At 43.0% G+C, this 72,089-nt stretch overlaps 1 protein-coding gene across 2 annotated transcripts; it reads right to left on the bottom strand.

The window, feature by feature from the left end:
* Positions 1-11,818: 11,818 nt before the first annotated feature.
* Gask1b (golgi associated kinase 1B) lies at positions 11,819-52,416 on the bottom strand. 2 transcript variants are annotated; one of them, XM_041658906.1, is made up of 5 exons: positions 52,281-52,416; positions 49,890-51,027; positions 34,899-35,113; positions 18,103-18,329; positions 11,819-13,919 (listed from the first exon to the last, which is right to left on the bottom strand). In XM_041658906.1, the coding sequence occupies exons 2-5, from the start codon at positions 50,794-50,796 to the stop codon at positions 13,712-13,714; spliced, it is 1,557 nt and encodes a 518-aa protein (XP_041514840.1). In that variant the 5' UTR covers positions 50,797-51,027; positions 52,281-52,416; the 3' UTR covers positions 11,819-13,711. The 2 variants fall into 2 exon arrangements, with proteins under 2 accessions (XP_041514840.1, XP_041514841.1); XM_041658907.1 differs by lacking the exon at positions 52,281-52,416 and adding an exon at positions 51,745-51,854.
* Between the last annotated feature and the right edge of the window lie 19,673 nt (positions 52,417-72,089).

Genomic DNA, 72,089 nt, shown 5'->3' on the forward strand with positions numbered 1-72,089 from the left:
TGCTCCGCAAGGCCAAGCTTTGTTTAGTGGGCTTCATGGCATGGGGTAGTCGAACAACCCTCCCAAGAACAACCTGAGAAGACTCGGGTCTTCCACCTCCTGTGCTCGCCAGCATACCTGACAGTCGCCAGCCTAAGGAGCGGGTCTCTGGCCTGTTTTGTCTGGCTCTATTGCCCTTGCCTGGGTTATTTCTCTGGAATTCGTGCTCATTTTAATGTCCCGTGGCGCATCCACACTGTGTTTGTGCTGAACTTTTTATCTAAACTGGGGTCTGTGTTACGCTGTTTGTTTCTCTAGTTGGGAATATGTGACTTTTGTCAACTGTGGGAATGAAGACACAATTGCTCCTCCCACACTGGCCACCTCTCCCTCTTTCTACTCTGTCTTGGTCGATCTCCTAGTAGGTACATACAGGTCTTCCCCAGCCTTCCTTCTGATAAAGCTTATCTTCGGCACTCTTTGAGAACCGTTCCTCGTTCAGACAGCCAGCCATTCTCTGAGCCCTGTGCTCTTAACTCGGCTTACGTAACTGTTATTTTAAGAACTCAGTTTTGAAAAACAGAAATCCATTTTGTCTTTTTTTTCTCCCATGGTCTCTTGTTCTAATCCATATAAACATCCTTCGACAAGGAAAGTTCTCCAACTTTCTTCTAGTATTTGAAGGACTGCGCACATTGTCTGGGTTGCCCCCCTGCATCGCATATTGGACCAGTTGGTTGGAGGAATTTCCTGCTTCTTTTGTCTATAAACTCCGGCGCATGGCAAATGATCTCTTTCCGTTTGAATTTAACTTATTTTAGGGAGCCTTATTTTTTCACTAGTGTCTTCACACAGATGACTACTGAAGGTGACCCTCCTGAAATTTGGGGTATCATTTTTTTTCACACCCAGGGGTACTTGAGAACCGGCTTTTATATTACTCTCTTATCTGGTGATTCTACGCTTGCCACACACTGAAAATTTGAACTCCCACCCAAAATGGCATATCGGTAGAGGGTTTTATTGATCTGAAATATTTTTCCCCCTGGCAACAGATGGAGAACTGAGCTTCCTTGTCAAGCACTGGGTCAAAGGGCAGATAGTTACTACCCACCTGTCATGGAAGCTTCACAATTCTCTCATCCATGCTTTATTTGAAGTTTTTTTTTTCTCCATAAAGAAACTTTGCTTTCTAAAGTTCAGGTGCAGATATTGAAATATTCAAGCCTGGGGCTGTTTCCACTCCCTTCCACCTCTGCTCGGGGCTCTTCCGTGCTTACTGACCTAAACTCTAATCCATTTTTGAAAAAGTAAAATGTTATTGTAGTGTCCAGGCCTTTCTTTGCTATGTTCTCAGTGTTAATTTTTAATGCCAGCATAAACTTTATCAAGCAGCTTTGGCACAGTGGGAGGGTTTGGCACCTATTTGGCGCATCACATAATGAATCTGAAACTCTGTGGGTGATTTCTTCTATTTATGTGGATTTAAAATTCCACGTGCATATTAACAGCTCCTCAATTATATATACTCCAAGATCAGTGTGGCTGTCAACGGGGTGGCTCCTTGGCCAACTAGAGAGGGTATTTGGTCATGCCCATGGGAATTTCTGGTTGTCATAACAGGTGAGGCCACTCCTGGCTCATTGTGAGTAGAAGCCAAAGAGCCGCTAAACAACCTATAAGACCCACAGCAGACATTTGTCACCTATCAAAGGCCATCAGTAAGAGCCTGGTGGCCTTTGTGTACTTTATAGCACTCCTCTATTTTCTAGACCCCCCCCCTTCCTGCTGGAATTCATATTTACATGTATTAAACTAAATATTGGTTAAGGTTTTATTCACCAGATTATTCTTCGTTCATCTATCCCATCCTGCCGAGTGGCAAGCACGATTAAAACTGACTGCCCAGCTCAGAAATGTGGTGACCATTCTTAAAATCTTATGAGCCTTGTTCTGCTGATCAGACCTGTTAAGTATGAGCCGTCTTTCACCTCTTATCCTCCAAGCTTACCTACCTTGTTCCCTCAAATGCTTCCTGGCTGCCTCGTCCAGCCTTGCCAATCCCGGATTCATTTTCCATATCATCTGTATGATTGTCTCTCTGGAAAGCTACCAAGCACTCGGTTTCCTCAGCAGGGTGTCCATGGCCTTAGCCCCCCACCCCCACCCTGAGCTCTTGAGCCCTCACACGTTTCATATGTTCTTTTTTTTATTTTATTTAAATTTATTTATTTATTAAGGATTTCTGCCTCGTCCCCGCAACCGCTTCCCATTTCCCTCCCCCTCCCCCGATCAAGTCCCCTTCCCTCATCTGCTCGAAGAGCAATCAGGGTTCCCTGACCTGTGGGAAGCCCAAGGACTGCCCACCTCTGTTCAGGTCTCTTAAGGTGAGCATCCAAACTGCCTAGGCTCCCACAAAGCCAGTACGTGCAGTAGGATCAAAAACCCACTGCAATTGTTCTTGAATTCTCAGTATTCCTCATTGTCCGCTATGTTCAGCTAGTCCGGATTTATCCCATGCTTTTTCAGACCTAGGCCAGCTGGCCTTGGTGAGTTCCCAATAGAACATCCCCATTGTCTTAGTGTGTGGGTGCACCCCTCGTGGTCCTGAGTTCCTTGCTCGTGCTCCGTCTCCTTCTGCTCCTGATTTGGACCTTGAGATTTCTGTCCGGTGCTCCCATGTGGGTCTCTGTCTCTGTCTCCTTTCATCGCCTGATGAAGGTTAATATTCATATGTTCTTATATCCAGGGCCACATGTCCTTAGAATGGTCTAATCATTTCTGAGTCTCTTTCCTAGAACTCAGGACTTTTGGGGTTGTCTTACCATTAGTGTTTTTATAGCTTGAGTATTTTGCTATTCTGAGCTGGAAACTAGGTATGTCAAGGCTTTTTATGGAATGAGATTGAAAATTAGCAAATATAAATCAATTACTGTTCAAGGAAGACAATGGATAAACCGAATTTACAGAACTCTGTCTTGTAACAATTAACTTTTTGTAAAATTATTTCTCAACTATTCCTTTGAGAAAGAGAAGCTCTCTCTCACTTCTGTTAAGGCAGAGGTCTGGACTTTATAAGAAAGAATATAATCTTCAGAAAATGTAGCCAACAAAATAAAGCTGTACTGAGGTCATGAATTTTACTCTACTCTGCCTATCACAAAGTAAACTCAGCTGCGTTTGATGCTGTGTCCTGCTAATACCAGGATGCTGCATGGAGAACCCCATATTCTTAAAATCTGTGCTTATCTCTACAAGAGTTATGTATATATTGATAATTCAACTTCCTCCAATCCTCAGTAAAAAGGCTCTAACACTTAAACCCACTGAATAGACTTGGAGTTGTTGAATATATATTGTGTTGTCATAGTTAAGGCTGCCATTGCTCTGATCGCAGATCACGGCTATCACTCCAAAAATATTTCAATCAAAATAATAATATCAAGTTTTGAAAAGTATCAGTCCTTAGTCTTGAAAATAAACTGACTTCTTGCACTCTAAGAAAAGACTTCCCAGTAGAGAGCAGGTTTTCTGAGTGTAAATCTGGCCTGGGTTCATGCCTACCTCTTGCTTTAAAGCACACTAACTGGCCAGTCAACCAGGGCTGCATTGGCCATTATGTCTACTTGCAAACTAGCAAATCCAGCTTTTAACCTAACAACACAAAGGAAAAGGAAGTGGAAATGCTGTGATTTTAAGGGCGCTTTGGCCTCTTTTGTTCTGTGAACTTTGACAGCTTTCACACCATAGCAGCCCGGCAGCCCTTTGTCCGAAGTCACATCAAATGTAAAGAACGGCTTTACGTTGTGATTTCCATACCAGAGCAATTCAAAGGAATCAAGGAAAATGCTCATCAAGGCTTGGGACAGAAAGAAGTATTTGTTTAATGGGTGCCCTCATTTTGTGCAACTCAGCATCATGACAGACGGATTGGGCTTGCACATCCAAGTCTATGCTCTCTTTGTCTCTGTGAATCAAGAAGCCCAAACCCATGCAGAGCATTTATCCTGTTCAGTATCAGCAACTGGTAGGAGGGGACATCGAAGATCATCACCTCACAAACCTGACTGGTGTCAGACAGGAAAGAGATATCAGGAAAGTCACAGAGACTCCCGCAGGTGTCAATCCGTTTTACAAGTGGCTGTGGTAACTGAAAAATATCTCATTGCAGGCACCAATACAGATTCTCTCAGGAAAGCCATGGAGGCAAGGTTGAAAGAGCTCAGGGTGGAGCAAGGAAACTCTTGTGACCTAATTTTCACAAACGTAAGTGTGTCAGCTTTGCAACTAAGTTAACCGCTGTGTGCCTCTTTGCTCCTTGTATTCATTTTAATGACATCCAACATTTGTGTAAAGGACCATTAAAAATTTGGAAGCACAAACAGGCAAAAGCCAGACACAGTGGTATACACATTAATTCCAACACTCAGGAGACTAAGGCAGAAGGATCCTGGAGACCGATCAGAGCCAACACACCCTAAATACTGAGGTCGTATCTCAGCAACACACACACACATGCACACACATGCCCATGCTCACATGCCTGTGCTCATACACAAGATATCTGTGAAAATAATGAAGCCAACACTGTGATTTCCCTCAGAGGTAGAAGCAAAGTTGCATATCCGCTTGAGAGCACTAACCTAGAACAAACACGGCCCATGTGTTAAGGGAAGTAGAAGCCTGGGAATGGCAGAATGTCAAAGGGCACACCTCTGTGGCCCAGCAGAGAAGTGAGCAGCTTTAGTGAAAAAAGAGAGGGAGAAGCCCTAGAATTTGTACAGAGATGAAGTGTCCAGACAGTGCAGAGAAATTACTTCAATAAGCAGAAATTGCACTGAGGAGGATTCTAGAGAAAAAAATGATGAAATAAAGGTAGCAATTCTGCAGTGTACTTAGGCACAAAATATAAGGGTTTCTGGCAGCAGGGAAAGTTCTGGGGCAGGGTTGAGCTCACGGAGGACAGCTCTTGAACTTGACTGTCCCCCATTCGTCATCTTCTTCACAAACACCATCCATTTCATTCAGAGGAGAGCATCTTGCCAAATATGCTCTTTAAATATTGATTTTTTTTTAGAACATTTCCTTGATTTGAAAGTTCCCTACCAAGCCTGGCAGCAATCCAAACACCTTCTTTCTGTAGTTGTTGTGGTAATTTATAGGGAGCTCTCCCTCCCAAAGACCAAGTAGAAGAAGACCAGATGGTGGGAGATTGCAAAGCTCACCACTGCTGACAGGAAGGTGCCCATCAAGAGGCTGGGGGGAGCAGCCACGAGCATTTGACCCAAGAGATCCTCACTGTGTACACAAAGACATCTGGACATTTACTGACCCAAGAGATCCTTACTATATACAAAAAGACGTCTGGACATGTACATTTCCTCTCCTTGTAGGGACCTTTGAAGACCTGGAAGGCACAGCTAAGGGAATGGACCATGAAATTAGTCTTCATGATGTGTGCACAGCTTAGAATGAGCGCTCCTAACTCCTGTTATTCCACAGATGCACCGGCATTCGGTTGGAGAAAATAAGCGGCCAATGAGGAAGACCCTAACTGCCTGTTTCCTGGTTTCTTGGGGGCGGGGGGGACAAAGCAATCCTGACAGACAGGTGGCACTCAAAAAAATACTGGTTATATGAATGGATAGATAAAAAAGCACTAGAGAAATCACATTAGCAAATGAAGTGAATTCTTGTGTCACAACCTGAGAAGCCGCTGCATCAAAAGAAGCTCTGAGAAATTTGAGGAATGAGTTTCATCTCATGGTTCCCAGCACCTCAACCTGAGTTCACAGCTCCAGACAGAGCTCATAAATAAAGCTGGTTTGTCATCAACCATGAGGAGAAATCAGTTATTCAAGAGGAAGATAAGAAAAATGATCTCGCTCACTTGGATTTGTTTGTGTGCTTGCGCTCACACTCATGACTGTTTCTGTGTCTATGTGCATCTGTGTGTATGTGTCTGTGTGTCTGTCTGTGTATCTGTATGGATTTGCATGAGCACACGTGTGCTTGAACAGGTGCACGTCCTTCTGAATCTTTCTCTTTGATGTGTCCTCAGTGACCTTCTCTGGTTTACATAATTCTCTTTAAAGACTACTGGGATGAGAGCTGAAGAAATATATCTAAAGCCTGAAGCAGCCTCCTTTTATCTGTGTTTCTAAAATATTTTTTGAACTTTTATCTCTTCAACAGCACTTTTATCAGAAGTCACTACATTTCCTATGGATTTTTAAATGACCCACAATTACAAATAGAAAAACTCTTGAAAACTATACCTTATCTGGCCTCTTCCCTTGATTATCTCATGCCTAAAACTCCTCTAGAGCTTGCTAAATTACTTTCCCACATCTCCCGCTGCCCCTTCCTGCAATATGCCCCAGTCTACTGGAACATGGCCCATCACATGGTGACTTTTCTGAAAAACACATTGAAGTCTCTCAATAAAACATGACCAAAAATAAATAAATAGAACATTTAGTGGGAACCTGGGTAGGGTGGAAAGACAGGTAAATTTATGGGGACATAGAAAGGGAAAGGAGCCCTCACTCCAGAGGTGGATTGAAGCCAATAGAGAAACAAGAATTCCAGTACAATGACCATTTGCCCACATCGAGTTACTATCTCTCTGTTAATGGATATTTTGTTAAGGTTATAATGAACAGGCTTAAGACTGAATGTACATGACCTTGGGAAAGGCCTCAGTCCCTTCCCCAGACATCACCTGAGGACCCCAAATAAGATTTATAATGAAGTTATCCTGCCTTGCTGTGACACTAGCTTTTTATCTTATCGATTAGAATTCTATCGGGTGCCTCAGAGATTACACTGAGACTGTATGTAGATTCCTCAGAGCCCTTTAAGCTAGCAACCTTGAACTCTACCAGAATCCTGTCCATGGCTGTTGTAAAGAGTAATGAGGTGGTGCAGCTCCTCCTTGAGAATCCCGTGCCCATGATCGCCAGTGTGTCTTACCTCCTTCAGAGCACCTGTTGTCTCTTAGCCCTGGTACCTAAGACGATATCAACAGTTCTACTAAACCTCATCTCTGCTTTATTAGCTGCCTAGACCTGAGGTTCTTCTCAGCGTTGAAGCCACAACTCCCACTTTGGTTTCAGTCAAGTTTCTCTTAAAGTTTAAGGGCACACCCCCGGTTGCTGAAGATGACAGTCGGGAGCTATTGGGAGCTGTTTCTCTTGTGCCTATACCCACAAATGAGGACAGAAACGCTACAATTAGCTGAGGCCAGAAACGCAAGAAAGGTGTTGGCCGCCACCAAAACCAGAGACAGAGAGCATCAGAGAGTCATAGTGAACTGAAGGAGGACAAAAAAAAAAAAAAAAAAAATCACATGATCACAAGCTTATTCTCCAGTCAACGTGAGGCGAAATAAAGGGTTTTGAGAGACCTAAAACAAGACCTTCACTCACTCCTTCTGTGGAGAGTGGAGAGCAGGGAGAGGGCTAATCTTGGTTGTCATGGAAACTGCTTGGGACAGCTAATCTTGGTTTTCAACCCTACACACCTGGGAAGAGACAGTCTCATAGAATTACCTCCATCAGATTGGCTTGTGGGCATGTCTATGGGGGTCTTTTCTTTATTGCTGACTGATATAGGAGGGCCTAGCCCAACAGGGGCAGCACCATTCCTAAGCATGTGGACCTGGCTGTGTAAGAAAGCTCACTGAGGGTGAGCCTGGGAGCAAGCAAATAGGAGCATTTGCCTTCAGGTCCTGCTTCCAGCCTCCTGCCTGAGTTCCTTCCCTGGCTCCCTTCATGATGGACAGTTACCTGGAAGTGTAAGACAAACTAAGCCTTTCCTCCCCAAGAGTCTTTTGGCACAGTGTTTGCACCACTAAACCACCCCCACTGTACCTAACTGGTGCCACAAAGGCCCTCGGGTTTAAAATGTCTCCAGTTTAAACAAAGCACCCTATGGTTGAGGTTTGGCTAGGAAGTTTTGTCTTTAGTTAGAGACTTGCTACTCACGATCCTGCCATGCACTCCTGTTAAAACACACCACCTCCCTCCCACAGAACACAATGCTATTGACATCCCCATAAGAAAGGAAGGGGCACAAGAGACTAAGAAGGGAATATCATAATATGAGCAAACAATTAATATTGTCACAAGAGCTGCCAGAATATTTGGGGCTGTCTTACATTTTAGCCGTCATGTTAACTGATTAAAAGAGATTAATATTGAGTCCTTCTTGGAGGCAGCTATAAATTATTCCTTTCCCCTTTTTAAAAATGTCTGAGACTAGCAAGCTTAATCATAATTTATTCTCACCAATTTAGAAAGAATATCTGAATCATGGTTTGTGCTTGTTATTAAAACACTACAAAGATTTAAAAAAAAAAACCAATGCAGTGACCTCAAAGTCTAATATTCCTGAGATTAAGACCCAAGTGTCTTGTTCTCTTAACTAGAAGTTGAGCCAATAACAAATGACAATTTATAAACCAAATCACACCTATTGTCTTGGGTCTAAAGAGACCGCTGGCAGCCCTGCAGACTTGCAGTGTTGAGCCTGGCTTATAGGGCCATGCCTGTCTCAGAGCCCCGTCTCGCCTGCCGAACTAGAGCGGCAGCCTGCTATTCTGCAGCATGGCGTGAGAGCTTGGGGGAGGCCGGTTTCAGTTTTCAGCTCTGTATTACAATGCACTAGAAATTCCTGGTAAGTACTGTTATGAAATGCAGATTGCTTATTTTAGAAAGACCACGTATGAGGGTCCCTGAATGCACACAAAATTCTGCATCATTTTACCAAAGTAAGCGCCTTTTAGAAGAATAACGAGAGAGGGTACCCAAGCTTCCTCAGTGCAGAGAACTGCTGCATTGATTGCACACAGTGCCCTGACCGGAAGGTTCATTGTCTCAGCGTGCGAGTCTTCAGGCTGTGCAGCAGACTGCCAGCAACTCTGAGTCAGGCCCCTCTTACAGCAGAGCCCCATCCCGGGGGACCAAGAGCTTAAAAAGTAGGGAAGAAGTCATATTGTGACAGAAGACAGCTGTGTGTAAGCAGGGACAGGGCAGAGTTGATAAGGGCAGGAAGCCCAAGGCCTCTGAAAGACACGGGCGTGGGTCACATGGCATTAAAGCTTTCTGCAATGTCAAAGAATTAACTCCATTGGCAAAAGTTCATTAATTTGTTTAGAAAATTGTTTTATTAATGTTGGAACATTGCTAGTGTTCAGTAAACTATTGGGTAATAATCACATAGCTTATTTTAATACTGCACATTAACATAGCTTCTCTCCTACTCCAAAACAGGCCATGTTTTGTTTTCTTTTGTTTTTAATAAGAGCAAATAAGTCAGGTAATAGAATTTTAATAAATTAAAGGATTAAATAATACAAATAATACAATTGGTGTCAGTGGATTGGGAACGAATGGTGTGGACTAAAAACATTTAAGAATTACTAACAATAACTGGTTCTTCAGCTTTCATCCAAGAATAAAACAGTTTGTAAACTATTTCTTCCAAAAATCGAAGTTTCAGATTATGTATATAAGTAATTATTTGCTTTATTAAGTGACAATCTTTATTACTATAGGTAATATCGTTTCTTATCCTCTTTATTTCGCTGGAAAACAGGCATTTTAACCCTCAGAGACTGCAGACCAAGAGCTAAGTGATCCACCCATAACTGGGTACCTATGGGTATGAGTCCCACTGAAAGTGGGATCAACACTTTTCAATGCTAGTGTCAGAAGTGAGCACAAGTGAGTGGAGTTTTTACTAGCCAAGGTATGGCTTGGGCTCAAACCATCATGATGCCACAGGCTACTGAATGCCTTGAATTCCCCTAGCTTGATTTTTGACTATATTGCTTAATTTTTACAAAAAAAAATTATCAAATTCATTTTCCCTTTATCCATATATAGTTTCAGTATATTTTTCAGACTAGCACATTAAATGTGCCTTACTTAAGTCTGTGTTCAAATAGACACTAGGATTTCATAAAACAATGTGCCTATAAGTTTCCATCTAGATATTTTATTCATTACATGTAATATAATGCATATTTAAAGATATAGTATAATAAACACCTCATTATTCAAGTCCGGAGATAAAAAAAATTAAGAATAAGTCTAGGATATTTTACATTTTTATCAGTCCCTAAGTACTTAACAAATTTATTTAATATAAATGATAGGAAAGAGACTTTAAACATACTGTAAGGATCATGCCAGCCATGGACAGTTAACCAAAAGTTAAATCTCTTCCTAAGATGTATGGTACTTGCTAACTAATTTCTTTTGTCAACGCTATAGTACAGTGCTTACGAACGCCAAGAGAAAGCATAGTGATCATGACTTACCACATCAAATGTGTGCGCACATGATCCAGGAAGACGTCTTAGCCCTTAAATTATCTCTTTTTTCCCATCCTTCCCACAAACAAGTATTGTTTGTTCTGTTTTCCAATTTAAGCAAATTATTTGCTCTTCCAAAGGACAATATAAAGCAGAGACAGATTGGTGGAAAACTCATTCACACACATGCACACACGCACACACACACACACACACACATGAGTATCTCACAACTTTAATTTGGAACATTTTATTACAGAGTCTAAGATGTGTGCATTTTCATATCCGCTAAAAGGAAAATGTCACAGGAGAATAAGCACTTGTATGTGAGCCAAGGCCAATTCTTCTCTTCTAAGCCTGCTGTAACAGAGCAAATAAACCACAAGATGGGCTAACACAAACCAAATCACAGTAGAATTTGAGCACGTCTGAAACGCACAAAGCATTCTCATCATGTCAATAAAGGAGGACTTGTTAGTTGTTAGAACGCAAAGGTTGGCTTGGAGCTATTTTTCAAAACTAATGCACCATTGATTGCTTACTGCTTACAAAATAAAATGCATTGTTAAAGGGTGACTGGAAGGACTGGTGAGAAGCTCAGCTGATGAGGGCACTCACTGCTCCTCCAAAGGACCTCAGTTCAGTGCCCAGAACCCAAGTCAGGTAGCTCACAACTGCTTCAGAGGTTCCCATGCCCTCTTTCGATTTCCATGAGTACTGCATACACATGCATATGTATAGACAGGTAACATATGCATAAAAAGTAAAAATAAGCCCTTAAAAGAAAAATTATAAAAATAATCAGTGTTTTTGAGCTTTCTGTCTAGTATCAAGCATGTTGAAATAACTAGGAAAAAATAGTCTGACCCACCTGTGGGAGGCCAGGCTGCCGCCCAGAGGCAATGTAGCTTTAGACACATGAAAGCAAGATTTTAAGATGCTCACAGTGCCTGAAATTAATATCACTATGTGGATGAAATGGTAAATTTTCTAAAAATAAAGAAGTATTAAAATGAACATAGGTCATCTTGATAAGGCATGGGACAACTTGGTAGAAATTCTTTTAATTCTAAGTCAAGTGGGGTGTACAAGTGTTTGCAAGGATAATGAAGACGAAGATTAATGAAATAAAACTCATAGACAGAGGCCAACATAGGGACTGACCAGGGCCACAGTCAGACTCAGGTCACAATCTGGGGGATTGAAGAGATGTGGCAAAGGTCAACACTCCAAGGGAAAGGAAACACATATGACATTAAATGCGGGGCTTGGAATAAGAGAGTCAGAGGCTGCCTCGCCCCTTGGTCTGTCTTTGGTTAGAGTTAAGATTCTGTTAGCATAGGTTGGGATGTTTGTATCAATTAGCACCTACACAAATGTTTTCCTTCTATGATGTAGCCTATACTGTTGTTGTTGTTTTTTTAAGTTCATGTTGTATTAAATTACTCTTCATCGGAATACAGAAAATGTTGTGCAGGTTAGGAACAACAACTGAAAACAAAAGAGAAGACAAATATGAAAAAAAAATTGTAACATTTTATTTTTAAATTTCCAAAAGAAAGAAAAAAATCAGTAAGTCAGCGTTTGTGAAGGGAGGGATACATTTCAGACAGGATGTCACTATGCAGACCAGACTGGCCTCGGAGTTGCAATCCTCCTGCCTCAGCTACCTGGGTTCTAGGAATTCAGGTATGCATCACCATCTCAGGTTAATCAACCAGCTTTTAAATAAGGGGTAGGAGAGCTAAATGTGAGAGAGAAATAATAGGTTCTGGGTTCAGAGCCTCCCTATAAGTAGAAAATGTAACATCGTTGCACATTCCCCAAGGACAGAACAATTCAGAGCATGAACACCATACCCCTCAGTCACCCCAAACAAGCTAAAAAAGCTGGTAGAGGGATTCGGAGGAGAATTGTTTGAGGCTTAATTTTGCCAATTTGTTGCCCCATGTTCTCTGCTCGTCTTGAAAAGATCCAGTCATGCAGGTTGGGTTTCATTGAGACTTCTCATATTGAATTGATTGACATAATATATTTAATATGTGAACTTATCATCAATTCCTAGACAACAACAATTAAATCAGATGAAACCTAATTATACAAAAGAAGTCTTCTATGATTAAAAAAACTACAGAAATTACAGCATATCCTTTATAAAATGGCAATTTACTAAACAAACAGTCATTAAAAGAAGGCTGGGAGCCAGGCAGTGGTGGCGCATGCCTTTAATCCCAGCACTCGGGAGGCAGAAGCAGGCGGATCTCTGTGAGTTTGAGGCCAGCCTGGTCTACAGAGGGAGTTCCAGGACAGTCAGGGCTACACACAGAGAAACTTTGTCTTGCAAAACTAAAATCAAACCAACAAGAGAGGGCTGGGGTCATGGGCTTAATCACACAGCACCTATCTAGCATGAACGAAGCTCTGAGTCTGAGAGCAGGCACTGCTGGGCATGGTGGCACACATCTGTAATCCTAACACTTGGGGAATGGAGCACCAGAAGATCAAGGGCATCCTCAGATGAATAAGGAGTTCAAAGTCAGCCTGGACTACATGAGACATTATAACCATTTTTGCAAAAAGCCAACCAAACTATAAGAACATTAAGAGATGCCACAAAATAAGTTTTCAAGTAGGTAACATCATGCCTTATAGAGGTTTAGTTTTCTAAACTCCAAACATAAATTGAATCAAAATTAAGAGAGTAAAGTGAACTAATATAGCCATTGTTACATACAGATATTTCTATGCTGATGGTTGATTTCTTAAAAGGAATGGGTATGAGATTTTGGTTGATCAGAGAGACCTGCTTGTTTATGGACTCTAGGCAAATACACTGCTGGTTTGCGAATGAATCTACTACCATGTCTTCTTATAAGGTGTTTCAAGACTCTGCTGCTTTCACAGCCCACGTGTCCCAGTTTCCCGATGTAGAATTGCTTTTGGAGAGGGTTAGGGAAATGGTTGTAATATCATCATCAGGATAACCTCAATAAACTCTCTGCTGGGAGCTGGTCAGATTGGTCAAACGGCATGAGAATGGTTTATGAGAAGAGTCAGTGCCTCTGGTTGATATTGCTCCATCAAATGGCAATGACAATGGTTTAAATATTAGTGGGAATAATAATTGGGGCTGTTGTGTAATAGCAAGGCTGAGACACACATGCCAGAGTGTTAGGCAAAAAAAATACCATCAGGCATTTTGCAAGCAATATGCTATTCCCATACTCCTTGAATATGCATATCTTTCAACTCTGCAAACTTTTTTTTAAACTGGGTTTATGATATATACTGGGTCAGTTTTGTATATTCAGCTACGCGGCCTCCCTCCTAGAAACACTTATGGTGGATGTGCTGTATTTAAGAAAACCCAAAAGTCACACATGTGCAGCCCTCGAGGCAGAAGGCCCTTCGTCACTCGTTCATAGGCAGTACTTTGACGCCATGTGCATTGATGTAGGTGACAAGGATTCTGGCTCTCTGCTCCACCACGTCAATGAGCTTCTCGATGCCTGGCCTGCCTCCTTGACTCTCCCAGTAAACCTTATCGAGGAAGAGAGACTGAAGGAGCTTCTGGCGCAAGTGCTGGCTCTTCAACACAGAAACGGCCGAGTCTGGAAACCTGAAACGATAACACAGTGTTTCGCTCTTCGCGATTGCTCAGAATCATTATTCCTCCCCCAACTGCTCTGCCTTCATTGATCTGGCACACATCACACTACCAAATGGGACCTTGAGAACCAGAAGGCTTTGTCACCGTCAAGCAGACACTTCTCTTAAAAATAAAATGCAAGAAAATTCTGTTTCAATTGAACCAAATTATCTATACCATCTAGAACCTGACATCCTAATTTCTTACTTAAAGGTTGTTACAGACTGGCAAAGAAAGGTACAGAAGCGAGATCACTTTAGGTCTGAAGAAGTATTTCCCTTCGTCTCAAGTTCCATATGTCCCACAGAAAGTTTTTCATCTGCTTTCTCAGTAGCAAGGTGGGTCCAATGAAAAAAAAGGTGAGAAGCAAAGCGTGGGTGGTTTCAGTGGGGTATTTTCCCTGAGCAAAACCTAGAGTTTAGAGTTCAATTAGCTCAAACTTGTAAAAGAACAAAAGTAAATTATTATTTTTTTTAAGAAACCTCAATTAAAAGAAGAATTCCCTCTGGTTCAGATTACACTTTTGGAACTTGAGTGTTTGCCAGTACTTGTCTTTTTCTCTTCTTTTTTAAGTCATTTCTTTTATTTTTGAGATTATAATCATTTCCCCTTTCCCTTTCTTCCCTCCACGTCCTCCCATATATCTCTCCTTGATCTCTTTCAAATTCATAGCTTCTTTTTCATTGTTATTACATAAACATATGTGTATTGAATTCATATCTATTCTTAAATAAGATCTGCCCAGTCTACATACTATTACGTGTGTGTGTGTGTGTGTGTGTGTGTGTGTGTGTGTGTGTTTTCAAGGTTGACCATTTGGTAGTGGACAACCAATTGGTGTACTCTTCCCTGGATAAGACTGTTTCTCTGGCTCTCAGCATTCCTTTGTTTCCTGTAATTCTTTGAGTAGGGGTGAGGACTCATGTAGCGAAGTTCTAATGGATTATCTATAAAAACAACTCCCATACCTAAGGCTCAGAAAACATTGCAGAGGAGAGACTGGAAAGATTAAAAGGCCCAGAAGATCAGGGAGTTTGGGGGCTGGAGAGATGGCTCAGAGGTTAAGAGCATTGTCTGCTCTTCCAAAGGTCCTGAGTTCAATTCCCAGCAACCACATGGTGGCTCACAACCATCTGTAATGGGGTCTGGTGCCTTCTTCTGGCCTTTAGGCATACACACAGACAGAATATTGTATACATAATAAATAAATAAATATTTAAAAAAGATCAGGGAGTTTGTAGACAAAAAAGTCTCACCAGCATGACATGATCTGAGTAAGGACAACAACAGTAGACATGACAGAACAGAAGGGGGAAAGGCCAGTGTTTTTCTTAAATGATGCTCTAATTTATATCTTGAAGGTCCCCCCAAATGTCCAAGTATTAAAGACTTAGTCCTTAGTCATAAAGTACTATGACTGGAGATGGTGCTCATTTCAAGATGTGAGGTATAATGGAGGGTGTGGTCATTGGAGCATGCCTTTAAAGCAATACTGGGACTCCACCCTCTCCTTTTCCCTCTTTTAATTCCTGGCCATTCACTGAAAAGGAACCTCTCATCCTTGATTGCAAACATGCTGTTCATAGAAGAAAACAAAACCATTACTCTACTACTGTTTTTTATATCGCATTGGTTTATGAAAGGTGACATTTAGCACCACTAAAGGATCAAAGAAACAGAGTCCGGGTTGCTGTGGACAGAAACCTCTGAGGCTGTGAACTGAGATAAATCTTCCCATTTTGTAAGGCGGTAGCCTCAGACATTAGTTGCAGTAACAAAAGGGTGGCAACTGTAAACTTTCAGAGCAACGGCATTTGATGACATCTCACACTAGACACTCCTGAGGTCACTTAAGAAGGATCTGGGTGAATCACCTTGAGAGAGTTCACTGAACTTGCTTTTTCTCGTGTAGAAAGAGTAGAGTCAGTGTCTAGCATATATAGGATCTAGCAGTAGATACAGAAATCTTAAAAAAATTTCTCATTTAAATCATAGATTATATTCTGCCACATGTCAACTTGGCCTCATCCAGCTCTTGTTAAAATGCTACTAAAATCACCATATAATCACTGGAGTTCAAGAGTAACTTTCAAATCTATTCAGCTGTACCTCAAAAACTACATGGCAAGAATGTGCACTTATTTAAAGACAAACCTGGAGACAAGACCAGGGATGCATTGGCACTAGGGACCCAAGGTCAAGAATTCTGAGGATGCTAGAAGACCAAAGGTCACAGAGCTGAGTATGCTTAGTAAATCTCACAAGTGTGAAGTTAAATAAGGTTTATTGTGTGTTCTGGGTTCCGTAAAGACATGGACCATGCAGTCTTGTAAGCTATGAATTAACCAAGCAGCATTTTGTTGTATAAAGTATTAATATTCATAATTAATCAATAATTAATTAATTATACTTAATTAACTATATATTTTATAAAAAGTATCACGTTTATGTGAATGTTTAAGATAGATAGATGTATGCCCTTGGCACTCTCAATTCTCCTAAGAAATTTAAGCTCCTATAGTATCAATTTACTAAGTGATGTCTTGAGAATGTCAATTTTCCTATGCAATAAATTCTCCTTGCCTTAGACATTTAAAAGGGAGACTCTGTCACGTGTTCTGCCTTCAATTCACAGAGCTGTGAAGAGCATCAACAGGGAAAGACGTGGGGGGAAAAAAAAGCCTCATGGGACTCTCAAAACCAACAGGAAGAGTATGCTTTTTCAGTATTGAGAGTCTATAAAATCCACATTGTCTAAGCGCAAAGTTAAGGAGAAGCAACTGCAATGGGCTGCAGACAAAGGTTCATGGGGGAGTCCTACCCTTTTTGTGTTCTTGTGGGTTTGCCTTCAAGCTCTGGGCTTGGAACACACGGAGTAGTCACATCAGAACACAAGTACAAGTATCCTCAAGAAAAAAACAGGGGTGCAGGCTTGGAAAAGCCGAGATCTATCACTAACTTCAGACTTACTGGGGTGTTTTCCTGACATTGCTCCGCTCTTGGGGAGCTGTTGCTATCTTATGGACTCTTAAGCTTCCAATCTAATTATGGAATCTTTTTTTCTGACTAAAATGGGTAATGATCGTGGGTGGCTCCACAAGCAATGAAATTTAGTCACGACTTATAGAACTGAGATGGGACTGATCAGACTCTGTGGCCAGTTCCTGCGACTCAGGAATCTGAACCTCCTCTATCCACAAATGCATGAGATCGGCTGTGTTCTTACTTCCACTGGGCACAACTATCTTCTTTAGCTTCACGCTGCTGCCTCCCTTTACTCTGTATCCTTTCTAAGTTCTACCAAATGTCTCCCAAATTGTTTAGATCACCTCTGAGTTTTTGGTCAGTAGTGTGTATAACAGTACTTCATGGTCTAGCCTCCTACAGGTCTTCCTTTGCTCAAGATCCAACCCCACAGTCTATCTACTGTAAAAATTTCTGAGTCCTCCAAAGTCCTCCTACCCAACTTGGAGGGTCTGCTGTCCTGTGGTGCCCTGTTCTTCAGAGAGTCTTTCTTCCCCTGTATTAATAGCAGTCGTGTGGGTTTATCATGAATCTGACATCCTCCCACACTTATCAGTTCTATTGACATGCCAAATCATTTATTATTGATCTGGACATCTCTGTTGTTTCTCCCATGCCCTAATCACAGAGTTTCTGCCACCTGATTCTCCCTATTCCTGACAGCACTGAATCTGTCCAACCTCACCCACACAGGTTCTCACAGCAAAGGCTGAGCAAGGTGGTGAAGGTAGAATGTGGTAGGAGCTATGTAGGCACTGTGGACTGTTGATAGGTGCACTGGCTGCTTTGGGAAGGTGATTTTACTCCCTTAGGTCTCTCTTCCCACACTCACAACTTCTTTGGAAATCTATCCAACATCAGGCCTGAGTTTTCACGGAACGTGACGAGTCGTTTACCACACATATGATCATCCAAGATGTCAGGTCGTTAGAAAGTGCACTCTTTGTTCTGGGTGTGACAGCGTCTTCCTGTAATCCTAGCCCTCTGAAATCTGAAGCAGGGGGCTGACTGCAAGGTTACAGTCAGCTTAGAAGTCAGTGAGTTCCAGGAAAACCTGAGCTACACAGAGAGTTCCAGAACAGCCCAGGCTAGAGAAAGATGGGACTGGCACAACAGACCGAAAACTTACTCTCGGATGCCTTCTAGCAGTTTGAAGTTTAAGTTGTCTTCGCTTCTGTCAAAGAAGCCCTTATTGTTTATGAAGACCAAATGCCTTGGGTCATTCTTTCGCTGGACAATGTGTGCTAAAGTCACAGAATTCTGGTCGTCACAGTTTGGCCTCAGTCCATTCTGCATACAGGCATCCTCCTTGCGAGGTCTGAATCCACAGCAATTTGTATCTAAGCGATTATAAATCTGAAAATGGAAATGAAAACAAAATCCAAGATGCTGAGTAAAAGCTTGGGAAAGTCAGAACATTTCCAAAGAATGGGAGTTTTCTGAACAGCTGACTTGCCAGAATCCCAGCAGGCCAGGCTGGCTTAATTGAAAGCAACTGTTAGAAAAGTCCACAGTTCAAAGTCCTCTGACTCAGAGTCCTAAGCGCTTCCAGCTTCTGCTAACGGCTCCAACGTCAGGTCGTCCAACTCAAGCGCCTCCACCCTTGGTATCCGCAGTTCCCACGGAATCACATTTGAGCATGTGGCCAGCACAGTCTCTGACTCTTCGGCAGAAGAGACACAGCGCCATACTTCTACAGACCCAGGGGTCTAGCTCTTGTTTTCTCCCTGGGCTGGGTTCTGTAGATTCTGATGATTTTGTTGACTGTAAAGTCTACTGTACAGACTTCAGTATTGTAGTAGCTAACCAGAAATAAGACAGAGGAAATCTATAGGAGGTATATGACCCAATAATGAAGCATCAGCTAGATCCTGAATACGTGCCAAAGCTACTGAGATTTCAGAGGCTTGTTTTAATGCAGAGGTAGAAAGATTGGTTCCAATACTGTCCAATGTCACTTCTTTTGATCAGGACAGGGCTATTACATAGAGAAGCCCTGTCTCAAACAAAAACAAAATGAAATGATCAATAAATTTCTTCTAAAGAGTTAAACTCCAACTAAAATTCCAATTATATAGTCTAGTATATTCAAAACTATAAAACAATTCATTTCCCCTACAAATATTAATATAATTGAGCATGAATGTATGATGGTAATAATGAAAAACAGGCTCCAGGCAGTTTAACCCTAACTAACAGTTTTGCAGAATTTAGTCCCTAGTTGGCTGTCCTCCTTGCTTTCGGACTTGTGGGAAGGCAGAGGAAGCTGAGAACCAAGGAGAGGAAGAGGAGTGATGAGGGTTCAAATCCCTTCCTATGATCTAACCTGATTACTTTAAAACTCCTACTGAACACATCCTCTTAAAGGTTCTATTACCTCCCAGCAGTGCCTTCAACTGGGGACCAAGCCTTCAATACATGGGAATGTGGGAGAGAATTATGATCCAAACTATAACAAAAACCATGAATATTCAGTGTATTCATGTTTGATCATAAGCTCTCGTAAATTTAGGCCCTGTCGACATTTCTGAAAATATATTTTATGGTTTTTATTTTTAAACCCCATGAAAGCATGGGCAATTAGAGGTGGAAAAGAATGACATAGAACAACTTTTTATTGCTTTCCCCCAAGTTCAGCTGTTCCCTACAGTGTGTTTTAAAGTGTCCTATATAATCTAATTTAGAGTCATGAGACATTCTGATGATTTCACCAATTCTCCGACAGCCTACTGTGCCAGGCAACTCTGACCAACATCACAGACGGTGACCAGCATCTTCTAGGAATGTTGCCACAGATGCTCTTCAGATTCAAACATGTGCTTGGTGAATACATTACCATGTGCTGAGTGTATGCGAATGTATACCTAGGGGTATAATAAATAACATATAACAGTCAGACTTCAGACCCCAAATGATTTCTTTTTCTCTGTTTTCCTTGCTTTCTGACTAGAGTAAAGTATGCCCTTCTATTTTTATACTTGTTTAGCAATGGTTTATGTAGCTATTAAATCATGCCGTCTAACTCTTCAGAAGTTTGTCATAATTTTCCTTCTTAGTCCCCATTCAATATACCAAGGACCATTTGACCGCCGTAACCCAGACCCTTAAGGTCAGCACCATTTGCCTGGCAGCTGATTTAGGTATAGACCAAATATAATTCTGCATGCTTTTAAGACAGCTCACCAATTTTTAAAGCCTAATGAAGCACATCCCACACAGCTATGAAGCCCAGATGTCTTTTTAATGAGCTTGTTTAGTGCACACATTAAAACAAACACTGAAGGATTGTGTAGAAAAGCACCCGCAATGCCCATCTGTGTCTCTCTGTTCTTAAGCAGGTATCCTGCAAAGAAGCCTATCGAAGGGTAAATATTTTCAGGTAAGCAATAATGATGCTAATCACATTGGTGTTTGAGTTCATATTACTTTATTGATTTACTTATTCTATGTGTTTGCGGTGGTGGGGGGTGTTTCCATGACAACCTCCACATGTGGAGGTCAGAGGACAATCTTTGGATATGGGCCCTATCCTTGCACCACGTGGGTACCAGAGACAGAACTCAGGTCACCAAGTTTGACAGAAGGCACCTTTACCAACTTAGCCATGTCACTGGCCCTGACTGAATTCACACTTTCTTCAACTGTAAGACAAGGAAAAATCATTTTTGCAAAACTGATCTACCGCCAACTGCCAACTGTCATTTTTCGTAAAAGTGCTCTTTCCTTCTTTAGAAAAATAATATCTTTTTAGTGTTTACCTAACTAAAATTACACTCAGAAAAATCCAGGTGTTCCAGCCAATTTTTTAAAGAGATGGGGATGGATATTTTTAGGTAAATTTCCTTCAAAACAGTCCACCCTTAGTTCCATTTTCGTTTGGTAGCAATAGTTTTGTCTGTAGGAAAAAAAATACATCATCCAAGTGACTTAAAATGCCTGCTATAGCACGGAACCAAGGGAACCTTTGCCTAGCTGCATGGCTCCTCAAGAGCCACTAGACAGCTGCAGAAAACCGACTCCTTCTACACAAAGTGACGAACCCCTCCCAGCTAGGTGTTCAAGTCCCCCAAGGACTCCAGTTAGCTTATTCATCTCTCCATTGTCTTCAGAGTAAGATGATTAACCAAGTCTTGCAGACAATGTCTCAACAAAGCAAGAGACGCTAAATGAGGAGACTGAGCTAGGAAGCAGAGGTAGCTAACATCTCGGGGTCCCTCTTCTCACACAGGACAGAACTCAGTATCTCAGCTCAGAAGTCTAAGCTGCTCTCACCCACGCTCTTATCCACACTGATCGTATCATTCCGGTACTGTCTCCCAATGAGGACAAAAAAAAAAAACATTTGTTTACATTTGCATAAAATGTTAAATAATTCAGTAATCAGTAAATACTGATTACTATAAGAAGTTCAGAAGAAGCCCAAAAACCTCAGCCCAGAACTGCAAAGGAAAACGCATGAAGGAGTGCTCCTAAAACTTGAGTTTAAAGAATCAGGCAGCATTAGCTGGAGAAGAAATATTTCATTACACTTGGTGGACAAAGTGCTCTCCTGAAATGCTATGGAGATCTCTAAAGAGCTCACACGCACTGTTTGCATGGCTGTCACAGCCTGGTCCTTGAGACACACTGCACAGCACAGTTAGAGTGCCCTGTTGGGAAGGATGGGGACATTGAGCCTATAATTCGTGATCCTAGAGAAGCTAAATAAGAAGGTGAACCCAAAGAAAAACATATAGTCATCCTCCTGGATATTAACCTTCATCAGGCGATGAAAGGAGACAGAGACAGAGTCCCACATTGGAGCACTGGACTGAAATCCCAAGGTCCAAATCAGGAGCAGAAGGAGAGAGAGCACGAGCAAGGAACTCAGGACCGCGAGGGGTGCTCCCACACACTGAGACAATGGGGATGTTCTATCGGGAACTCACCAAGGCCAGCTGGACTGGGTCTGAAAAAGCATGGGACAAATCCGGACTCGCTGAACATAGCGGACAATGAGGACTACTGAGAACTCAAGAACAATGGCAATGGGTTTTGATCCTACTGCACGTACTGGCTTTGTGGGAGCCTAGGCAGTTTGGATGCTCACCTTACTAGACTTGGAAGGACAGGTGGGAGGTCCTTGGACTTCCCACAGGGCAGAGAACCCTGACTGCTCTTCGGGCTGATGAGGGAGGGGGAGTTGGTTGGGGGAGGGGAGGGGAAATGGGAGGCAGTGGCGGGGAGGAGGCAGAAATCTTTAATAAATTAAATAAATAAATAAAAATAAATTGCTAGCCGTGTGTGCCCATTCACAAACGAATCTCTAGTTTATCACAGATCACAACGAAAGGCATGGTAGCTCATCTCTGTTCCAAGCGCAGAGCGGGGATGTATTGAGATCATCAGATGTAATCTTGTAAGTTTTACTGCATCACAGAAAGGCTCTGGAGAGAGGCACCAGGCAACTAACAGCCTATTTTAGGGAAAGAAATTCACTTACTATAATTTGAATAGGCAGAGCTGAATAAAAATAACCCCTGCCAGAGACACACCCACCTCCCTGCAATGACTTTTAAAAGGCACGCCAACTAACAGAAAAAGACAAGTATTTTTGTATCTTGTAAACTTTTGGTTTGTAGCCTGAATTTATATTAAGCAGGGAAATCTAACACAGAAAGGAGGAGACTGGAGAGATGGCTCCGAGATTAAAAACGTATTGCTGTTCTACAGGACTCAGACTCAATTTCCAGCACCCACACAGTGGCAACTCCAGTCTCGGGGGATCCGATACCCTCTTCTCTCCTCCCTGGGTACCAGGCACATAGGTGATACACATACATGTAAACAAGATGCTCATACACTTAAATCACATTTTTAACATTAAAAAATAAACAAAATGAGAATGAAACAACCTAAATTTTTTCCTTAGGAATTTATACTGAGCAAAAAAATTTTAAATTAGAAACGAAGTATACCTAATCTAAGAAAATCCTCTTAAAATGCCTTCCTCTAATGAGAAATGAGACAGCACTTTAGCTTACATGAGCTAGGATAATCAAGGAGCTAAAACTTCCACCTGTTCATGTATGAAGGGATAACATCACTGGAAACTGGTCTCTTGTACAGTGACATTGTCCATAGTTAGCATTTACATAGAATTCCTGTCGATTGTATTTTTTTCAATAATAGGAATTTATTAAAAGAAAATTAACAAGAATAAAGACCAACTATGTGACCATGCTCAGATGCCATTCTGATCACAGCTGTAATTGGTGTGACGAACCCAACAGCTGGCTAGACTCATATTCTTAATGGAACTCAGAACATTAACCAATTCTGACAAATGGACTGTTGTTCTCTAGTCTTTCAAAATATTTTGTTTTTGCCTTCTACATTGACCTTGCTTTCAAAATTATTTTTACATCCACTATATGTAGAATCTCCCATTCTAACATGGATTCATTTCTGGGCTTCTTATAAATTAAGGTCTTATATATAACTGACTAAAAGTCTTTCAAAACATTAAGGCTTATTACATTATAGATGTTTTAATCATTAAGACAATCCAAACTGGTATGTGGATACATACCAATGTTACATACAAATGAAGAGAACCACTCCAAGAGGGTAACTCAGCTGCCTAGGAAGAGAAGCAAAAGCCGGTTTTCTCAGCAGCTTGCCATGGCGTCTCATGCTTACAGACCAGTGTGCTTACTGCCATGATGTTACAGCCTCTTGTGCTAGGCATGGTTGGTTTTGTATGTCTTTACCAGTGCACTTCCTATCTTAGAAAGAATGTGTACTTGATAACTGTTTGTTAATGAAAAACATGAATTCTCAGTACTCCTCATTGTCCACTATGTTCAGCAAGTTCGGTTTTATCCCAGGCTTTTTCAGAACCAGGCCAGCTGGCCTTGGTGAGTTCCCAATAGAACATCCCCATTGTCTCAGTGTGTGGGTGCACCCCTCGCGGTTCTGAGTTCCAATGGGTTTTTGATCCTACTGCACGTACTGGCTTTGTGGGAGCCTAGAAAGTTGGGATGCTCACCTTACTAGACCTGGATGGAGGTGGGTGGTCCTTGGACTTCCCACAGGTCAGGGAACACTGATTGCTCTTCGGGCTGATGAGGGAGGGGGACTTGATCGGGGGGAGGGGGAGGGAAATGGGAGGCGGTGGCGGGGAGGAAGCAGAAATCTTCAATAAATAAATAAATTTAAAAAAAATAAAAAAAAGAAATAGAGGTTAAAATAAAAAATAAAAAATACTCAAAAAAAAAAAACATGAAAACTGTCTCCCCAAGGGTCCACTCACCTACCTGACATGAACAGTACAAAACCCCTCTGACTGGCGATGAAGCCAGACGTCCATGTTCCTCCATCTATTGTCCTATTAGCCGGCTCAATATAACAATTGAGTTTTGAGATGCAATACATGCGATGTCACTCATGGTATTTAAAAAGTATGAGCTTATAGGCAGACATTTAATAAAGCACCATTTCATTCACTATGGCCATTCTTGAGAAAATCTGGTGTTTATGTGTATTTTCCTGAGACATGCAGAGAGACTCAGACTCGGACTATTACTGGTGGATTACTGCCTACCCTGATTCATGCTAAGACGTCAACAAATTCATGTGGGGGATCTTCTTTCCTTCTCGCTCTGTCAGTCATCAGTTCAAGACAGGAAAGAGGCAGAAAGGGTGACAGAAAGCTTTGCATGCGGCCGAGAACAGGAATAGAGACAGTCTTCCGGAGACAGATTTTGGCAAATCAGCTCAACTTTACTCCAGAGTATAAGGAATACATAGGATTGGGGAGCCTGAGGACAGACAAGTATGGCAGTAGGGTCCTATAGAAGAACTCCTAGCACAAATCTTCTAGCCAGAATCTGTGCCATAGGTCAAGCTCGAGATGAATCAGGCATCTAGTTTAGAGACAGCTTTCAAATAAGGTCAGTCCTCCAGGCCCAGGGACATTCTCCAGATAAGGGCAAGTTGAGGCAGAAAGTTCTGCTGCAGGGAGGGAGTCCCCGGTTGTCTAACTTTGAGATAACCTGCCAGACAGTGTGGAGGCTGCCACAGCCTCTGACCAATATTTTCCGACAAATTCACTTAAGAGCGTGAACACTAACACAGAGAAAACGGCAAAGGGAGAAAGAAAACAAGTCTTGGTATTATGAAAATATTTTGACCTTGTAGTTCCTTGGAAAGCCTGTAAAAGCCGTTGCCCCAGACCAAATCTCACTTGATCTGATCCCATCACAGTAATGGTTTTTTGGAAGCTCCATCCATCTCTTAAAGAACGATGTCTATAAACAACAACATTAACATGACTGGGGAGTACATAATGGACCAAGCAGCTCCTGGTTCACCCTTAACACTGTCTCTGAGTCTATATCCTCAGTAACTAATACCAAACAGTGAAGGTTTTTAAAGAGCCATACACTAGTATATTTACAAGCATATGTGTGAGTAGATGATGACACTCTACGCATTATAGTGGTTCTATAGGAATGTCTGGGAGAATGGGCAGGGCATATCAATATCCATCAGACTCAATGACAAGTTCAAAGTTTTTAATTTGCTTCACAACAGATTAACCCAGAAGCCCAACTCACAAAACTCCAGTCTCCCTGAAACATGTTAGTAAGTGGGTCTCGGAAAGGAGCAGTGATACCGGGAAGAAGGTGAACTCTAGCTCACAGAACGTGTTAAAGAGGCTTTGAGTCTCACACGGCTATGTACAGCCTAACAGACTGTCTCACACTCACCATCTTCCCATCACCCCATGTATGACCAGACACATGACTGAAAGATTCTAACTGTGCATTATTCATATCAGTACTGTCTGGAAAGTTCACAGCAACTGTGAAAATAGATTTTAAAGTTGGCCCATAGATAATCAATATGTTCTTTACTTCTGACTAACAATAATATTAGAATTGAACAATAAATATCTGGTTGGTTATCACAAAGAAATATAGGATTATATATAGCATAGTTTTAATCAAACATTTCTCTCTTTGACTCAATATAAAAGCAATCACCTGGGTCAATTGATCTCTTAGTTTAGAGAAATAAAAGACAGGGGTTTCTGGGATATGTGCAAAAGCATGTACAAAGTTCTGCTACTGTATGACCCAGAAATTCGAGTCCTGTGTCCGTATCCAGAGAAGATGAAATCAGTGTGTCCACTGGGTATCTACATCCCACATTCACTGCCATACTCCATGTATGACAACCAAACCATGCATTTATATCAGGTGTCTACGTGGATGAATGGAAAATGAAACCATGAGTCACACATGGAGCATTATTTATAGAATAGAATAAAATCCTGCTATTCTGAACAACATGGACAAAACTGAAGAACATTCTATTATATGAAACTAGTCAAGCACAGAAAGAGAACTCACATGTGCCCCACTGATCTGTGAGAGCTTGAAGCATTGATGCTGTGGAAACTGTATGCAGACTCATATTCACCAGACACTGGAAGGGTTGGGAAGGGACGATAAGAGAAGATGACTAATGGGCACAGGGTTAGAGCAGGATAGAAGGAAGAGTGAGCTATTCTGCAGTGCAGTAACGCAACTGTGGCTGACAACTATTAACTGCCTCTTTCAAACGAACTATTAGAGATGATTTTGGACACCCAAAAATGAGAGATGATGGAGATGCCTCCTTCTGCCAGCACAAATCGCATATACATAGTAGAAGACTGCACTCTCAGGTAAATATGGGCAATGAATTATTTTCAATATTTAGAAGAAAAATATATTAACATTTTTAAATATTTCATGTTGGGAAGCTATGTGTTCCTTCCCAAGGGGCATAGGTTTTTTGAGGCACAAATTATTCAGAAAGTGAACAAAGCAGACGTGGTGGCAGCCACAGGCAATCCTAGCATACAGGAAAACAATGAAGGAGAAGGATTGTGAGTTTGAGGCCAGCCTGTGAGACCCTGTCCAAAAACTTTTTTTTAAAAAAGTAGGGGTGGGACTGGCTAGTCTCCAGAAAGTTGGCTCCTAAGCCAAGTGTGAGTCGATGCAGTTAAGGACCGCTCTTCTTCCTCTCCCCTTCTCTCATTTCCAGAACAAAACAATTAAATAGTTTACATGTTGTGAAGTGAGAGAATGTGGTTTCTAAACCTCAAGTCTCCAGCAGAAGACGAGGTCAAAGCCCAGATGGGAAAACCATCACAGCTCAGTGCACACACATTTGCTTTCCCTCCTCATACAGTCACAAAGAGAATGTCAGCACCACAAGTATGTTCCTTTTAAGGCCCATCAAAGTGAAGCATTTGCCCCTTGAATTAGAGACCCTGTAATTCCACTGTCTCCTTCCTCCCATCCTGAGGTCTTTAGAAAACCTAATTCTCAGAGGAAATCCTGTCCATTTCTGCCGAGGAAGATTCTGTAGACCTTCCGATGAGACGCAGTTTGGAGGCAAGAAATCGAAAGGAGCTGTCCTGTTGAAAGGAAATATATCCAAGAATGGTCAAAGAGGAAGATGTGGGATCAACCCAAAGACACCTGGGGAGGAGTCTCACTGAGAAACAGGGCAGGGCAATGATGTTTTGCCAGCGTCAAGAGGCAAGCCCTCAAATCTCAAATGATAATTGAGGCCAACAGAGAATCAAGAAATCCCTCAATTGAAATACATTGACTTTCATCGAAACCCATCAACGGTTCTCTAAATGTCTATAATTCCCAATTTGGTTTATACCGTAAAATAAGAAGTGCTGAAATGCACTGTTTACGTGCCTACTCACTTCGGACCTGAGGAAAGGTGCTGGGGCCTCACGTGTGTCAAGCATGTCCTCCATCGCTCAGCTATACCCCTGGCTTCCACAATAATTTTTAAAGCACTAATGCATTTAAACTTAATTATCCAATCAAACGGAAGTCCTTACAGATATAGTTTAGCTTTCTGAGTGGTAGATTCAGCAACGATTCTCACGGTAAAGGGCAGCTAAGAAAGACTACCCAGGAGGTCAGTTCTGGCTCATAAAGGAGTCTGTTAAAGGTGGCCTGGGCAGGAAGAGACAGGCTTTGGGGGCCATTCTAGGAAGTGTCAAACTTTGCTGTTGCTTGACTGTGAAACTCTAAGCAGAGGCAGGCTAAAAGGTGGCTCAGGATGCACAGACCAGGCAGATTTAACTCAGTAAGGAGGAGAAGCAGGTAGGTCAAGAGAGGAAGCCTTTAGGGATGAGCTGATAAAAATACCCTCAGGCAGTCTGAGAACCTAAGGGACCAGCTGCTCCTGAACACAAATTCGTGAGCTAGGCATGCATAAAAATAATACTAATCGAATGTGTGGTTTATTTTTAAATAAACTGTCTTGAATTAAACGTAGTGTAGTGAGATAATTGAATAAAGTCTGTCAGCTGGATGTAATGGGGCAGACTTGGAGACCCACACTCAGGAGACTGAGGCAGGAGAACTAGAGGTTTAAGGCCCATGTGGGTACATAGCAAGACCCTGTCTCAGACAGGAAAAGAATAAGATCAATTCTTCTTAGAATTAATATAAAATAGCCCCAAGCCTTCCTTAATAGCAATAATTTTTACATAGTTTCTCCATTGAAGGCCAAAACCCTCTGTTTCTTATTCTTTTAATCTCACAAGTAATCCTTCTTTTTCTACTACATCCAATGTCTCTCTTCCACTAAACAGTAAAAAGCAAGACACATTATGCGCGCATAATAAACACCGAGGTTTCTGGACAGTCCACCCTGTTATTAGAAACAGTATTGGATATTTAGAGTTAAACTGCACTGTTGCAAGATAATATTAAAAGGAAGGGAGACCTTGGGAGGACTTTTAAATAAGATAGCATCATTATCATCCTAAGCATAGCCATTAAGTGTGTTAAGAAGCCTCGGCAATGCTGAAATAGTGTCTTCTGAATTTCACGGACAAAACGAGACAGTTTAATAAAACTAGAATTCTGTAATAACCATAAGATATGCACGTCCATCCTGGTGAAGTTTGACCTTGGTAAGTTTTCTAAAATGTCTCTTTTGTTCTAGAGAATTTCATACATGTATATAAATCAAAATCATATACACCCCATTCCCTGACTCTAATTCCCCCCAGATGCCCTCCAACCCGTCCCCCTTACAACTTCACATCCTCTCATTTGTAAGTTTGTCAGTGACTCATTAAGTCCACTGAGGGGCGCTAACATGAGTGTTTGATCATCCACTGGAGACTTACCAGTTACCACACTCTCAAAATGTGATTCTCCTTTACCCGAAGACCTCCAGCCTGCTAACAGCTCCTCAGTAAGGAAGGCCTGGGGTCCCGGAGAATACATCTATGAACCTCAGTCATTTTTATTGTGTAGAGAAGCGTCCTTTACCTGAGCAAGTGATGGATGGCCAAGGAAATCACCCAGGTGATCCCATACTCCCCATAAGAATTGGGCTGCTTTCTCAACAAACAATACGAAGCAGGAATACACACTTCTGTAGCCCCATTGTTCCTCTCCCTCTTCACCCACTAGGTCTAAACCAGTTCATCAAGATAATTAACCGCTATCCCTGAAGCTAATCCCAGACTTTCTTTGCTACTTGATCCCAAGACATGATTTGAAGCCGCCATCCCTCCCTGTTTGCTGTCGGGTAAAGGAGAAACTGCACCATTTGTTGGAACTTCCAGTAATAATACACGGACAGAGGTCATTTACATCGATAATGCCGCAATACTGAAAACCAATTAGGTTGAGCCAAACTGTGTTTGGGAGTCCTTTTTCATCTATCAATGGGCCATAAACAGAATCTTTCTTTGCCTGGCAGAGAAGGTTCAAAATGAGTAAAACACTGTTTTGTAAAAGAGTAAGGTTCTCCTTTGCATAGAAGATGGTTGAACGCTCACGGGGTAAAGTGTGTGTACGTGCATGAGCACCTGAGTTCAGGTCCCAGCACCCACATTAAAAGCCAGGAGGCTCACACTTGTAATTCCAGTACCAGCAAGCAAAGACAAGAAATTCCCAGTGCCTCAGTGGCCAACCGATGAACATCTGATCTCCATGCACTAGGGCATACACACACACACACACATACAGATGTGTTCACGTGTGTGCACTTGCGTGTACACACACACACACATACAGACGTGTTCACGTGTGTGCACTTGCGTGTACACACACACACACACACACACAAAACGGTTGGCACTTTTAGTTTAATCACACCACTAAGTGGGAAACTAAACAACCCACAAAGATCAAAGCAAAGGGGATGCCACGGAATTCATCCCAGAGCGAATTCCTTAGGTACCAGATGAGAAGGGGAGACAAGGTAACTGGAGGAGACAGCTGTCATGACAAGACAAACTGTGGCTAATTGCTGAATTGATGACCTGGGCTTCATTACTCACAGCCAGCTAAGAGGAAAAAAAAACAGGAAGCGCTTCAGGCGCCATTTTCCCGCTCGACAAACTTTTTCACACGTTGAGCTCATTGCTAAGATTCTTCTCCATTAAAATTTCTTTCTATGGAGTCTTGTTTTCTGGTTTAAACGTCAAACTCCCTAACTTCATTCTCAAGCCAGCCATTTGAAAATAATCCACAGCTTCCGGTTTCTTTCCATAAGACTTATTATGGTACCAGGTATATTCTATGATAGCTATCTTTCTCTCATAGGAAATCTCGTGACCCTTGAGGCAGAAGATGGCCTCTTTCAACCTTTTTATGCGCAGAATTAAACTTCCCTGTGTCTAGGACAACAAATGAGAACTTGGGAAAATCTATGACGGTGCAAAGAAATATGCTATAACTTTTGGTGACTGTGAAACCAACTATCCCTGAACACACAACTGTTGCTCCCTTAAGGAAAATATCCATTCATTTCTCATCCTACAAACAGTCTCAGAAAGTGTAAGTCCATCAGACAATACAAAGTGCTAACCATTTTCTGTTCATTCATTCTTCCCTTTGCATATTTCCCCCAGTCCCCTTCCTTTAACAACGTTACTTACTGTCTGTGTCACAAGCAGCTTTTCTTCTACTCATAACAATCCTAATTCGACACGTCAGATCTAATATTTTAATATAATTGGATAGTTTTCCCTGAACAAAAACAGTGCCCAGATACTGTGACATTTCCAAACATTTGGCTGCTAACAGGATGGTTACAAGTCCAGTAAGACAGGAACTTGCCCTTGAGGAAATCAGACTTTATAAGAAAAGACAGAGTTGTCATAAAGAATTAAACCTCAATAACAGATAACCTAGAAGAAAAATATATCGGTCCATAAGTGTTCAAAGAAATTAAATTATTTGTCAAATTATATTCAATGAATAAAATGAAGGGAAGATTGGTTTACTTAACTTCTACTTATGTCTATGAATGTCTAGGTGCTTAATTTGCAGAGTTAATAAATATTTACTGTGTGTCAATTATCATTCTAAATACACAAAGTTATGTATAAAAGCAATTTGTTATTTCAATAGCCCTCTAAACAGTGTCCTATTTTACAGATGGAAAAGCCAAAAAGAGGGAAGCTGAAGGGATTTCTCAAGGCTAAGAAACGACTAGCAGCAAGGTTGACAATCATCTTCCACAAACTAATCCATCTCTATTTCTTACCATGACAGTAAAGTCTCCCAAGTCAGAGAACAGGGATTCCACGTGCTGAACCTGCTTCTGTTATTTTATCTAATCTTTTGAGAGAAATTGGGCCAAGCCTTAGAAACAAAATAGTCTCTAGAATGCTTAGTTTTCCCGTCCCTGTGGTGATGAATTTTGGCCTGGGCAGTTCATACCCCCACACTTCAAGAAGAAGAGATTGCCTGTGGCTCTTCGGCACTTTCCAGAGGCAGAAATACGGTCCGGCCTTTCTGACTATAGATTTGTTAATTGTGTGAAACTAATGGACAGTGTATGCCAAGAATAACAACTGTCCTGTGTCCCCTGGCCCTCGCTCTGGCAATCACAGAGCAAGTGACTGTAATTCGCTCCAGGCATGACATCTAAAATCGTTCACAGAAGCCACTTGCTACATTCCCAAGCAACACTTCGATAAGGTGTATTTCTGTTTCAAAACCAACCTCCATGTGAATGAATAGAAAAATTTTACGCCAAAAAATATTAACTATTACAGCACTCATGAAACTGACCAGTTTATGTAGACTTTGTTTCATAAACTCCTTCAAGTGCATTAACCCTGCTGTGGGATAAAGCAGATATGCACAACTGATTCAGATGGTTAGTACAGTGCAACCTTTCCTATCCCTTATACGGAATCCAAGGACTTAAGGTGTGAGACACTCGGGGACAGAGCTCCAAGTTTGTTTTCTCATGTTACTGAAACTGGGAACTTTACCCAGTAAGCCACAGCCACGTAGCATATACAGATTAATAGAAATGGGTTAAATTAATATGTAAGAGTGAGCCAATAAGAAGCTAGAGCTAATGAGCCAAGCAGTGATTTAATTAATACAGTTTTGTATGGTTATTTTGAGCCTAAGCTGCCGGGAACTAAGTAGCGGCTCTCTCCTCTTACACCTGCTCACCAAGCCTTATGGGATGGGTTGGCTGAGGACTAAGGAAGAAATTCATTCCCAGAAGGTGCTTTTACTTTACTGAGCCCCAGGTGGGGCATGATCTTGATGAGGAAGAAGAGGTTATGTCAGATCGGAATGACTTAAACATTTAAGCTGGGAATTATGCAAAGGGTACCCAGGACACCCAATATCCAATGGAACAAGGTTTGTGTAAACACAGAGTTCCTAGGGTAAGTTTGAACAGTGAATGCTGGGAGGCTTTAATGCCCAAGCACCAGCTCCCCAAAGACACGAAAGAAAGAATGGGAGACAGAATGGTACAGTTAAAAGGGATGCCTTGTCCTAGAAGTGGGCATATATTACTCCCCACAAGAAAATATACTGGGGGTAGAGATTATATACCCTGCCCAGGATTCTTCAGTAGTCAAATATGATTATATTTGAGATTATAGCCATGGCACTGGCCCACAGTCTGTGCTTGAGCAGCTGGTCAGAGCACACCATGTCCCAGGCTTAGCCAAGCAGCTCGAGGCAGCCCAGTGGAAACCATGTAGGGTGGAGAGATGCATAGGGGTCACACGGTAGCACCCCAGGAAGAGTGAGCAAGGACAGCTAATGGAGAATAATTGGATTGAAGAAGGCTAAATATGGTCCTGCCTCCCATCCATTCTACTCTATTCAACAGTGTTCTCTTTCTAAAACAGTTGATAGAAATAGTAAGATCTTTTAATGCTTTTTTAAAGGACCTTTCTACATTTTGAAAAGTATAACCCTAGCTGCTAAATCCAAAGACCAATTGGCACTTGCTTAAGGTGGACAGAGGAAAGCCCTAAGACATCCTGCCCTCCATAAAACGGCTTCATTACACAATGCCTGCGAGGGTCTTGGGTAGGCTACAAATGTGGAAACACACCTAGAGGGAAAGTGGAAGCAGATGTTAAAGATTCTGAGTGAAGACACTCAGAGAGGGAAAGGGCACTCTCAGAATCCATAAGTTATTAAAGAGAATCCTTGGGGTCAGGAACAGATTCCCCCCTATTCTAACTACCTCTGTGGCTAGGATAAACACTCTAGCCAAAAACAGCTTGGTAGAGGAGGGGGTGTGCTTCTTCTTACATTGCCAGGTCACATCCATCACTGGGAGAAGTCAAAGAAAGGGCTCAATGCGGGAACCATGAGGCAATGCTGCTCCAGCTCACTCTCAGGCTCATACTTAGAGTGAGCTTGCTTTATTCAGGACCACCTTACAGCCAGTAACAATCGAGACAATCCTTCACTGTCAGGCCCACAGTCCACCTGATGGAAAAAATTACCCAGCTGAGACTCTTTGCAGCTGAACCTAAGCTCTGTGAAGTTGACGGCTACATCTAAGTAAGACATAGACCTATAAACCTATAAACCGTTATCTAGGGAAGACCCTGAGTTCTCACAAACCTCTAGGTCTATTATTCCTGCTGTTGGTTAATGTTGGAACTAGAGAGTAAGTCCCTATTGCCGAAGACATTGCAGGTTTTGGTTTTAGGATATTGAAAATTCAAGCTGGAACTAAAACGGAAGCTTCTTCCATATTGCCCGGGTTTTACAATCCTGGAAAGTCCTATGCAGTCACTTGGGAAGAATTATCACCAAAAGCCCTGCTGTTCTGGACTCTATATAGTACACCACCAACAAACCAAGCAAAATGTGCATAACTGTTATAGGTCCAATCAACTGTTTTCCAACTTGACCTAAGACTGTCTCCAGAGTATTATTCTTAAATGTTCAATTTTTATGAAAGTGTTGTTGAAAAATAACACTGGAGCCAGGCACGGTAGGAAGTGTGTACCATTAATGGCAGCACTTGGGAGGCAGAGGCAAACAGATCTCTCTGAGTTCGAAGTCATTCTGGTCTACACAGTGAGTTCTAGGTCAGCCAGGGCTACATAGTGAGGCCCTGCTGAGAGAAGGGAAGTGGGTACTAGAAAGAAAATACAGAAAATGGTGGTTATAGCATTCCACGGAGTGCTGGAACACTACTAAGGAATACGATGAGAAGATAAACCTTCAGCATCGCCAAGCCCCTGCTGAGACTGAGCTCTCATTCTTAGCTGTTGTCAGAACCTGAATGAGTTACCCATCCTCACCAAGAGTTAGCTGACCCAGGAAATATGTAAAACACACCCCTGTGACTCAATACCCTGTAGCTATGATGAGCAGTAATAGTGCAGGCTAGCCAGTAGCTTGTTTCTTCAGAAAGTAATTTTATAAAGAATATTCACAACCATTTCCCAGAAGAATGTAAACTTTCATAATACGGGTGCTGCACTTGGCCAGACATAGCACTCCAGGACTTAAATACAACTTCACAGAAACTCCAGGTACTGATGATCCCTTTGAGGCCTTACAACACCGTCAATTTCAGAGAACCACTTAGGCAACGGGATAAACTTACCTGTAACAAAAAATCGAAGAGAGCCATTTTGGACCACTCGTGGTGATGGACTTCAGAGCAGCCCCACTCAGGTCTGGGAACCCGGCCATTCAGCCAGCACTTCTGTTTTAGCAACTGCTGATAAGTTCCCCAGGTGATCTTAACAGAAGAATGGCTATCATTGCTCGCTGATGCTAGAGATGAGTCCCAGAGAATGAAAGGGCGAGGGCGGCCATCTGCGGGATGAGAGAAGCAAACATTTCACTCAGCATGCTGCCCCATTGAGTGGGCAAGTGTCCTAGGGAAGGTCACTCACTCTTCCACACCCTCTCCCACCTGTCCTACGTGAAACAACTGGTTAAACAAATTCCATCGTCCCTGCATCTCCACAAGTTTTGATATTCTTGTATCAATGATACTCCTGGTTAGTTATAAGTCTTATGAAGTGGGAAATTATTATAGACAATGAAAAGAAAATTTAACAAGGTTTATAGATGTGGCAGGAACAGGATACTAACCACTCACTCAAGCCTCCTCTGGTTTGCATGGTTTTATTCCACATCTAAAAGCAGCTACCACAAGGAAGGAAGGAATCCAGACATTTATAATTGTCTATTCAGGGTCTAAGCAGAACGGTCTCTGTTTGTAATAACAGCTGTCTGATTTTTGAAGGCTACACCAGGATGCCGGGGGTGGGGAGAATTTTTAGAAGTCACAAATTTCAAAGAGGAATTGGATGCTTCACATCAATTACTGGAGTCTCCAAAGAAGGAAAGATGTGTGCTTGTTTCTGTTTTGTTTTGTTTTTTCTGATAGGAGCACAACAGTGCCCTTGGAAAGGAACAGACACACAGAACCTCATACGGTGTCTTTCAGCAAATGCCACATTCTTCAACTGTGTGTGCACAGATGTTTTTTAAAATGTCACTCAAGTTGTTTGGATCTCAGTCGCTAGATAGAAATGCCATTTGTATCATTGCTAAACTAAATAAAGTATGCTAAACCCCAGTGGAGTCATCATCAACAGGAAGGATCATGATTGAGTCCATTGAACATTTCAGGGTTAAAGCCAGTACTGTCGCTGTCAGGACCCCTCCCCACCAAATAAAGTCACAGAGACGGTGATGAGCGGCTTTGCTTTTAACTCAGAAATCCGCGTGGGGCTCTTGAAAAAAAATACAGCTCAAACACAAGCATCTAAAAAGCCCCCTTCACTCATTCTGAACAAGCCTGAACAATAGAGCCCTGAGGAATTCCTGCCAGGATGTCCAGGCATGCCCAGGGAGTTTCTGAAAGCCCTTTGAACAACGGCCTTGGGTGTTTGGAATCTACAACTTTCTTCGCCCAGCTAGCAGCTCAGAGTGTTCTTATCTGCAGGAAACAGTCAGCTGCTTGACCCGTTTCTGAGGCTGGTGGCACACCAGTCGTTTCAAACGCATGCACTTAATCATTCCAATTGCCCCCATCTCAAGCTGTTCCCAAGAAAACTCGTTATCCATTTCATCAACAGTGTGGGGTAGCCATTGTATCCCTTCTTTCTGTTTTCTTTTATTAAGTGACAGGGGTTCCTAAGACTTAATTACATTCTAAGACGATTAAGACAGTTCTGTATACCCCAAATACTGTGCTGATTTAAAAAAAAAAAAATGAGAGAAAAAGAGAGAGAATAAAATCTTTGCAAGATCTGTCTATCATGTGGGGAAGACACATCAGGCCTGTGTCACCAAATATGAGTAGAAAATGCAGCTTCCAGAGACAAACAGATGGGACATCTGGGCTGTGAGAGACTATGAGCCTGTACCCTTCACGTGGTGACTGACAAACAGCACTTCTCATCTCTAAGCAAGGAAGTGTTCAAAAGTACAAAACTAACACCACATGTCACAGCACAGCCAGTACACCGGACAGGCAGGCAGCCATTTCCTGTACAACCCCAGGCCTGGGAGGAGCAAGAAGTAAGTGATCTATAGAAATCAGAGAAACCTTCGCGGCTAGCTCCTCATCTTTACGAGTACTCACGCCTTATGGTAGGTAAAACTAAATAAAAACAAGTCTCCTCAACCCAGGAAATGAGGAAAATTCTGCATGAGAAAGAATAGCTAAGAAAAACACTCACCTGCTGCAGCCCACAAACCACCTGTAATAGTCTGTCCTGTTCCTTTAAGAGACAAGCCCCGCCCATTCCCACCTCGGTCCACCACCGAGGCAAGCAGATCTTCCTTCTGCTTCCAGCCTGAGCTCCCTTCCTTTCTGTCTCTCTCCCAAAGAGGTAACTGCTGCCATGGCTCCTCTCCTCCCCTCCCTCTCTCTGCCTCTCTCTGCTCTTCTCCTTTCTTTCCTACCCTCCTTCCCTTTTCTTTCCATAACCCACTAAATAAATACCCAGCCTCACTCTGCATGGCGTGCCTGTTCTGTCTCTCACCCGCTGTGGCTGCAGCTCCTTGTTATCATTACACCACCACATTCAGTTTGTTTTCCTTCCCCTTTCATGCTCCCCTGAATAAATAAAAAGCTGTGGACATTTAGGAAGAGAACATGATTGACTTGTGGCTGAAGCTTAGACTATCGAACCCAACAGACCCTGGCTCTCTGATCTATGACCCTCTTGCTCTGTAACATCAGACAAGAAACAAAGCTCCTCCAAGCCTGCCTCCTCCTCTGCAACAGAGGTGCGATCATGTATCTTTGTCAACTAACTTTGCTATTATTAAATAAGGCTGTGCTTTAAAAAGAAAAATCTATCCTCAAACTTTTATCACTTCTACCTGGTGCAAACATTATAAATCCCTTTCTGAAGATTTTTGGACATGTTAATTATATAACTGTTGTCTATACCCGCCCACAGACCAGCACTATAGATAGGTCTACCCTGATTTGACCATTGTATGTTGGCATGTATAAATTAAATGAAAGAAAAAAATAAGGTGAATAAATAAAATCATCATCCTAGTGCTTAGCATAAATGCATAACAAGGAAATGTTTTTTATCAGCTTTTCTATACATGCACCCCCTCCAGGCTCAGCTCATCAGCCTCCAGCCAGCCTTCGCTGCTCACTGGGCAGCTACTAGACACCATGCAGTGTTCTAGAGACAGAAGCTAAATTACAAACAAATGGGTGCCAACTTTTGTTTTCTGCTCTCATGATGCTTGACTTTTTTCCCAGGATAAAGAAGCAAAAATTATAGAAAGGAAAAAATAGGACTATTTCATATAGACAGATCCTCATCATTGTTTCACTAAATATAGCACACCTGTTGGTCTTACAATTAAATCTTTAAGTAGCAGAGCTATAACCGTGTTAGGGTAATGTAGCCTGGTGGTCTGCACACCATGCAAAGAGCAATGAGTGAAATACCTGGGGCTTTGTTAGCCACGTGGTCTCCATCACAGCCATTCAGGGCCATGCTGGCTCGGTATCACCAGGGCACAAAAGAGTGACAACAAAGTGACAATTGGTCACGACTAAGCCAATACCATTTGACTACAAACACTAAAGTGTGACTTCCATATGATTCCCAAGTATCGCATTAACATTATCAATCTTTTTATTATTTTCCAGGCATATGAAATGCAGATGTCATCATGTAGAATTGCCTACATCGGTTCATGAAATCAAAATAGGTAGTGGGCCACCTTTGGCCACAAGCTGTAATCCTTACTAGCCCATGGGTTTCCCATTTCTCTTCTGTAAATCACCAAATTCTTTGGTGGCTTTGGTTGTTTTGTCTTTGTTTGTTTTGAAATATGGTCAGACTATGTAGCCCTGGCTGGCCTAGAACCCGCTATGCAGACCAGGCTGGACTCAGCTCTATAGAGATCTCCTGTGTCTGTTTCCCAAGCACTGGGATTAAAAGCGTGCATCACCACGACTCACGGCTTTCTCCCCTCACCCAGCTGCACGTTTTCAGCCACAGCTGGACTCCAGTCTTCATTCCTCTCATTTCACAAGCGCTGAGACCACAGGCACACACCGTGCTTGGCAATTTGACATACTTCCTATTTGGATTATCAAGAAGTCGTTCTTTAACTGGTGCTTCTGCAGAAAAGCACAGTTGGGGTGTCCCCACAGCCAGGCATGCTTCTTCAGCAAAATAGCACTCTTCCCTGCCTGTCAGGGAAAGGGATTCCCAGAGAACAAAGAGAGCTGGTGATCTGAGGCTCTGTGGTTGGTGAGTGGAGCCAGGGCCTCTTTTCCGTCCTTGTGTCTCAGTCTTCCCACTATACCTGGGTGTGTGTGACCCCCACAGATAAGAATATCTGTCGGTGTAGCGGCAGATCCCAGAGCAGCAGGTATCACTGAAGGGAGAATTCCATTTTTTATAAAATATAGGTTTTAAGGGGAGTAGAGGCACATTGATAGGTCTGAAGTGATGATGGGAAAATGGTCTCTGGAAACAGGAGCCTTGTTAAAGCCAGGCACCCTGAAGTGTTTCCGAGCTGAGCCGTGTTCATCTCCTCCCATTCAGATTTGTCAAGATGATGCAGTGCCCTTCTCTCTGGAGAAATCTTAATGGTGAAGAGATAAAATTCTGGCTGTCAGAGTGGTGGGAAAGCAGCCTTTGACAGATGTATGGATGTCCGTGTGAATTAAAGGTTACACGGCTGTCGTAAAAATGAGACTTGCCAGTAAAGTTCCTTTCTTCCCATATCTGAATATCTCCTCAGAATTTTGATGTTCTCTTAAGTCATTATTTTTTTACTCCCCAGCACAAAGAAGACATTCTTCGGAGAAAATGGGCGCGAAAATTAACCAAGAATGTATGCTTTGCACAATCTCCTTTGTCTACGTGTATTAAATTCCTTTCATTTTAAACACTGTCTAGCTGGTTCTACTCCACTATAAGGGAAGGCCAAGCATGCTGCTGGAGTGTAAATGTCTCCCTGTATTTATCACCAGGCAAAAGTAAGCAAAAGTGTTCTGAGCTGTGGATCAAAAGGCTTTTCTATCGCACGAGCCAAGTTCCCAGACTCCTTGTGAATGAGACTGAAAGGGAGTAGTAGTTCAGCTCCGGGCCTTTCACTGAGCACAGCTCTACAGAGCCATGAAAGAGAAGGTGGCCCAGACAAAGCCAGAGGTGCATCTTCATTGTGGGAGGTGAGTTCCAACTCCATGAACTCAGGCACCAGCGAGACATGGATAGAAAGCTTTATAGTACAGTGTCCCTTGCCAAAAAGCAGTAAGGGGTCCATGCATGCTGCTCCAACAGTCATGTCGAAAACATCGAGGTATGAAAATTCACCAAGTCCTATCAACTGCAGCAATCTCCAGTGCGGGCACAGCAGGATTTGGACAATTACATACATGTGTGTGTATTTGGGCCTGGGAAGATGGCTCAGCTGTGTAGCTCTTTCTGCTCCTTTGCAGGACTGGAGCCCAGTTCCCATCACCTATGTCCAGCAGCTCACAAGCTCTTACAACGCCAGCTCTCAGAGGTCTTATCTCTTCCTGCCTCCAAGGGCACCAGCACACATGTATGTCATACATACGTGGACATTAGAGTACACGCAAATAAAGTTTAAAAATTAATCTTTTCAAAACTGGCAGGCTGGTGCTGGGTGTGGTGCTGCCGCCTCACCCTAACATACAGAAATTGAGGCTATGGTGTTTTAAGTGCATGACCAGCCTGGTTTATATTACTGTCTTAAAGACAGCCTGAGCTACATGAGACAAACACTATCCCAAAATACCAAGGGATGGGGCTTGAACTCACTGGTAGATATTTGCAGCATGGCCAAGAATTTTGAAATCGCTTCTCTCTCCTCTCCTCTTCTCTCTCTCTCTCTCTCTCTCTCTCTCTCTCTCTCTCTCTCTCTCTTTCTCTCATACACACACACACACACACACACACACACACACACAAATTTTTCCACATATCTCTTTTTTATTATAAAATGTAATTCCATTTCTCCCTGCCCTTTCCTCCCTGCAAACCCTCCTACATGCCTCTTCCCACTCTCCTTCAAACTTATGGACTCTTTTTCTCATTAATTGTTACTTCACAAATTTATGTGTATGTAGATACATATATATTCCTAAATACCATCTCCTCAATCTGTATAATGTTACTTGCGTGTACACAACTTGACAGAAACGAACAGGCAGGTGGACCCTCTCAGCTTGAAGCTCGTGGGTGTGACAAGATAACACACATAAGAGAGGCCCAAACAGAAATTCAGACTCCGTGGTAGCCTTGAGAAAGGAGTCAGTAGGAAGAATAAGAGGAAATTTTACACATATTCAGGATTTTAGGGGTTGTTAATTCATTTATCCATTGAAAGTACTTTAAAAATGTCATTTACTGAACTTACTTCTCTGGTCCCAAGTTTGGGTAGAAGAAAATATAAGTGAAGTGTATTTTTAAAAAGAGAACTTATTAGGAATTTCCCTAAGGTTCCAGGCAAGAGCTGAACCTTGCAGATCTTAGAACATAATAGTGTCAACGAAGTATACACACACGGCGTGTTAAACAGCCACGTGAAGAAGTGAGTGGACAGGAACAGTGAAGAACTGAAGCCTGAGCTGACACACCTGGTTGGAAGTCACAGGTCACTAGGACAAGAAGTTTGCTAAAAAGTGACTCAAGGCTTGAAAAAAGGCACATATGGTTGATGTTATCCTGACGCCACCACATGCTCTTCAGGACCAGAGGCAAGACCCAGCCCTCTGAGGAAGATACTAACCCACCAAAGACGCATAGAGAGAAGTTCCTCAAGCCATCTCGTAAGACTGTGTGAGTCCAGCAAAGCAAACTCCAGCACACTGAGTCTTAAAAGGAAACAGATCTCCATACAGTTTTAGGTTTGTTCATTTTAAAGGAGAAAGAGTATAGAGACAAAATTATGGAGCTTCCTTCTGTATGTATAGATGCTACAAAACTAACCAAGTAGTGGGCTTCAGGACTAGCCATGGAAATAGATTTCTCTGTCAATTGAAACATAGAAGACATCATCACACATCTATTGGAATGGCTATTATTAAGATGTAAAATAAGTGTTGGCAGAGTTCTCGAGAAAAGAGAAACTTCAGACACTGTTGGTGAAAATGCAAATGAATACAGTCCCTGTGAGAAACTCTGCATGGTCCTCAGAAGAAGGAAAAGAGAATACATGACCCAATAACTCCACTTGTAGATGCTGTCCAGGGACGGAAACCAGGACCTCACCGAGGAGCCTGCACTCCTGTATTCCCTAAGCATCATTCCCCGCAGCCAAGGACAGAGGCAACCTGCCTGACCATCATTATACGCTACCACACACATGACAGAATACTATTCTGCCTAAACGAGGGGAAATGCTGCCACATAAGATAACATGAAGTGAAAAAGGAAACCTTGTGCTGCCCAGATAAACAGAAAGGAAAAGACAGACATTGTGTGATCTTGTCTGTAGACTCTAAATTAGTTGGATTTTTAGAAAAAGATAAAATTCTTGTTATTGGAGTCTGGAGAGAAGAGAAAGTCTACTTGATGGGCCACGTTGATTAAAAGAAGAGGAAGAAGGAGGAGGAGGAGGAGGAGGAGGAGGAGTTTGAAGTTTCAATTATATAGGACAGAGAAGATCCAGTAATCTCACGGCAGGGGTGATGGCTCAGTGGATAAGGTACTTGCTGTACAGGCATGAAGACCTGAGTTCTGGGTGTGGCTGCCTGTGCTTGTGAGTGGGGTCGGGATGGAGGCAGAGAGAGGGAGATCCAGATAGTCTAGCACAAACAACGAGAGCCAGTGAGAAGCACGGTCTCAAAAGAGCACCATGGAAATCATAAAGGAAGACCCAAGCCATGTGCCTGTGAGAACACTCCCATCTGCATACATAGAAGAGAGAGAGAACAGTTTTTAAAATTAATGATCTGTTGCACAGAATGGTGACTAAAATAAGAATACATTGTGTATTTCAAAATTGCCTTTAAAACAGGGGGCAAAGCTAAAATGTTTTTATTATGAAGAAATACCAAGTATCTGACATGATAGATTTAATTAGCCTGTTTTAACCATGCCCCTTCAAAGCAGCAAATTATAACCCACAAGTATATACAATTATCAACTAAAATTAAAGAGGCATTAGATTTCTAGGTAATTTAGACCACTTCTGCCAGCAAAATAATACATGTCTGTGTATTCCGGTAACTAGCGCTCACCCATAGCTCATCTTCTCTGGGCTGAGCAGAGCTCAGTTCATCATAGGCATTAACTGCTCAGGGAAGTGTGTAGCCTGGGAACCGGGAGGAATGCTTTATGACTTACCCACCTTGACCTGCCTAAGCAGTCTGAGCCACCGCTTCCAGTTTTAAAACTACCCTTGGTTCTGAAAGTTGTCTGTGGTGCTACCCTGAACACCTTCTCCCTAAGTGTCTCCACTTTACCAATAAAAACCCCTAGACTCTTCCTGCTTCCAGGTTTGTGTTAAAACGTCAAAAATCAGGCACCTTTATCCCAGCACTTGGGAGGCAGAGGAAGATGGATCTTTGAGAGTTTGAGGCTATCCTGATCTACATAGTGAGTTTCAGGACAACCAGGGCTATGTAAAGAGGCCTTGTCTCAAAAAAAAAAAAAATGTAGGCTCAAATTGACTTTTGAGGGTGGGAGTAATGTGGTAGGGGTGCCAGACTCAACAGTGACAGTTGAGAAGTGACACCCTCCTTATCTTTGGATGACCTAGTCTGGAGTCTTGGGTTTATGCTGTTAAAGGAGCCATGAGTGACTGAAAAGAATAACCTTAGAATACAAGCCCAACCATATCACTCTCTTCTCTAAAACTGTTACTCCTCGTTGCTCACATACTGGAGACAAAGCTCAGGGTCCAGATGGGATAACCATCACACTACACGTCTAAGACTTGCCTCCCTCCATGCTCCAAGCCCCAATCTCCAGTTTAAAAGTACTTGCATTTTCCTGAGTCTACACTGCCTTCACGTGTCTGTAAGGCTTTCTGCCTTCCTACACCTATCCCAGCTCCTACTCTACCTATAAAGATTTGTAAGAGACAAGCCTGAGCCAGTTAGATAGCTCGTTGGTTAAAGCACGTCCAGGGCACACTGAATGACCTCGGTTTGAGCCTTGGATGGCGCTGTAAAAGAAGAGAAGCGACTCCTGAACGTTGTCCTTTTACACACACACACACACACACACACACACACACACACACACAACTAAATAAATGTAAAAGCAACTCTGATACATGAATGATTTGTTTCATAATCTCCCACTGTTCTCAGAGGATTCTTATATTCTATGACATAGCTATTGGGCTCAGAATAAACATGTAGCTGCTGCAAGATCCCAGTAACCTCCCATTCCAAAGACTCTCTAAAAATGAATGAGGGTTAGAGAGAAACTTGAGAAACAGATCTAGTGTTGTATAAAGATTTCCATGCCCTCATTCTCTCCACCTGGTACTTGATTCTCACACATTCATGATGCTAGAGAACTCAGGGACAAGAAAGATGGGGTGGAAACACAAAGACACAGACATACACATGCACATATGCACACACACGCACACGTACACACACACACTCCTTCTGACCTCGGTCTACTGATATGAGACAAACTATAAAGACATCGGCACTACACTCAGGACAGACAAGAAAATAAGGCTGTTGAAATAAGGAGGTTGCAGCCTGCATGGCTGAGGAATGAGGGTAGAATCCCTGCAGGGCCTCCTGGGACATGACTGATCACAGAGGCCACAAGGCAGGATGATGAAGGATGAGCTACTGAGTCCTCCCAACTCACACCTGTAGTTCAGCTCCAGGAGGCATCACCTGGGACCTATGTCATCTGTTAGGCTTCAGTTTCTCCACAGGACACCTGTACCGTGAGAGTCTTGCAGGACTTAATGAGCTACGGAGTGGAAAGCGTTCTCTTTCCAAAACCTAGAGACAATAGTATCATCCACTGCCAGCTACAGGGTTTGCTTTGAATCAGTTGTAGGTGCCCACTTACTGATCTCAAGTGAAAATATAGAGAACTAGAAAGCACATCACAAGATGCTAAATCAGATTAGAAACTAAATGAAAACAAAGGTCACATTATAAGTATAAAGTAGGTACTATAATAAATATTTGAGTCTATAGATATGACTCAATTATATTTATATCAATTTTATATATGTTATGTGTGTTGATCAATTATACATATTGATTATATATATGTGTGTGTGCGTTTAATCCATTTTAATAACAAGGCCAGGTTAAATATTATTACGAATATCATTATTCTAATCTCCATCATCATTATTATGCTAATAAAAAAGGCTCAGTAAACGAATGGATCAGGAATCAGACTCAGGCAGTATACACTGCCAGTATACACCCTTAGCCTCACACCTACTTGAATTAGAAGCCCTACTCCCTTCCCCTGTTCTGGGACAGTGCTCCACGAACAAAGTTAAATGCCAATAGATTAAGATGATTAAAGCCAAATTGTGCTGGAGTCATAAGCATTGCCCCGTAGCTAAGGTGGGGAAGGTTGTCTGGTCCTGCTGAAGCTGTGCAGCCCCTCCAACAACCCAGAGCTGCAGAGCTATAGAGAGAGGTCATGACCTTGAGCTCACGGGGGACGCTGCAGGAAGCCTATAGTCAACGGCAGGAAGAGTCACTCTCACAAGATTCGGTGAAGTCCGGTCCCCAGGGACAACCGCCCTGAACTATGGTGTGTAATCTTCCAGTCCAAAGGGCCAGAAGGGAGACTGCTATAAAGTGGGAGCTCCATAAACAGTTGTTAAAGCAATGGACGGAGCTAGAAAACGTCATTTTGAGTGAGGTAACCCAGACCCAGAAAGACAATTATGACATGTACTCCCTCATAGGTGGTTTTTTAAACATAAAGCAAAGAAAACCAGCTTACAAACCACAATCCCAGAGAACCTAGACAACAATGAGGACACTAAGAGAGACACACATAGATCTAATCTACATGGGAAGTAGAAAAAGAAAAGATCTCCTGAGTAAATTGGGAGCATGGGGACCTTGGTGGAGGGTTGAAGGGGAGGAGAGAGGCAGAGAGGGGAGCAGGAAAAAATGTAGAGCTCAGTAAAAATCAATAAAATTTTTAAAAATAAAAAAATACATAAATACCCCACATATACACTATCCCCAATATACCATACAAACAAAAAAAATAAAGCCACCAGTATTCAATGAATATACATATGTGTATATATATACATATATATATACATATATATATATATATGAGAAGATTTGTGTGTAGTAGAGACACATGTTCACAGTGTGAACACCATGACAAACACTCATTATCACTTCTGTTCCCACCCAGTGTGAGATAAAGGAAAAATTTCTGGATGCATAGCAGAAGGTTGCCAAATCTCCAGTGTGTCTGGGAAGGTATGTCATAAACAAATAAGAGGACACTGCAGCCAGCCGGTGATGCTTGGACAGGATGCTCAGGAAACTTTTGTCCCCAAATGAATGCAAGTATTAAGCCAGACAGCTCAAATCGATTGCTAAAGAAAGAGCCTTGGGACTTTTCTGATAAAGAGAACAATGTGCTTTTGAGCAAAATAAATTAAGAATAAAGCATGATTGCACACTCCCTAAATAAATATTTTAAGAAAGCTTGCAGACATGCTGGAAGTTTGCAGAATTCAGAACCACTGTGTTTCCAAATCGTGGAGGGATTCTCAGAAATCCAAGAAATGGACTCCATCTCTACCTGACCCCTGAAACAACATGAAAAGTAGAGCTGCCATTCTTCCAGCCCAGCGGTTACACCATCAGCTAGGACTCCCCAGGTTGCTCCAGTAAACTTGAGAAGGCGGGGGGAAAAGAAAAACAATACATTTCTTCTGCTCTATAATAAGAAGAGGCAATGCAAGTTGGGAAACCGTGAGCAACTTGGGATACACAAATTTAAATGGAAGTTTGTGGGGGGCCTGTAGTTTGTCATCTCAGCAGCTTCCTGCACAGAATTTCTGGAACTAGCCTACCCTAACTCAGTATGACAGTTCCATGGCAATAAAACGGCGTCCTAAAAATAAAGCATACATAATGCATCTTCTATGCTGGGTATGAAAAACAGCAAGATGCTTAAATGCTACCCAAATGGTGTTCCCGAGATCCACTCACAGTAACGTGCAGACTCGAGGGAAGCTCTGGCAAAACTACTAATTCAGAGGTCGCAGAGGACACTGGGTTTCCACTCTTCATTCATTCATTCATTTTGGGGGGGAAAGGCACACATATCGGGGCTCTTGTTGAAGTTAAAAGACAACTTTCAGAGTCTGCTTCTCTCCTTGCACTGTGGGAGTTACAGAGATCAAACTCAGGCCACCAGGCCTGACAGCAAATGCCTTGACCTGATGAGCCACCTTGCCCAGCCCTGGGTTTTCTTTTTAAATGTGTTGACTTTCACAAGGTCACAGTCTGCTTTGTCTTAGCCTAGACGAATATTTTTAAATAGTTTATTTTCAAAAGTCATCTGAAAATATCAGCACAACACCACAAACCATCTGATGACCTTTGCAATAATTTGAGAGTCTTGTGTAAGAAAAGAGAGGCAGAAAAAAAAACAAATTGACGTGCATATTTTTATATGCACGCGTTCACACTGTTAAACGTTAGAATTTTAGCTTGCATGTAAAAGTAAGTGCCACCATGCCCAGGGTGGAGCATCAATACTTCTTCCCTTGAGCAAAGACATTATCACAGTTATATTATTGAGCTGAAAAAGAAGATAAACATGTCGACATTGCAACACAATCAGAAACTGTCATGCTAAATGTGTACAGTTTGGTTGTTATCCCATAACTGTGCCAAATAGTATTTAAAATATGGTGTTGGTTTACAGAAGAAACCCGGGGAAGAATTAAGCTGTGAAGAAGCAGGAACAAGTTCCATCTCTACTAGTCACTAGTCATCTGGCTTGCTGGAAAATTCATAACCTTTTATAGCTTCTGAATATCCCTGCTTACAACAGAAGTAATAGGAGCTGGGGGTGTGGCTTTTCTGTCCTTGTATGGGGTTTCCCACGTACTCCATGATGCCAGGGGCAGGGTAGTAAACGGTCTAATGCACACGGCTATGTTAGTCCTAGTGTCGACACTAGGGTCTTTATAGATGACAAGTTAAATGTTACTGAAAAAAAATCATTTTATGTTTCATTTATTTTTATAAAACTAAGTTGTGTTTTATTAAGGAAATGACAGCAGGATGTGCCCAAGGGTGGGTGTTGGTTTCTCAAGATATGGGAAGATCCTGGGATTTTAGATAACAGGTTTTGTAGACAACTTCAACAAAGGAAAGGGTTCTCGTGAAGGAATTCCAGGAACGGGAAGGAATTTTCTTCCAACAGGGCTTTCTACCACTTTCTGTCCCCACATCTGTCAAGGTCAAATACACTAAGATACATTCACTTAGGCATTACAAAGAGCCTATAGCACATGTAGCACCTTGTCTATCATAATTTACTACCAATTCCACATATCATATATTACTGATATTTTATTTATTATTTATTTGGTGTTTTGGATTGAATGAGGGCCTTGTGTGTATTAGGCAAGAACACAGATGCCGATATCTTAACAATGAAGTAAAGGACACTGAGGGATCCCCTCGTTGTCCATATTGGTCCTAACAAGTTTTACTGAATCTTAGTTTTGGGATAACATAGAAACCCAAGGCCCAGAATGAAATATCTAAGAGAGCTCTTGGCACAAATCAGGGAGAGTCAAGAGAAAGAGTTTGCTAGGTTATTTTTTTTTTCCTCACAAGAGAAAATGACCTTTGAGGGCTGAAGGCTCAAAGTAACTCAGAGAACTTAGAACTTCACGTACTTGGTGTAATAGCAGCCATAGCCAACACTTACTGAAGGTTTAGTCTGTGCCAGGGACTGTTTTCCACATGTGAGCAGCTGCATGAAGGAGACAGCCTTGCCGTTCCATGGCTGGGGAAGCTTGAGAGATTGCTAACATTTCAGCCTGGATTTAGTTTGTAACGTCTGGATTATTCTACGTTCCAGCACAGGTCACTGACTGAGGGTACTTCAGATTCTAACCCTGCGGTGGCGTCCCTTATTCAAAGAGTGTCGTCTCTGTGGCATCATCATTCCCACAGACCAGCACTGTGACCCCGAACTTCAGTTAGCGGCCACAAGCCTAGACACTACCTTTGTGTTCCAGGAAGACACGATTTTGAAAATTGTGCTCCATAAAACATGGAATTAATGGCTAGTTAGTATACATCCTAAGTACGTCAATGATTTTGCCTTATTTTTTTTATATATTAGAAAAAGAGGTTGACTCCATTGGTGAGAGGGAAAGTCATTGCATTGACTCTTAGGTGATCAGTTCTGTCTGAAACTCTGGGCAAGATTCTATTAACTGAGGAAAGAACTGTTTCCTCCTACTCTTTTTTATTATTGAATCGTTATTTTATGTATAGGAGTGTTTGTTTTCACGTGTGCAAGTGCATTTGTGGTGCCTGCAGAGGTCAGAAGGCAATATTGGATACCCTTGTACTGGAATAACAGGCGGTTGAGAGCCGCCATGTATCTGTCGAGAACAAAACTCCACCTCCAGTCCTTTGCAAGAGCATTGGGTGCTCTTAACCACTGAGCCATCTTTCCAGTCGCCCTACACCCCCATACTCTTTAAACCGTCCTTGGAAGGAAGTTCCCATAGGACACTGTAACAATATGCAGGGCCGTCAGCAAATCCTGTACCTCCACCCTGGCTTCTTGTCATCGTGCAAATTGTCATTGGCTTGAATTAGATTTAATATGCCACGAAAACGTGCAGTGAGGGACATGGAGAGCAGAGACTGTGCAGTGTGGGCTTACACTCACATGCCCCGCACAGCCATTGGCTGGAACTCCAACAGCACCAGACTGTGTGAAAGAATGTCACGCATATGGAAAGACAGAGCTGCTGCTGCTGCTGCTGTCCAAATGGGAAGTGTGGGTGGGGAAAAATCATTTAGAGAGGGTGAGGGAAAAAGAGAAAATGATTCCCAAATCCCCAACAGCTGCAAATAAGAAGCTAGTAAATCTGTTACCTTGGATGAACTCCGGTTTCCTACTCACAGATGGCAGGGTCCTATTGAGACCCAAAATCCTGTCCAGGTGGAAGGCAAACACTTCACTCATGTCCAGGGGCTGCTTGAGTAGCCCACAGGGGCTAGGCCCGCAGCCAGGCACAGAGCCTGAGGTGCTCCCTTCCAACACCAGCAAGCGGGCACCACTTTTAGAAACTGCTGGGAGGATGCTCGTCACCTCGCCATCAGCCAGCAGGCGCATTCTGCGGATGTCTTCTTTGCTCAGCCATGTGGGGGCGCTCTCACTGTAAATCCTAATGTTGCTCTCTCGCGCCCTAGGCTGCCGCAAGTTTGAACCCCCAGTTCTGATGCCAGGACCACGCAACACCCTCCAGGGTCGTTCTCCAACCTTAGTCAGGGAGCCCTGATCATAGCCAGGTACTTCAGCGTCTGCTGCCGGTGCAACTTCCTGCAGGATAAAGGATGGTTTAACCAGCGCCTCCTGACCAGGGGCTAGAGATGCCAGGGCATACTTCTTCCTGCGCTTGGGTTTCACCGTGCCACGGATATTGGCAGGCTTGCTGCGCTTGGAGCGTAGGGTAATGTACACCACGTTGGGCTGCAGTGTGCTCCCATTGCCCTGCGAATCTGGAGGGGCCAGGGTACCATCCAGGGGGATCTCAGGGAAGGATACCTTGGAGATGTCGCGGCTGTGGGGTGGGCCTCTGTCAGTGCCCTGCCCATGCTGGAAGGAGGCCTTGCCAACCTGGCTCACCAGGAAACCCAGGTAGATGGCACAGGCAGTGCCCAGTAAGAGGTTCCGTCTGGTCCTGGGACGCCGGCTGCTCCAGAGTTTACACACTGGAGGGACGCAGAGGGAGCAGACAAACCAGTTTATGAGCTGCCCCGGCTTGTCTGGACAGGTCATTTCTCTGCCGCTTCCACATGCTGAACGGAGTTTAAAGTCTGCAGCTCGTTTCTGATGACATGATTCATGGCTTCCTGAATCCAGCCGTCCAGTCCGCTTCAATATCTAAGTGGTCTCCAATAGGCAGAGGTGAAAGGGAAGGGTCGCTCCTGGCGCCGGGACCGCTTGGGGCACCGGCCACAGGCCTTTTAAACCCCTGTCTGCCTTTCCCAGGAGAAAGGAAGGCTGCCTCTGCGGATGAATGGAAACAAAGTTGACTGAGTCACGATTTCAACCCATTTCAGTTCCTCTGTGAGAGGAAAGAGGAGAGTAACCCTTTCTTTCCATAAATACTACCGAGTTTGCTGTAAAAGTTTCAAGCATGGAAACAAGATCGCTGTGTGAGCCTGATTTCACTTTAATGAAAACAAGCTGCTGGCTCAGGGCTAAACCACTACACCTGACTGGGAAGCGAAGCAGTAAAACGTCGTCGACCTGGGCTCCCCTGCACACCCCCTTTGTGTGATTCAGAAATAATAAGACAAATAATAAACACATCTAAAAAATTGTATAAGCACCCTTATTTTTTTTATAAGATATATACTAACTTCTTGGGCAAAAACACCAAGTAGTGAGTTCACATTTAAACATATTCTCTTTAAGTGAAATGCCCCAGTTTGTCCCTATAATATGTTCTAATATCTTACATTGGTATTTAATAGTCTTTAGCGTCTGTAAAACTTGGAAAGAGGAACATTTATATTTTCTCTCTATGTGTGTCACACACGCGCGCGCGTACACACACACACACACACACGCACGCAAATCCAAGTATTTTTATTTCTTTTCTTTCCACTAAAGAGAGAAGAATGAAAGAAAAGAATCTTCATGATTTTTTCTTCTTCTCTCTCTCCTCATGTTTAAAAAGAGGAAGAAACTGGTTTAAAAAGAAAAGACCTCTTTACTTACACCGCTGGCCCCACGCTCAGCTCCAGGAACAATGGAACCTCTGACCCTAAGGCACAGAACTTTGCGAGGCTGCGGCAGGGAAGGAGACCATAGCTCATGGTCAACGGGGCTCCACCTTTCAAACATCTCAGCTCAGCCCTAAAAGCTGCCGCCTCCGGACAGCGAAGCAAAACGATTTGTAAACCAGCTGCTGCAGTTTTCGGGCACGTGAAGTTCTTTTTAAAGATGACTAAAAAAAATAAAAATTAAATTTAAATTTTGAATTCTCAAAACACAGTCCCGGAGCGGAGTCAGTTTTCATTCAAACAACTTTCTGCCTCTTCCGACTCCTGGGAGCCCCCTAGTGTCCCACTTGCTAAGCAACACAGAAATGTCAGCCTTGGGGAAGCTGAAGGGATCTGAAGTGTTTGCTGAGGTTGGTGGAGACCCCACTCCCTGCCAAGTAAATGCCTTGTAAAAGGAGGGGTGCCGCTGACCCTTGCCTGACCCTATGGAGGTGGGGACCAGACGCCGGAGGACCAGGGCCTGCGACTTACCTTCCCTCTGGACTGTTTGCCGGCTAACACTTGTCTCCCACCGATTCTGGGAACAGGCGGGCAGGAGCGGAGACCAGGCTAAGAAGGGAGCCCCTGGAAGTGGGGAGCAAAAAAGAAGCCTGAGATCAGAGGGTAGATGAGAAGACATTGGGGGTGAGCAACTACACTCAGCAACAGCGCAGGAAGGCGCCTGGACTCCTTCTGATTGGAGGTCTTTTAAAAACAGGTTAGTGATTGGCCTGGGTCATTTGCATGTCCTGGCACAAAGGCAGGAGCCGACGACCTTGGGGTCTCACTGGGCTTTGCTTCCTAGCTTTTGCAGCAGAGTCAAACAAGAAGCCACCAATGATGGGACAGAGGTGGTTTTCCCAGTTAGGGAAAAGGTCGTGATGCCAGGAAGTGAGAAGATCAGAATATGGTACTGTCTAATCCTAAAACACTGTGTTAACAATGCAAAAACAAAAAACAAACAAACAAAAAAAGCTGAGAATTTCTCCTTCTCAAACTTTTTTCCCTCTTTAGAAGTTCTGGTACCATGATAAAAAGAGATCAAACGATTCCGAAATGGACAGTAGCCTTGAGTTTCTGGCGGGCTTTGGCTAAACACTGGAATCATTTCCTTTATGTTCCCAGATTCTTAAAGCACATACTAGTCTAGAGACGACTTGAGAACTTTCTGAGAGGGGTCAGCGGCTGAGCTGCTTCCTATAGCTATTTTGTGCTTTCCACGTGTTCAAAGATTACTTGGCCAAAGTCTCTACCAATGAAAGCCGTGGGCTGCCATGTAGCTAACTGATGGCACTCTTGCCTGACATGTGGGTGATCTTAAGACCTGTTTTCAACAACATAAACTATTAAATTAAAAATTTACAAGTAAACACTCGGCAGAAGCCTCTTCCAGACATCTTACAGGCAACTGTAGCAGTGCCTAGGAAGCAGATAAAAGTTGTGTGTGCTGCTAAGTTGGCCTGACTCCTCCCTTACCTCAAAATAATGGTCATTACTAGAAAAGAACAATTCATCCTCCTCCTCCTTCAGTCCCAAGGGGGGCTAGCAGCGGCTAAGGAATGTGGTTAGCACAGGATGGGCTAGGAAGGAAGCAAACATGTGCTCCTATCTCGCTGTGGCGCATACTCACACCTGTCTAATCCTGTTTCTCATTCCACATCCAACAGCCGTACAACAGCGTTCACCCCGAGAGCTTCCTGTGTTGTTAAAGGAGACAGAGTGATGGAAGGGACCACAGGGAAGAGCTGGTGATGTTTGTCTTCATCTCCCCCTGTCCACACCTTACCGAATTTCTCAAAGAATCTTCCACTGAGGCCCGTGGTGCCAAATCCTGTTGTGCCAAGATATTAGTATAGAATTTGGAACAGGCATGAGAAATTGTTTACGTGGTAAAATAAAACTAATATAACCCATGAGGTTCATTCGATATGATCAGAAATCATTCCTTCCACTGCCCGTGAGACCTGACCTGGGGCCTTGTCACTTTCTTCCAACCCCCTGAGTGAAACTCCAGGGCTCCTCTAGCTACACTGGGGGCATAGGAGGAAGGAGGTTAAAGTTTGCCAGCCATTGTCAATCCTAGATGAATCTATATATTTTTTAAAATATGCGAATCTATAACACAGTCCAAATCTTTTGCTTTTATTTTAGAGTTGAATCATGTATAACGAGTGCATTCTAGATCCATCTATCTTCTCACTGCATGCTAAGCTGGCCCTCGCTATCCCAGTGTCCAAGGGCAGCAGAAGAAGGAAGAAGATCAGAAAAGCTCCCCTTTGACACTGTAGACTCTACTGAGCAGTTCCCTGGGCATGAGGTGTATGTAACCCTGCCCTCCAATGGGCATCTTGCAGTCTCTTCGGAGGTGACAATATTTTTTTTTTTTATTTTAATTTATTTATTTATTAAGGATTTCTGCCTCGTCCCCACAACCGCTTCCCATTTCCCTCCCCCTCCCCCGATCAATTCCCCCTCCCTCATCTGCTCGAAGAGCAATCAGGGTTCCCTGACCTGTGGGAAGCCCAAGGACTGCCCACCTCCATCCAGGTCTCGTAAGGTGAGCATCCAAACTGCCTAGGCTCCCACAAAGCCAGTACGTGCAGTAGGATCAAAAACCCACTGCAATTGTTCTTGAATTCTCAGTATTCCTCATTGTCCGCTATGTTCAGCTAGTCCGGATTTATCCCATGTTTTTTCAGACCTAGGCCAGCTGGCCTTGGTGAGATCCCAATAGAACATCCCCATTGTCTTAGTGTGTGGGTGCACCCCTCGTGGTCCTGAGTTCCTTGCTCGTGCTCCGTCTCCTTCTGCTCCTGATTTGGACCTTGAGATTTCTGTCCGGTGCTCCCGTGTGGGTCTCTGTCTCTGTCTCCTTTCATCGCCTGATGAAGGTTAATATTCCTGAGGATGCCTATGTGTTTGTCTTTGGATTCACCTTCTTATTTAGCTTCTCTAGGAACATGAATTATAAGCTCAATGTCCTTTATTTATGGCTAGAAACCAAATATGAGTGAGTACATCCCATGTTCCTCTTTTTGGGTCTGGCTTACCTCACTCAGGATAGTGTTTTCTATTTCCATCCATTTGTATGCAAAATTCAAGAAGTCCTTGTTTTTTACTGCTGAGTAATACTCTAATATGTATATATTCCATACTTTCTTCATCCATTCTTCCGTTGAAGGGCATCTAGGTTGTTTCCAGGTTCTGGCTATTACAAACAATGCTGCCATGAACATAGTTGAGCATATACTTTTGTTGTATGATAGGGCCTCTCTTGGGTATATTCCCAAGAGTGGTATTGCTGGATCCAGGGGTAGGTTGATCCCGAATTTCCTGAGAAACCGAAACACTGCTTTCCAGAGTGGTTGCACAAGTTTGCATTCCCACCAGCAATGGGTGAGTGTACCCCTTTCTCCACAACCTCTCCAGCAAAGGCTATCATTGGTGTTTTTTATTTTCGCCATTCTGACAGGTGTAAGGTGGTATCTTAAAGTTGTCTTGATTTGCATTTCCCTGATCGCTAAGGAAGTTGAGCATGACCTTAAGTATCTTTTGGCCATTTGAAGTTCTTCTGTTGAGAATTCTCTGTTCAGATCAGTGCCCCACTTTATAATTGGGTTGATTAGCCTTTTACGGTCTAGTTTCTTGAGTTCTTTATATATTTTGGAGATCAAACCTTTGTCAGTAGCAGGGTTGGTGAAGATCTTCTCCCAGTCAGTGGGTTGTCTTTTTGTCTTAGTGACAGTGTCCTTTGCTTTACAGAAGCTTCTCAGCCTCAGGGAGTCCCATTTATTCAATGATGCCCTTAGTGTCTGTGCTGCTGGGGTTATACATAGGAAGTGGTCTCCTGTGCCCATGTGCTGTAGAGTACTTCCCACTTTCTCTTCTATCAGGTTCAGTGTGTTCGGACTGATATTGAGGTCTTTAATCCATTTGGATTTGAGTTTTGTGCATGGTGATAGATATGGATCTATTTTCATTCTTCTACAGATTGACATCCAGTTTTGCCAGCACCATTTGTTGAAGATGCTCTCTTTTTTCCATTGTATACTTTTAGCTCCTTTATCGAAGATCAGGTGTTCATAGGTTTGTGGGTTAATGTCAGGGTCTTCTATTCGATTCCATTGGTCGACTTCTCTGTTTTTATGCCAATACCAAGCTGTTTTCAATACTGTAGCTCTGTAATAGAGTTTGAAGTCAGGGATGGTAATGCCTCCAGACAATCCTTTATTGTATAAGATTGTTTTGGCTATCCTGGGTTTTTTGTTTTTCCATATAAAGTTGATTATTGTCTTCTCCAGATCTGTGAAGAATTTTGATGGGATTTTGATGGGGATTGCATTGAATCTATAGATTGCTTTTGGTAGAATTGCCATTTTTACTATGTTGATCCTCCCAATCCAAGAGCAAGGGAGGTCTTTCCATTTTCTGGTGTCTTCTTCAATTTCTTTCTTCAAAGACTTATAGTTCTTGTCAAGTAGATCTTTCACTTCCTTGGTCAGGGTTACCCCAAGGTATTTTATGCTATTTGTGGCTATCGTGAAAGGTGATGCTTCTCTGATTTCCCTCTCTGCTTCCTTATCCTTAGTGTATAGGAAGGCAACTGATTTTTTGGAGTTGATCTTGTATCCTGCCACATTACTAAAGCTGTTTATCAGCTGTAGGAGTTCTTTGGTAGAATTTTTGGGGTCGCTTATGTACACTATCATATCATCTGCAAATAACGAAAGCTTAACTTCTTCCTTTCCAATACGAATCCCCTTGATCTCCTTATGTTGTCTTATTGCTATTGCTAGAATTTCAAGCACTATATTGAAGAGGTATGGAGAGAGTGGACATCCTTGTCGTGTTCCTGATTTAAGTGGGATGGCTTTGAGTTTTTCTCCATTTAATTTAATGTTAGCTGTTGGCTTGCTGTAAATAGCTTTTATTATATTTAGGTAGGACCCTTGTATCCCTATTCTCTCCAAGACCTTTATCATAAAGGGGTGTTGAATTTTGTCGAATGCTTTTTCAGCATCTAGTGAAATGATCATATGGTTTTTTTCTTTCAATTTATTTATATGGTGGATTACATTGATAGATTTGCGTATGTTGAACCAGCCCTGCATCTCTGGGATGAAGCCTACTTGATCATAATGGATAATTTTTCTTATGTGTTCTTGGATTCGGTTTGCCAGTATTTTATTGAAAATTTTTGCGTCGATGTTCATGAGTGAGATCGGTCTGTAATTCTCTTTCTTGGTTGGGTCTTTTTGTGGTTTTGGTATCAGGGTAACTGTAGCTTCATAAAAGGAATTTGGCAATGACTCTTCTGATTCTATATTGTGAAATACATTAAGGAGTATAGGTATTAGTTCTTCTTGGAAGTTCTGGTAGAATTCTGCATTGAAACCATCTGGTCCTGGGCTTTTTTTCGAAGGGAGATTTTTGATAACCATTTCTAATTCTTCGCGAGAAACCGGTCTATTTAGATCATTCACCTGGTCTTGGTTTAGCTTTGGTATGTGGTACTTATTTAAAAAAATGTCCATTTCTTTTGTATTTTCCAGTTTTGTGGCATACAGGCTTTTGTAGTAAGATCTAATGATTCTCTGAATTTCCTCTGTGTCTGTGGTTATGTCCCCCTTTTCATTTCTGATCTTATTTATTTGCGTGTTCTCTCTCTGTCGTTTAATTAGTTTGGATAGGGGTTTGTCGATCTTGTTGATTTTCTCCAAGAACCAGCTTTTTGTTTCATTGATTCTTTGGACTGTTTTCTGTGTTTCTATTTTGTTGATTTCAGCCCTCAGTTTTATTATTTCCAGTCTTCTACTTCTCCTGGGCGCGTCTGCTTCTTTTTTTTCTAGAGCTTTCAGGTGTGTTGTTAAGTCCCCAATGTATGCATTCTCCGTTTTCTTTAAGTGGGCACTTAGTGCTATGAACTTTCCTCTTAGCACTGCTTTCATTGTGTCCCATAGGTTTGAGTATGTTGTCCCTTTATTTTCATTAAATTCAAGGAAGACTTTAATTTCTTTCTTGATTTCTTCCTTGACCCAGGTGTGGTTCAGTAGTTGACTGTTCAGTTTCCATGAGTTTGTCGGTTTTTTGGGGGCAGCGTGGTTGTTGCCTTCTAATTTTAATCCGTGATGATCTGATAAGACACAGGTGGACACTGATATTTTTTTGTATCTGTGGAGGTTTCCTTTGTTTCCGAGTATGTGGTCAATTTTTGAGAAGGTTCCATGAGCTGCAGAGAAGAAGGTATATTCTTTCCTATTTGGGTGGAATGTTCTATAGATGTCTGTTAAGTCCATTTGCTTCATTACCTCCAATAATTCTCTTAATTCTCTATTAGGTTTCTGTCTGATTGACCTGTCCCTTGGAGAGAGAGGTGTGTTGAAGTCTCCTACTACTAGTGTGTGTGGTTTGATGTCTGCCTTGAGTTCTAGTAATATTTCTTTTACATAAGTAGGTGCTTTTATATTGGGGGCGTATATATTCAGGATTGAGACCTCCTCCTGATGAATTGTTCCTGTTATGAGTATAAAGTGACCGTCTCGGTCTCTTCTGATTGATTTTAGTTTGAAGTCAGTTTTGTTAGAAATTAGTATGGCCACACCTGCTTTTTTCTTAGGACCATTTGCTTGAAACACCTTTTCCCAACCCTTTACTCTGAGTAGGTGCCTGTCTTTGTGGTTGAGATGTGTTTCTTGCAAACAGCAGAATGTTGGATCCTGTTTTCGTATCCAATCTTTTAGCCTGTGCCTTTTTATAGGTGAATTGAGCCCATTAATATTAAGTGATATTAATGACCAGTGGTTGTTTACTCCGGTTATTCTTATTGCTTTTGGTAGTAGAGATTGTCTCCCTTCTTTGAGATGTGCTCGTGAAGGGTCATTAGATGCCTGGGTTATTGTAGGCAGTGTTGGCAGTGTTGGATTCCTTGGGTTGCCATTTTCCTTCTATTACTTTCTGTAGGGCTGGATTTGTGGCTACGTATTGTTTAAATTTGTTCTTATCCTGGAATGTTTTGTTTTCTCCATTGATAATGAATGATAGCTTGGCTGGGTATAGTAGTTTGGGTTTGCATCCATGGTCTCTTAGCTTCTGCAGAACCTCTATCCAGGACCTTCTGGCTTTCATAGTTTCCATTGAGAAGTCAGGTGTAAGTCTGATCGGTTTACCTTTATAAGTTACTTGCCCTTTTTCTTTTGCAGCTCTTAATATTTTTTCTTTAACCTGTATATTTTGTGTTTTGATTATTATATGGCGAGGAGATGTTTTTCTTTGATCCAGTCTGTTTGGTGTTCTGTATGCTTCTTGAATATTTAAGTGAATATCTTTCTTTAAGTTGGGAAAGTTTTCTTCCACAATTTTGTTGAAAATATTTTCTGGGCCTTTGAGCTGTGACTCTTCTCCTTCTTCGATTCCTATTATTCTTAGGTTTGGTTTTTTTATTGTGTCCCATAGTTCCTGAATGTTTTGTGTTGAGAATTTGTTGGCTTTGCTGTTTTCTTTGATCTGTTCGTTTATTTTCTCTATGGTGTCCTCAGCATCTGAGAGTCTTTCTTCTAGCTCTTGTATTCTATTGATTATGCTTGTTTCTGTAGACTCTGCTCGTTGGCCTAGATTTTCCATATCCAGCTGGTCCTCAGTTTGTATTTTCTTCTTTGCCTTCATTTCAGTTTTCAATTCTTGAACTGTTTCCATTACCTGCTTGATGGTTTTTTCTTGGTTTCCCAGGGTATCATGTACGTATTTACTCATTTCTTCAAACTTTTTGTTATACTTCTCATCCATTTCTATAAGGGCATTTTTTACATGTTGTTTAAGGGACTCTATTATCTTCGTAAAGTCGATTTTTTCCATTTCTTCTGTGTTAGGTTGTTCAAATACTTCTGTTGTAAGATCATTGGGTTCTGATGTTTTCATGTTGTTTTTCGGATTATTGGGAGAATTCTTGCCTTGGCGCCTGCCCATCTCCTCCTATTGATCCTATCCAATGGGTCCTTTAAAAACCGGATCAGGTTTCCCTGCTGGCCAAGGGCTCCACTTACAAAATGCCCTCACTCTCTTTCGTGGTTCCTGCTGCAGGCCAAGAACCCTCTCACCCCTCTGAAGGATCTTCAGGACAGGACCAGGCTCCCCTTGTGCCAGTGACCTGGCCAACCAAAGGCCTACCTCTTTGATTCGATTGTAGTAGGGCGATCTGCTCTCCTTATTGCATGCCTGTTCCCGCCGCTTGGGTCTGCCTCTGCGCTGGTCCCCGAAAGCCTCTTCCTGTATGCGGTGTTGCTCCGCCGCGTCTGGCCGCCGCCGCTCCGCCTCTGTGCGTCTGGCCGCCGCCGCTCCGCCTCTGTGCGTCTGGCCGCCGCAGCTCCGCCTCTGTGCGTCTGGCCGCCGCCGCTCCGCCTCTGTGCGTCTGGCCGCCGCCGCTCCGCCTCTGTGCGTCTGGCCGCCGCCGCTCCGCCTCTGTGCGTCTGGCCGCCGCCGCTCCGCCTCTGTGCGTCTGGCCGCCGCCGCTCCGCCTCTGTGCGTCTGGCCCCGGAGGTGACAATATTAATGCCTCTCTAGAGGCTGTTGATGTCTCTTCACACTCTGAAATCCATCAGCCCACTGCTATGCAAGAGTTATTTTATATGTGTGTGTGTGTGTAGTGTGTAAATACATATTACTAAAACAAATACATATATAAATGTGTGTGTGCACATATAATAATATACAGAACCTCCCGATTGTTTGCCAAGGCAGAATGTCACACGACCAACAAACTGGCTTCCTTACCCACGCCTCATAACGGACACAACTGAATAGTGACCAGCTGCACTGACCCTTCGTTTACCCAACTGCCCCCATCGGGATCCACACCTCATCTCAGAACATGGAAGCCCCTGCCACCTATGACTCAAGATCTCTGCTGAAACCAAGAAGAGGGATGTCGTAGGGTAGGTAGTGTGGGACTTGCGGCAAGCTGAAGTCAAAGCGGTGAAAAACCTGTTGCACTATCACTAAGGCATGTGTGATGCTCAAAGTTATGATTATTATCAGAGATACTAATAAACTCAGTGCCTGAAATATTTTCTCTCCCTAAAAGTAATATACAAGGAAGCCAAGCTTTAAAAAGAAGTAAATTAATTGAAGGCTACCTTAGCTATTAGCAAAACACTCAGGGAATCTAAACAACTGATTCTGTTTCATCAGGGGACACTGAATCTTCAGTGTGCTGCCCCAGCCCTGCCAGCCGACCACACATGGGAAAGAACCAGCATCTGCACGCTGGCCCCAGGACACCCTCATCTGGGAGAGGAGCACGCAAAAGTCGATCTGCACTTTGAAAGTAGGTAAAGATTCATCAACGCTGGCTCAGCACGAGACCCTAGCAAGAAATTAGACCAGAATTTCAAATTGTCTCCCTTGCCTCGGGCACAGTTTATACTATGGGGAAAAAAACACTATAGGATTGTATTTGAAGGAAGGAAGGTCCCCTAGATATGCTAGATTAAATTTGGCATACTAGAAATGCTTCAGATTATAAATACCATATTAAGTATGGGGGGAAAAAACTGCAAAAATCTGGTATTTTCAGAGTTTATATGCCACTTTCTGTGATTCCAATGTGCGCAGCGTATCCGATGTGTGCATGCGTAACTGTACATACATGTTTTATGAACCCATCGAAACACTGGGTTAGGAAAGACAGCACGGGAGAGATCACAAGCCTTGCTCACCCACCCATTCTTCCTTCTGCAGCCCTAATAGCATCATGGGAGGTATAGCTGTAGGAAGACCCCGATGGGGGTGTTCTGAGACGTGATGAAACACAGCAACACGTTGTGGGTTTTTGCTGAGGAGATGTAACATGAGATCTGAGGGCTCTCTGCAGAGATGCTCAGGAACTTCTGTATGTTGTCTGCTTTGGGAAAGCATAGCAGGACAGCATCTATGGGTGCACCACATCATACTGTAGGAAACAGCAGCAGCAGCAGGGAAAGCCGTGCAGCAGAGACAGCAGCAACAGCCATGCAGCAGAGGCAGCGGTGACAGCCGTGCAGCAGAGACAGCGGTGACTTCCCCTTAAGCAGTCGCACAGACAGAACACATGCATGGGGAAGGCTTATGTGTACTAACCAGAACAGACAGGGCTATAAGCGTATGCGTGACAAGATTTGACACTCCTGGGACACAAGAGCTTTATTGAGAGGTTCCACTGGATTCACCCCATGCAGGGGAATGACAGTCTGCAATTCAAGTCATCCCTGCTCAGGAGTGCTTAGTAATTTGTACTGCCACCAAAACAGATAAACCTACAAGCTTTTTATGAGAAGTCTGGCGTGTGTCCTAAAATAAAACAGGAACGTGTAGGGAAGGTACAGAAGAAGAGTGTCTTCAGAAGAATGAGCAGGCTTTTCCCAGCTGCAGCCCAACCCTCGTTGTCCGTCCACAGGGGAGAACGCATTGGATTCCAGTCCTTTGAAGGACGGAGCCATCCTTGGCCGCAGTGATCACCAGCTTAGAGGCAATTCCTCCTTTCACGTTCACGCTAATTGCTCACAATGCAGAGGTAGGCAATATCGTTTATGATTGCCAATTTGCATCTCATTAGGTTAGGTTGAAGAATCTGTAAACAAAGATGCTTGCTCCAGCTAGGTGCTTTGGGAAAATTCTACTCAGTTTCCTCAGCTGAAAAACTAGGCTGGTTTTTTTATCCAGCTCACGGGGGCGGTTCTAAAACTAGATAACACTTTACATGGAAATCACAGTGTTTGGCAGGCTGCTGGAGCTCGTTCATTTATTCCCCTTTTCTTACAATGGCTAATCTCTAGACGGACTGTCAGAAGCCAGTCATAGCCACGGCCCGTGATCAGCACACGATTTCAGGTTCATGACATGGGTGTCATGTGACATATTAGAATTTGCTTCACTGTTCTGTCTTCTAATCAAGAGTATATTCTCCATGCTGCTTTGGATTCAAATCATGGGTAATTTTCACCTTTTAGAATTAGAAGTAGTCGGTGGTAATCTGCATGAAGCTATAGTTAGCACCTTGGAAACGTAATTGAAATCAGGGATCTTTGTCACAAAAAGACACTAAATGGGAAAGCAGAAATTGATGCATTTCTTCCAAATAATTTGGGGCTTTTAAGCTAAATGGGACATACTTCTACTAAGCCAGAACTGGAACTGAGGAGATGGCTTTGTTAGTAAGGGGCTTGCTGGGTGAGCATGAAGACCCAAACTCAGATCCCCAAAAAGCCAGGTGCTGTGGCACATGCCTGGAATCCCAGCACTGTAGGGGCAGAGATAGGAGGATGCCTGGAATCCCACCCAGCACTGTAGGGGCAGAGACAGGAGGATGCCTGGAATCCCAGCACTGTAGGGGCAGAGACAGGAGGATCCCTGAAAGTCTTTTCCTGCTCCTTGTAGCCAATCAGTGTGTTTCAAGTGCAGGGAGAAGCCACCTCTCAAAAAATAAAGTAGAAAACTGACTTTGGAAGGTACCTGATGTCAATGTCTGGCCTCCACATGTATATGAACACTCATAAATGTGTGCCCTACACTCATGTACACACACACACACACACACACACACATACACAGTTACCAGTACAATGATGATTTATGACAATAAAAGTAAAATATTATCAATACTAATTTTACTATTACTAATAAAAGTTCCTATCTTATAGGGTTAGTGTGAGGAGTAAGTGAATCAGTACATGAAGCACCTTGATGTAACAACAAACTAAATCTACTAAAGATAACTTTAAAATTATAAACCTCTGCAGGCAATGACGATCAAATATCTAGTAACACTGAGCACCTGAAGTCCTGTCCAAGGGACTCACATGGAGAAGTCCTAACCTCAGAATTATCATAAGGGCATTTTCCAAATTATGGTGAAGAGAATCCAGGAAGCAAACAACCATCTCGTCGATCTCAAGAGAGAGTCAAGCGAGGGAGCTGTGCTGATCAGTTGTCTGCCAACTTGACCCATCTTGGAAGTGGGGATCTCAGCTGAGAAATGCTTCCATCACTGGCCTGCTGGGAAGTCTATGAAGCATTTTCTTGATTGAACATGGATGTGGAAGGGCCCAACCCACGGTGCGTGGTGGCCCCTCTGGGAAGGTGCTTCTGATTGCATAAGAAGGCTGGGCAAGCCATGGAGATCCAGCCTGCCAGTTTGTAAACATCGTTCCTTGTGGTCTATGTTTCATTCGGGTCCCTGTGTTGAATGCCTGCCTTTGTTTCTCTTCGTGGTGGACTGGAGGCTGTCAGATGAAACAAATCCTTCCCTCCCTGGCTTGTTTTTGGTCATGGAGCTTTGCCACAGCAGCAAATAAGCAGACTACCACAGCTGTTTATGAAGCTTTGGTCTGAGAAGCAAACTACTTGAGAGAATGGGACCTGAGATGAACCTAAGAGTTTACCTGCGTATCAGCCTCCACCATCCCTTTACACTCTAATCTTCCCGTGTGCCAGGCAAGCTTCACAGGACCACAGACCACAGCAGACAGAAGAATCCAATGCAGGGATTTCAGCAGATGAGCAATACCGTGAAACTGAGGCTGGAATTCCAAGTGGTAGGGACTTGTTACAGCCAGACACCGGTTAAAGAGAAACACCTTAAAGTTAATGAGCACTCCCTAGAGATGTTAACGGTGAAATAAGTGCGGCATAAAAAAGGTTATGACGATGCCTTGGTTGGGTGGAGTCATTCAGTGAAATGCTTCAAGAAACAAGACATTTTGATGGGCAAATCCCATGTAGCCTTTGTGTCTTACTGCTCCTAATCTGAAGACTGGTTGAAATATTAAAACCTACTGAAAACAAATGTCTATCCAAAATGAACTGAAGGAAAGATCCAGATACTAAACTGGCCCCACAAGTGGCTCTTCCTGGTGGCCAGGCAAGTATAGAATAGTGCCAGTGGCTCACTCTCGACAGAGCCTCCACCCAGACACACCACTAGGCCCTAGACAGACTGACCTCTAACCCAAGATGGCTACCTGTGCAACAAACTCAAAAGTGCAACTGAGGAGCATTTGAATCCAAGCCTCTATAAATGGGGTGTGTGTATGCGTGCATGCATGCATTGTATGCAAAGTGTGTATGTGTGTGTATGTGTGTGTTAGTGTATGAGAGAGAGAGAGAGAGAGAGAGAGAGAGAGAGAGAGAGGCTGACTAGCTGTATGTCCATTTATCCATCTTTCCACAAAACACCTGGCCCATTTTGCCAGGATGAGCAATTCTGGAGAATTGGGCAATCAGGAGCTGAGCCAACATCAAAGATGAACCTGAATTCTCTGTTCATATGGAGGAAGTTATTCGATGGCAGGAAGTTACTTGCCAGTGGAATGATTTGTTTGTTTAGTTTCAAGCAACAGAAAACAGGAAATCTCTACCCAAGCTGCTACAGAAATAATTTTGCTCGTGGTAGCAAAAGGTTACCCAGAAGCTTCCAAGTAGCTCGGCTCATCTCATGTTTCTCTGTTAGTTTGTTTGTTTATTTAGATTTTTTTATTTTATGTGTATTAGTATTTTGTCAGTATTCTGTGTTTGTGTAACATGATCATGCCTGGTGCCAACAGATTCTAGAAGAGGGTGTCAAACGCCCTAGAACTGGGGCTACAGACAGTTGTAAGGCACCATGTGGGTGCTGGGAGTTGAGCCCAAGTCCTGGGGAAGAGCAGCCAGTGCTCACAACTCCTGAGCCATCATCCAGCCCATCTTTGTAATTCTCTTGGCATTTTCCTTGCCTGAGAGCTGTTTCCCTTCTCAGACTTCCTTTCCCCTTAATCACAAAGTAGCTGCCAGGAGTGACAGATATTAAATGCATCCTTTTGATGTTCAGGAAAAATAAAGATTATGAAAACATTCTCCAAGCACCAAACAAGATCTCGGAGCTTCAAGCAGAAGTCAGTCTCATAGATAAGTGTACCTGGGAGCCTTCCACCTTAGCTCAACGGCCTTAACTAAACTAATAAAATGCTATAAATTGTTTTGAGTTGTCCCTGGAGCTGGGCATGGTCAGACCCAGTGGAAACGTTTAGAATGGCTACTGGATAGAGAGCAAGACATCTGTAATAATTATGGTAACTTTCCTCGTCTATTGACCCCATAAAACTATAAGAGCCCAGGATCAAGCCACTGCTGACTCAAGGCTCGGATCTACTGTGCAGTTTCCTGAATAAGTGATCCAATAAAAGAATGATCGATTCTCCTTCAAGCACACCCGTCGCCACTGTCTCTGTTCACCTTGGAGCACATGAGAGTGGCGATGAGATCTGCCCAGCATCTCATTGTTCAGCCCCACATTGCAGGGATTTAATTTTATCTATTATTTCCTGCGTCTTTCGTTTCAACACGTTACTGATTATTTTTAGGGCTGCCATTAACACAGACTTCAATTGCTGTCCTGTTTTCCCCCTAGGCAGTGAAGCAGTTGCCATGGAAACAGAATCTGGTGCCTCTGTCTGGAGCCTCACATCAATGCAACTTGATGAGAGGAAGGAAGCCGCTCCATCCTACCTGTGTTTTATGTCTCAAGGTCTATTAACCAGAAAAGATGCAAGTCATAAGGGGGGGGAGGCATATCTGATGATGCATAGGGTGACACCTTGTCCAAGAAGATGCATCAATGCTCTCTTCTGGAATTAATGCTTCGGTTTGAGATTCACAACGATTTTTAATGCTTGAATTAACTAAAGATGCAAAGTCACGAGTAGAGGCCACGGAATAATTGGAGGAAGGTGACTTTTAACTGGTGTTTCTTAACACCAGAGTAGAAGCCATCCTAAGAGAGCTAGATCTTTTGTTCCGGGTTAGTCTTTCCCCACAACTCCACCCTGCAAAACACCGGGATCTGAAAGCTCCTCCAGATAGACTAACCAGAGAGGAGGGAGTCCTAAGCAACCAAGGAGAAGGCGGCTCCCACCAGTTCAAGGACGCTCTGGTTAGAGCTGCACACCCTAGTACCTGTTGAGAGGGCACTGCTGTGTGGCGAGCTATGGGGACAATGGCAGCAGCTACGTGTTCCAAGAAATGACCCAGCACCAAATGCTGATTGGTCTTATTGGCAACAATACAGAACCGATTCATAGGAGGTCTCACTACAGACCGGGCCCCGATTCTAAGCTAAAATCTGTTATCCTGGACAATTCAATTTGACCCTGTTAGCATTGAAGACATATCTGTATTACAGTTATAACAAGAAAAGCTCCTCAAGTCACCAGAAAAGGGGTATTGGATCCCAAAACAGGGCGGGGGCAAGGAGCTAAAGATTGAAGTAAAGCCAGGCCCATGTAGGGCTGGAACGGGGCCAGTAAACAGGAAGGTGCAGTGAGCTGCAGAAGACAGCCAGACTCCCACTGATGGTTCTTCTGTCAGTATGCTTCTCTTAGTGCGACATTTTAAACCAAGCAAGCCAAATAACTTTTATATTGCTTCTTTAAATTATTATCTGCTTATTTGGTTTGCAATCCTGGCCTTATCAAAGGGGAGAGAGAAAGAATTCCAGTCATTGTGGTTCACATCCATAATCCCAGCACTTTGGAGGCTGAGGATTGTTGTGATTTTAAAGTCAGCTGTGCTGAGATTTTGTTTGTGCTTAAACAAATAAAGCGAGCCTGAAGATCGGAGCATGGAGCTAAACCACTAGTTAGCCAGAGAGGCGAGATGGTAGTAGCACACACCTGAGTAGTAGAGAGGCAGGTGGATCAAGTGAGTTCAAGGCCAACAGGGCTACTTGAGATTCAAATCTGTCTAAAAGAGAAACAGAGCCAAGTGGTGGTGGCTCACACCTTTAATCCCAGCACTAGGGAGATGGAGACGGGAAATGACTTGTCAGAGAGAAGAATATTAGGCGGTTGGAGAGAGGATCTCAGGATTCAGACTGAGGACTTATAGAGACAGGTTCTTGCCCACTTTGGTTTGAGCATTCAGAGAGGTAAGAACTCTCTGACTGGCTGCTCTGCTTCTCTGATCTTTCACCCCTAATATCTGACTCTGGGTTTTCATTTCATAAGGCTAATTAGGGTTGTGTTATAGTCAGCCTAGACTACGTAGTGAGTTCTAGGCCAACTAAACTGTCTCAATGCTTCCCATCACCACCCCACTCCACCCCACCAACCTCTCTGTGTCCTAACCACATCCGTCAATTCTCAAGTCATCCTTTACTAGGAGAAAATCAGGTCACTGGTACTAGACCGAGTCATCTCCGCATCTCACCAAGTTTGGAAATAGTGTTTCTGTCCAAACATGCCCAGGCTTCCTAACATAGATTACTGCTACAAAGCCAGACCACAGAGCAAATTTCTTGGACTCAGGGACACTCAAGGCTGTCAGGCTTGCCTACAGAGCCCTTGTTGGAGCGTTTGCTAGAGTTACTCACCCTAGGCCCATGTCCAAGTGGTTAGGAGCTCATATCAGTCTTCCTTATTGTAATTTGGGGGAAACAATGTCTAAACTGCTCATCCTCTCCCTGGTTTCTAGTTGCTCCGTACTTCCTACACCATCCCTCCCCAGCCCCAGGGTTTTCCCCAAACCTTGCCTTCCTGCATTCTTTTTTTTTTTTTTTGGTTTTTCGAGACAGGGTTTCTCTGTGGTTTTGGAGCCTGTCCTGGAACTAGCTCTTGTAGACCAGGCTGGTCTCGAACTCACAGAGATCCGCCTGCCTCTGCCTCCCAAGTGCTGGGATTAAAGGCGTGCGCCACCACCGCCCGGCTCTCCTGCATTCTTGATATTATAATCCTCTGCCTTGCCCTAGAAGAACCACACTAGAATTCCTTTGGGGCACATCATTGAAAATAGCATCACAGTGCTGGACAGTGGCACACACCTTTAATCCCAGCACTCTGGAGGCAGGGGAGGGTGGATCTCCATGAGTTGGAGGCTAGGCTGGTCTACAAGAGCAAGTTCTAAGACAGGCTCCAAAGCTACACAGAGAAAACCTGTCTTGAAAAACTTCCCCCCAAAAAAGGAAGGCAGGAATGGAAGGAAGGAAGGAAGGAAGGAAGGAAGGAAGGAAGGAAATAGCACCATAGTAAGGCTCATGAAGGCACAGACAGGAGGGTCATGATGAGTTAAATACACAGCAACACTGTATCTTGAAAAACTAATCTTAAAAACAAACTAAAACAGGCCAGGTGTAGTGGTGCATATCTTTAATCTCTTTAAGTGCTCAGGAGGCAAAGGGAGGAGGATCTCTTGTGATTTTGATGCTAACCTGATCTACAAGGCAAGTTCCAGGACAGCTATAACAGAGAGAAACAAAAATTAAAAAAAAAAAAAAGAAAGAAAAAACTATAGAAAAAGGCAATAGTGAAAGCTGAAAAGGAACCCTGTGCCAGGAAAATAATGCAGACCAACATGATAAGAGCTCGTCTCAGGGAGGTCATTGCCGAATTGGTAAACATAAGGTCATATTGATATGCATAGCTCGAAAGCCAGCTGGAAAAGATGAGATCAGGCCAAATGTAAAGAGCTTAGTCTAAACAATTCCTTCAATATGCGCAGGATATTTCAGAGAGCTGGCACTGTGCCAAACATGAATCCACTAGTAATTCCCTCACTCCTGCATTGTAGGTCAAGTTCACAAATGACGAAGTCAATGCATAGGTCATGTTAATGATTTGGGCAAAGTCCCTTGCTGTGGCCATTGGCTGAGAAGGTGCAGAAATTGTCAGTCTCTCTCCTCTCTCTCTCTCTCTCTCTCTCTCTCTCTCTCTCTCTCTCTCTCTGTTTACACAGAAATGGATGAGTTTAGGAACAGTGTTAGGAGCCTAATTTTAGACTTTTTAAAGTCTGGCGACTAGGAATTACCCACCATGGCGGTTCACCCCTGCTCTTAGCCAGTATTAGTCCATAGAGACACCATGCAGGGATGATACCAGGCTGGCATTTAGGAGCCCGTAACTTAGTTCTCCACCAGAACTAGGATTACATGGGGAAAAAAAAAATGTGCCACTTGCCAAGTCTTTTCCAACTTCTGTGGTGTAAATACCTATACCACTTCCAAATTCAAAGCACCAATGTGCATTTGTTCAGTGTGGGGATTGCTGCACGCTCCCTGCCCATGCTGTGCTGTACTGCTGACTCGGGCATTTAGAATAACTGCAGAGTGCCAGCAATACCCAGCAATGGAAACTCAAGGCTGCCAAGTGGGAAGGAGAATTTATGGTTGTCGATGTGGCCCAAGTAGTTATAAAAATAATTTAGGCTTGGGTTGGAGATTGCTTTACAGATGATAAACAGATTAAAGCAAAGGATGTGAGCTAACAGGAGCTGTCTAGCTGCTGATTCTAAGCGCTGACAGAGGTGGAGCTGGAAACAACTGTGTCATACACCTCAAGAATTCAAAGACAGGCCAGCGATCAGAAGAAGCCCCAGAAATAAATGGAGGAAGATGTCCAGCCCACGATGAGGAGAAGCATCAGAGGTCTCCAGCGTGAGGCAGCAGCAGGGTCCTCACACACTGCCTTTGTCAGATGAGTTCTTTAAAAGCCCCCAGCTGCAGAGCCTCCGGGAGGCAATTAAAATAACTGTCTCAAACAAAAGCAGCCCAGTGCCAGGTGTGGGAACCTCCCCTTCCTGGTGTTGTCCAGGAGGGTTTCAGGCTTACTAATAACATCACAGACTTTTGCTGTTTTTCTTGGTTGGCTCCCAGAACTTGATGTACAATCCTATTACTGAAGACACCACCTACATTCATCACAGGGTATGGAGATGGTACTAACCTACACGCCTCCTCCCTGTTGACTGGCTTTCCCAGTACAGACAGATGCTATGGAGGCTTCTGGGGGAGAAAAATCATCAATACTCATATGCTGCTGTGAACCCTGAGAAGTACAATAATGACTAACCTGGCAGGATATGCCTACTGGAATAATAGTGTCATGGATGTTATTGGGGTAACCAGATACTTTCTGATTGTGTTGGACTCTGAAGTCCAATCACTGAGGAGTAGCAGCCCCAAGAGATCACTCTCACACCACAGTTGATGTAAAAGCAAGAGGATTTTAATTCTGTCACGACAGGGTCACTCAGCATTTGAAAAGCCAAGGACTCCGAGTGGCTGTTACAAGCTATTTTTAAAGAAAAAAAACCACAGAATCAAAGGAGGAGTGCAGAATCAAAGGGGGGTTGTCAGCTATTGTGACTAGCTCATTTAATGGTCAGCTAACTATGATGAATTGTTGCTATGGCGATTGCTGGGTTGGTTGAGCAAGGAGAAACACCTGCAGGTCATCTGCAGGTCGTTTTGCCCCAGTTCCAGGGCCTGGGTCTACTGAAGAAAAACTACAAAAGGGATGGAGAGTTCCTGGGAAAGTACCCAAAGCTCCAGTGGAGGCGTGGGTGATTATCAGGTTCCTAGTTCCCAGGGGAGGGGGGAAGCACTAAGACTGAGAGGTCTCAGGAATGGCCTCAGAGTTATTCTAGAGTTCTACAATTGGATCAAGGCCTACACCATAGGAGGGAATGAAAATTTCTCCTGCAAAACTTGCCAAGAACCCATTGCTGGGGAGGTTATAAAGATTATATAGGTTATGGAGGTTATATGCAAAGAGAGAACCTACTATGATTATTTTCTAAAATGACATGGTATCAGACTACCTTTAAATACTTAGTCTTATACCCTAGTATGGGGGCCCACAGAAGGTCACCTTGACTGAAGGTCAGAGAGCTACGCCTACTTACTCTTGCTCTTTCAAAGTTATTGACAAGATTCCTGACTTAAGGTGTGGCTACAAACAAGATACCCTGACCTCGGTTGTAGTTACTTGGTGTTATGGACTTCAAGATGGCTCATAGAGAAAGATCCACTTCCACCTTGACCAAAGGTCAGAGAATTCAAGCCTATTCCTGCTCCTTCAAGGATATGACAGAGGTGTGAACCAGGGAGTGACTACCTACAGGATGTTTAGTCTAAGGTGTGGTCATTACTTGTCCTGCCAAAAACCTGAATACTTAACTAAAGGATATTTCAAATATTGAATTGAATAATTGAATTGAATAAAACTTGATAATTCAAATATTGAAGCAAGTAATTGTTCTGTTTGTACCTTTTGTCCTGTTAAAGCAGTCTTTGCCTTCTCTCTCCCTCTTTTTGAATTGGGGTATATAAGCATATGGAAACTAAATGCAAACATGTTCAGTATTCACTGGCTTGCCCTCCTGGTTCTATCCTATGCCTCTGTATTTCTTTCATGTCTTCGTTCCTCCAAACTAATTTTTCTAATCCACCCTGGAATGTGCAAACCCCAGAGGGTTGACCTTGACAGACGTCACCCCAGAGTGTGACTGCTCTTGACACCCTAGGAT

The sequence above is a fragment of the Microtus oregoni genome, unplaced genomic scaffold, assembly GCF_018167655.1.
Source record: "Microtus oregoni isolate MIOR12 unplaced genomic scaffold, Mior012 000010F_ref0000083, whole genome shotgun sequence".
Lineage (NCBI taxonomy): Eukaryota > Metazoa > Chordata > Mammalia > Rodentia > Cricetidae > Microtus > Microtus oregoni.

What these genes read in the sequence shown, in the direction of transcription:
- Gask1b (XM_041658906.1), bottom strand. Translation starts at nt 50,796, where the DNA reads ATGACCTGTCCAGACAAGCCGGGGCAGCTCATAAACTGGTTTGTCTGC. An exon ending in GAAACCGGAGTTCATCCAAG is followed by an intron (nt 35,114 to 49,889) that starts GTAACAGATTTA and finishes CTCATCCCGCAG; the next exon opens with ATGGCCGCCCTCGCCCTTTC. An exon ending in TCTTCGATTTTTTGTTACAG is followed by an intron (nt 18,330 to 34,898) that starts GTAAGTTTATCC and finishes TTCCATTTTCAG; the next exon opens with ATTTATAATCGCTTAGATAC.